General features: G+C 39.6%; 2 protein-coding genes and 1 pseudogene across 3 annotated transcripts in view; 1 reads left to right on the top strand and 2 right to left on the bottom strand.

Annotated features, from left to right (window-relative positions):
* Positions 1-5,025: 5,025 nt before the first annotated feature.
* On the bottom strand, positions 5,026-15,651 carry psat1.S (phosphoserine aminotransferase 1 S homeolog). Of its 2 annotated transcripts, XM_018243856.2 has the most exons (9): positions 15,479-15,651; positions 12,259-12,319; positions 12,103-12,172; positions 10,882-11,087; positions 10,012-10,184; positions 9,236-9,405; positions 7,606-7,734; positions 6,781-6,918; positions 5,026-6,313 (listed from the first exon to the last, which is right to left on the bottom strand). In XM_018243856.2, exons 1-9 carry the CDS (start codon positions 15,536-15,538, stop codon positions 6,211-6,213), a joined length of 1,110 nt encoding a protein of 369 aa, XP_018099345.1. In that variant the 5' UTR covers positions 15,539-15,651; the 3' UTR covers positions 5,026-6,210. The 2 variants fall into 2 exon arrangements, with proteins under 2 accessions (XP_018099345.1, XP_018099346.1); XM_018243857.2 differs by lacking the exon at positions 12,259-12,319 and having other exon boundaries at positions 15,479-15,629.
* Positions 15,652-19,364: 3,713 nt separating this feature from the next.
* On the bottom strand, positions 19,365-52,399 carry LOC108704867 (annotated as a pseudogene).
* Positions 52,400-58,273: 5,874 nt separating this feature from the next.
* The window catches only part of gnaq.S (guanine nucleotide binding protein (G protein), q polypeptide S homeolog), a gene marked incomplete at its 3' end in the record, with an annotated part of 46,862 nt that continues 33,046 nt past the window's right edge, over positions 58,274-72,089 (top strand). The window contains 1 exon segment of the mRNA NM_001090560.1: positions 58,274-58,409. Coding sequence (NP_001084029.1) covers positions 58,274-58,409 — 136 coding nt within the window.

Genomic DNA, 72,089 nt, shown 5'->3' with positions numbered 1-72,089 from the left:
GGCGACACCATGTTTGGTGTTAGAATAACCAGGAAATGGAAGTGTGCTCAGAATGAAATTTAATGGTAAACTATAAACAATTGGTGCTGGTGAAACGGAAGACAAATAATAAGAAGTAAAATGAGAACTATAACAAACCAAAGGTTGGGGCAGGCTGATGCAAGTCCGTGTACACAGGCAAGAGTTCATAGGCGGGCGGCAGGCGATACAAGTCCTAGGAACAGGCAAGAGATCAGTGGCAGGCGGCAAACAATGCAAGTCCGAGAAACAGGCGAAGGGTCAAACCAGGAGATCAGATCAAGGATGTAGCAGGTACAAGGAATAAACAGGTCAGAGGAACAAGCAGGACAAGTCAGGAATCAGGGACTGGGTAATTTCAGGAACACTGGCACAAGGCGACTAGAACACAGAAATAAATCAATGATCCAGCAATGGCTGGCAGAAAGGTAATGGCTTATATAGAGCCTTGATGATAAGATCACCGACACCTGGCTTCAATGAGATTAGGGGTGGAGACTTGGAATAGCAGTAATCTACACTGACAGTTCGAGGTGTGAGCTCCAACTGCCTCCAGTGGCTCAGCATGAGAATGCACTGTCCAGTCAACCTGCAGACCAGGGATTCAATCCCCAATAGTCCTGACATTACCCCCCCTTCAAGTATCACCCTCCGGGTGATACTAAAGTCAAAAAAAAATTTAACAGGGAGAAAACCACCAAGATCAGGAGTCAGGGTAGAGAAGCTGCCAGGGACAGGAACCAACACTGAAGTACTACCTGGAGCCACATCTGGAACCGGAGGACCACCAGGATCAGGAGTGCCACTAAACTCAAGAGCCCATGCAGGCAAGTCACCAGGGTTGAGGGCCAGAACTGAAGAGTTGCCAAGGACAGAGGTTGAAGAGCTGCCAGTGTCAGAAACCAGATCGGAGGAGTCTAGAGTCAAAACGGAAACATTGCTATAGTTTTGAGTCAATACAGGAACCTCGGCTGAGTCAGAAGCCAGGACAGGAACCTTGGCTGGGTCAGAAAGCAAATCGGTGGAGTCGCCAGGGTCAGAAACCGGATCAGAGGAGTCGCCAGGGTCAGGAGCCAGATCAGAGGAGTCGCCAGGGTCAGGAGTCAGATTAGAGGAGTCGCCAGGGTCAGGAGCCACATCGGAGGAGTCGCCAGGGTCAGAAGCCAGATTAGAGGAGTCGCCAGGGTCAGGAGCCAGATCAGAGGAGTCGCCAGGGTCAGGAGCCAGATCAGAGGAGTCGCCAGGGTCAGGAGCCACATCGGAGGAGTCGCCAGGGTCAGGAGCCAGATTAGAGGAGTCAGCCAAGGCACCCATTACAGGTGGCGGACCAGCAGAGGCACCCATTACAGGTGGCGGACCAGCAGAGGCACCCATTACATGTGGCGGACCAGCAGAGGCACCCATTACAGGTGGCGGACCAGCAGAGGCACCCATTACAGGTGGCGGACCAGCAGAGGCACCCATTACAGGTGGCGGACCAGCAGAGGCACCCATTACAGGTGGCGGACCAGCAGAGGCACCCATTACAGGTGGCGGACCAGCAGAGGCACCCATTACAGGTGGCGGACCAGCAGAGGCACCCATTACAGGTGGCGGACCAGCAGAGGCACCCATTACAGGTGGCGGACCAGCAGAGGCACCCATTACAGGTGGCGGACCAGCAGAGGCACCCATTACAGATGGCGGACCAGCAGAGGCACCCATTACAGGTGGCGGACCAGCAGAGGCACCCATTACAGGTGGCGGACCAGCAGAGGCACCCATTACAGGTGGCGGACCAGCAGAGGCACCCATTACAGGTGATGGCTTGCCCAGGACAACAGAAAGACCATCATGAACAGCAACAAGACTGGTAGACTCTGGAGCACCAGAACTATCAGATCTCGTAGTAGGTACGACAGGTCTAGAAATGGATTTGTCCTTGGGCCCAGAGGCCACAGTACACAGGTCCTCACAGACTGAAGCCGGCAAGGCTGCTGGCTCGGAGGCTGGAAGCGGTAAGGCTGCTGGCTCAGAGGCTGGAAGCGGCAAGGCTGCTGGCTCAGAGGCTGGAAGCGGCAAGGCTGCTGGCTCGGAGGCTGGAAGCTGAAGTACTGGCACAGGAGCTGCAAACGGAACCACTGGCACTGGAGCTGCAGACGGGACCTCTGGCACAGGAGCTGCAGACGGGACCACTGGCACAGGAGCTGCAGACGGGACCACTGGCACAGGAGCTGCAGACGGGACCACTGGCACAGGAGCTGCAGACGGGACCACTGGCACAGGAACCGCAGACGGGACCACTGGCACAGGAACCGCAGACGGGACCACTGGCACAGGAGCCGCAGACGGGACCACTGGCACAGGAACCGCAGACGGGACCACTGGCACAGGAACCGCAGACGGGACCACTGGCACAGGAGCTGCAGACGGGACCACTGGCACAGGAACCAGGAGTGGCTGGGAAGTCGGCATAGAAGCAGGAGACTGGACCGCTGGTACTGGAGCCTGCGACTGGACTGCGGGCACACAGGCTGGAACAGGCTGGATGCGAGCAGGTAGAGGCCCAATTCGTGGGAAAGCTGGGGAAGGACCAAGCCGCCGGAGGACCGGAACCAGAAAAATCTGTTGAATATCAGCTGGCCCTGGAGCAGGAACTGAAGGTTGAACAGTGGGCCTAGGGGCAGGAGGCACAGATATTGATGGTAACTGGGTGATTGAACGGCCCTTGAACTTAGTAGTAAATGCAGTTTGTATTTCATCCCCATCTGAGTCCAGATCTTCCCATTCTTCATCAGAAATATTTTCTAAATTGCCTCCATCAGAGAAAACATCAGAACAGGAGGATTGCAAAGTAATTTCAGATGTAGAAAAAGTTGGAAATGAGGAAGTTGAGGAGGCAATTGTAGTAGATTTGAAAATATCAGGCGATACTGGCCAGAGATCCCCTGTAGAATATGCCTTTAACAAAGTGAGAAACAGAATGGGATCCTGCAGAAAAAAAAGCCTCTTCATCTATGCAAGACTCAGCCCACTCTAAGACTTTACCTCCCAAAAGAAATAATATAATTAGCCTGCTTTTCATGCACTCAGGTGCTTGCTTGAAAAAAGAGACAGTCGCAAACCTTTTACATACAAGAAGAAATTCATCAAACGTGTCCTTTTCCCCTTCATACTTTTTCACTGAGGCAAGCCACTTGGCAGAGAGTTGTAGTTCAGCAGTATCTGAAACAGCACAGCAGTTACCATCAGGCTCCTTGTAATTAGGCTGGATCATTCTGTCAGGATCTACCAACAGTGTGTGGTTGGCAGGTAGGAGCCGAAATGCATGGTAACATGGCGACACCATGTTTGGTGTTAGAATAACCAGGAAATGGAAGTGTGCTCAGAATGAAGTTTAATGGTAAACTATAAACAATTGGTACTGGTGAAACGGAAGACAAATAATAAGAAGTAAAATGAGAACTATAACAAACCAAAGGTTGGGGCAGGCTGATGCAAGTCCGTGTACACAGGCAAGAGTTCATAGGCGGGCGGCAGGCGATACAAGTCCTAGGAACAGGCAAGAGATCAGTGGCAGGCGGCAAACAATGCAAGTCCGAGAAACAGGCGAAGAGTCAAACCAGGAGATCAGATCAAGGATGTAGCAGGTACAAAGAATAAACAGGTCAGAGGAACAAGCAGGACAAGTCAGGAATCAGGGACTGGGTAATTTCAGGAACACTGGCACAAGGCGACTAGAACACAGAAATAAATCAATGATCCAGCAATGGCTGGCAGAAAGGTAATGGCTTATATAGAGCCTTGATGATAAGATCACCGACACCTGGCTTCAATGAGATTAGGGGTAATCTACACTGACAGTTCGAGGTGTGAGCTCCAACTGCCTCCAGTGGCTCAGCATGAGAATGCACTGTCCAGTCAACCTGCAGACCAGGGATTCAATCCCCAATAGTCCTGACAACCAGAAGCCTAATTAAACAAATGATTTATGTTTTCAAAGTTGGCCACAGGGGGCTGTCATCTTGGAACTACATCTTTGCAAGACCAAGACTGTGCACATGCTCAGTGTGGTCTGGACTGCTTAGGGATAGTCATAAATTATCAAAACAGCACAAGTCAAATAATATCTGCCATAGAAGCAGATACAGCAAGATTGATTAATAAACATAATATGCAGACTACACTGGGTCTGCGGATACAAATCTCTACACATTCGCTGGCTGCTCTACAGGAAAACAAACAAAGCTGCTAGAGTTCTGGGAAGGTGGGGGGGGGGAGCTGCCCCCTGCAGTTTGGAAGTATGATTGTCACCCTGCAGAGCAGTTAGGGACTGTCTGAAGTTTCCGATCTGCAGCTGTCAGAGCACGTAAAACAAAGGGAAAATTTCACTGCATAAGGTGTCAATTTATTGTAAAAACGGTACACAATGAACTTTCATTAAAAGCAACGTAGGGGGTTCTTCACAGTCAGGACAGTGAGGTTGTGGAATGCACTGCCGGGTGATGTTGTGATGGCTGATTCAGTTAATGCCTTTAAGAATGGCTTGGATGATTTTTTGGACAGACATAATATCAAAGGCTATTGTGATACTAAATTCTATAGTTAGTACAGGTATGGGTATATATCATTTATGTAAAAGTAGGGAGGGGTGTGTGTATGGATGCTGGGTTTTCATTTGGAGGGGTTGAACTTTATACACTTTGCCTTTTTTCAACCCAATTTAACTATGTAACATTATTTTAAATTAAGTACATTGGAGATAAATGTCTTTTTCATTAAAGAAAGTAAAAATGGGATTTTATTTTTTTGCCTTTATATCCCCTTTTCTATGTAGAAAAACGATTACCAATAAACCACATAAGTACTGACCTTCAGACTCAAGAGTTTAATTAGCACCCACATATTCAACTTCTAAAAGAAGTGCTCCTCACTACAGCTGTAGCATTGCACAACCGTTTTCTTTTAATTCTTGCAGAAACACACAATCATTTTAGTACTTTTGACTCAATTAATAGGAGACACACAGACTCTGCATCACTTTTTATTTTGCACATGTAGGAAAAACAGAAAAATGAAGATGACCTTCTGATTACTTCTAGTCACATACAGGAAAAGCTAGATTCAAAATAATAATTATAAAACCTAACTCTGGGCTTCTGACCCACCTACATCTGTAGAGATCTGTCTTCAGGTTAACAGAATCAGATCTGTCAGAACAGATTAAAAGCCACGCCAAGTCTTTTAATATAATACATTTTTATACTGCCTCCACAGGTCAATGAACAGGAGGCAAATAATATAAACATACTACACTAAAATGTAATATTGAAAATTAAAATGTCACGGATAGGAATTCTTGTAGGTCTGCTTCCTAGTAAACAGTCTTTATCATTAGTTTCTTTCCAAACCAGCCATTCTAATTATTGAATTAACATTTGGATGAAATTGCACTTTAGGTGGCTCATTTATAAACACTGGGAAACTTTGCAGCTGGGCAGTACCTCATAGCAACCAATCAGTGATTTGTTTTTTCCAACCAGATGCAAGTTAAACACATAGAAACCAACCAAATGGTTGCCATGGGTAACTGCCCAGTGTTTCTAAACAACCCCTATGTTTAACTTTAATGGAATGCATTACATTGCCTTAATGTATTAAAAAAAAAAAAAAACAACACCAACAACTGTGTAAAAGTTGGAGTTAGAGTATTGCGGATTTTGTAGCAGCACTACACTGCTATAGACCAAAGCATACGTTTTAACATTTGTACAAGTGCTTCCAGGCTTTGTTCCTATTAACCAAAGTAGTAGGTACCAACTCATTGCTTTTTTAGCACTGAGTAATCACCATTAGAACAAAACATTGTTGCAGGGAATGTAAGAAATAATAAGAACAGCAGACTCTGTTCTATCAGTCCAAATCCACTGCAGAGCAGGGAGGTTCTTTTGTTCAGTTATTGAAACTTTACCCCTCCCCCCCCCCATCACAAATGGAAAAGCATTTAAGCTTTACAGTTACTTTAGCTTTTTAACTACCTTTTTGTGTAAAATAGATGGGGGAATATAAATTTACAGCCCCCTCCCCAATTCATTACAAAAGAGAGCCAAAATTACAAACAATACTGTATAAACTATGACCAGCTTATTAGTAAGTGCCATTTTATTACAGCCATCATGATGGTGAAGCTTGAACCAATACTGCTTGATCCCATTACTGGTGCAATTCCTGGAAGGATTTCATAAAGTCTACAAGCTTTTGCACATCTTCCACGGTAACAGCATTGTACAGAGAAGCCCTTATGCCTCCCACAGACCTAAAATAGAAATTAAATCAAAATAAGCATGTTAAACATAAATTAGACTTTATACTTTTGTATAGTACATGTCATGCATATAAACAACATTTGGTTTAGAACTTTATTCTGGGTATAACCTTTACACTATACTTCCAGAAGAACAACCACTATGCATGTGCATTGCATTTAGACTTCCCTTGCATTTATATCACTGTGTATGTAGCTCTAGCCATTACAGATTTAAGGATTCCTGCACTTAATTTTTATAGAAGACAAATCAGCAAGAGAGGGCCTAATATTTAAAACAATAAAAATGGAACCCTTGCAGCTGGGTTTTCCAGGTCAGTGACCTAGATAACCAAATAGTTTCAATCGCAGGCAATATATAATTGAATGTCAATGGAAAAATTGCTTCGATTGGTTTCATTTATAATACACAGGTTTTTATATTGGCAGTTTGGGAGTTTTATTTATTTTAATTTCACCTGTGGCCTTTTAGAGACATCATCCCAAGTTCTGCAGCTCTGGCAAGGAACTGTTTTTCCAAATCACTGTCCCCATTAATATTTCCGATTCGGAAAGGAATATTCATTCTGCTTCTACTCTTTACTTCTACAGGGCATCTGCAATTTAAAAAAAAAATAGAAAAAAAAAGTTTGTAAGATCAATATTTAGTTGATATCTGAAAAGATTTCCAAAACACAAGCAGAAGACAAAAGAAAACCAGCAGAACCTGTAAGAGGCGTTAAACCCAGAATTAAATTTTTACTGCCTAAACAGGGAACACTGGAATGTACAATTTATTGCAATGGTAAACTCTACACTGGACAAACGCTAACCCTGGGAGATACAGTATTTATTTATACCAGAACTTTGAATTAAAAGGCACCTGTTTCAACCACCAAAGGTGCCAGGCTAATAGAGCCCATACTCCGGTTGGGGGTAACAGTAGTTTTTTTGTTTTGTTTGTTTGTTTTTTTTTTTTTAAATTGCCCCATGCTAGCGCTAGGACACTTGCACCAGGAGCTCCCATGTTGGGGCACATGCATGTGCATAATGAGCGAATGCCGCAACTTGCTTATTAAATACATGCGTGGCATAAGAAGCTCATGCACAACATGGCTGCTCCCTCCCTGTGCAAATGCCCTAGCACTGGCGAGGACAATTTGTTTTTTGTTTTAAAAAAAAAAAAAACTACCGTTACCCCCAAGTGGAGTGCGGACTCTATTAACCTGCACCTTTGGTGGGGGAAGTATTTTAGGGCAACAGTTTTCCTTTAAGTAAATCAGTACTACCCAAACACAACTTACACATATAATCCATTGGATTCATCAATACTGCGGTAAATCATATTCGATTTAATGATGCTTAACTTCTCCATAGATGCAGCACCACCATTATTCTTAATCCACTCTAACACCAGTCCCATTATATAGATGCTGAAACAGACGGATACACATGAAAATGCAGTTATTACCAGTTAAACAAATAAGAATGGCATGAGTGGTCTATCCTACTATAATTAGAACTAAAAATAGTTTATGTGGGTGAATTTTTATGTGCTTCATAGGCGGCATAAGTACATAGTGAGGATAGGCTACAGTAAACCATCAGAACCAGTATCAAACACAATAAAATAGAGCATACAGTGTCTACTTCCACTATGCTGCAGCCATGCAAACCTGGCAATAATGCAAATCATCCCCTGTGTATTAAAGGAAAACTATACCCCTCAAACAAATATAGGTCTCTATGAAAATATATTGCAAAATAACAACTCGTATTTAAAACCCTGCTTCATGTAAATAAACCATTTTTGTAATAATTTACTTTTGCAGTAGTATGTGCCATTGAGTAATCCTAAATAGAAAATTGCCATTTTATAAAATAAGGGCCGCCCCCCTGGGATCGTATGATTCACAGTGCACACAAACATACCAAACAAACTATACATGTTAGCTCACATGAGCCAAGTGTTGTGTCTTTTGCTTCCACAATTCTTCCTGTTACAGTTAGAGCTGCAGTATTTCTGGTCAGGTGATCTCTGAGGCAGCACACAGACCATCACAAAATGGTGGTTCAAAGTAAGAGATGTAAAATGGCAATATTTATTTAAATATATATTCCAGTTTGGCAAGATTGCTTAATATGCCACTTAATTTGATATATACTGTTGCTCAAGTATTCATTTTGGGGGTATCGGTTTTCTTTAATAGCAAGGCAGTAATAAGTTTTAGTGAGCTTAAGTAGAGCTGTGTATATTTAGGAACAGAGCACCATGGAAATCCATCAGCCTATCCTGTCTGAAGTCTAGAAATATTAGAAGGAGAATACAGCATACTATATTCCTAAACATCCATTTATACGATAATAGTCATACAATTGGTTGCTTGCTCATCCCTGTTTAAATACAGCTAAAGCCAAACAGTTTCTCTTCAAGGTCCCCCTAACAAATATGATTAGTCTATTGTTGAGAGTGTAACTTCAATGAATCAATGTGTCATATTTTTGATTATATAAGAGCACAATATTGGGGCATGCACTTTACAGTAGAAGTTGGTAGAAGATTATCAGAGAGGGCACATTTGCACAATTATACTAGAACAGCACGTTATACAATTTGTAAATTTGCATAAAACAGTAATAGAACAGCACACTACACATATTGGCTATATTGTAAATTTTAATATAATTTGTTGTTTTTCTTTGCACAGCTTTTTTTGTGTATAGTGCTTACTGCAGTATGATTATTGCAGTTTATGCTAATGGTCGGTGTATATGTATTGAGTATTTTTATGGTTGGGGTGGAAAGGGGAAATAATTGTAACATTGTAATTTCGTCTCGCTGTGTATCTCTTTCTTGTATGCAGTAGAGATGACAATAAATTGGATTTGACTTAAAAAAAAAAAAATAAGTTTAGATCAGACAAGCAGATGTACCTGAAACATGGTGGTGTATTGTATAAGGAACAATTTCCTGCTTGGATTTTATAATCAAGTACTGTTGGGCATTCTTTTTGAGCGTAACCCAGTAAATCCTCTCGTACAATGACTACCGTCACCCCAGCACAGCCTATGTTTTTCTGAGCTCCAGCAAAAATCACACCAAACTACAGGAAAAAGGGGAAAAAATTAGTCATTTTGGTTTGCAAGAACAACAACAAAGACAACGCACACTTTCTGCTGCAATAATGCTGTACACAGAACTTGTACAGAAACATAAATAAGTAGAAGGCAGGTACAGAACACACATCTAATTTATGTTGGAAACACAGTGTGCATTTAACAAATATGGCAGACTTTCCTTTATCAAGTGTTTCTAATGAGGAGAAAATGGGAAAAGTTTGGGTGTAAGCTTGAGTGTATAATAACAACAGTTTTTTTGTCGTTACATGAAAGGAATCATTTAGGTTCTGGTTTAAAACAGAACCTGTAAGTGCACAGGAATGAGGGGAATGTTGATGAGGAAAGGTCATCTGAATAGGACTCCAGTTTTGAAACAGCTTTACTAAACGCACGACATTCATGTGGTCCATTATTACATATGGGGGAAAGAGTGCAATGAAAGCTAGAAATTTGAAGTCCTCTGTTGCTTTGTGATTCAACCTATATTAGTATTTATAGGTATATTTTCTATTCATAAAGTGCTACTTGTGCACACAACACTGTACAGCAGAATATTGTATTATTTCGTATCTTCTGTAGCAACAATGTACCTTAGAAACATCAACTGGTTTAGAGAGAAAATTTGAGGACATATCACAGACTAGAACTGCTCCCTTAACATCTGGAACAAGCTGGAACTCCACACCATGGACGGTTTCATTAGCACAGTAATACACATATGAAGCTTCTGGGTTAAGGTTCCAGGTGCTTGGATCCGGAATCTCTGGAAACAAGATATAAGAAGTGCTAAAAACAGATTCTCTTACCAAGCACACAAATATTATTTTCACGAAAAATATATAAACAATTGCAGTGGGTCTGGCTGTATGAATGTGTTCCTAAAATGGATGCTAAAAGCTATATAACTTGGGCATACCTTGTATACAAGGGTATACCGACATCCAAAAACACTGGTCGCTAATCTGTGAAAAACAAAGCATCCCCTGTAATGATTGGCGAATCAGATCCATTTCGGGGGGGAAAAAAAAATGTTGCCAGTGATCACATTTAGGCTAATTGTTCAGTGATAGGTCCCATACCTGTTTATGCATGCGCACTAGTATAATCTGTTATCCAGAATGCTCGGGACCTGGTGTTTTCCAGATAAATGACCTTTCCGCAATTTGGATCTTCATACTTAAATTCTACTAAAAAATCATGTAAATCATGAAAACCCAATAGGCTGGTTTTGCTTCCAATAAGGATTAATTATATCTTAGTTTGGATCAAGTTCAAGGAACTGGTTTATTATTACAGAGGAAGAAGAAATCATTTTTAAAAATGTTGGTTATTTTATTAAAATGGAGTCTATGGGAGATGGACTTTCCGTGAGCATTCCGGATAACAGATCCCACACCTCTACTGTGTTGGCTGTAATTTGTATTTACTGCAAACACAGGAAAATGAAAATACTTGGTTACCTGTATAACTTCCAAGCTTTGGATGAACAAGGTTTACTTTTCCATACTTCTCTGCCTCTTTCGCTGCCTTTGCAGACCAAGCTCCAGTAACCACATAGTCTGCACTTTTGAAATCCTTTAAACCGATAAGATTAAGGGGAACTGCACTAAACTGTCCACTCCCACCTCCTTGGAGAAAAAGCACTTTGTAGTTATCTGGGATATCCCTGCCAGAGATAAAATGCAATTACCAAAGTTACACAATGGATATGAAATTATACTGATACACCTGTAACACAGTGCGATTTTTAATTAGCAATAGGGTTGAGGATCATTGTTATAGGTATTAGCAGTATCTCAAGGCATTTAGACCACTGATAAGCAGAGCCGGGCCAAGACAGCTGGGTGACCTCGGAAACCTGGACAGCCATCTCACCCCCAACCCCACACATGCAAGATGGAGTGCACACACACACACACACACTGTCAAAATGCACAGGGGGGAGCGTGAACAATTTTTTTTTTCTTTTTTAGTTGTAATGTTGGTGTGTAGGCAGCCATATCGGGTTATTTTGCCTGGTCGTGCTTTCAGAAAGAGCCAGCACTTCAGGATGGAACTGCTTTCAGACAGACTATTGTTTCTACTACTCAATGTACCAGAAGGAGTCGCAGTAGGACATGGATTTTAACTATTGAGTGCTGTTCTTAGATCTACCAGGGAGCTGTTTTCTTGTCAGGGAGCCTTTATCGGTTTACCTTCCCATTGTTATAATATTAGGCTCCGGGGGAGGGTGATATAATGTAGCAGTAATGAGTGACTGAAAAAGAACAAGTCACATGACTGGGGGTACCGGATAAATAGATACTATGTCTAACCCCATTACAGGTTTCAAAGTTAACTACAAATCCGTTTGCTCTTTTGAAAAACTGATTTCAGCTCAGAAGTCTGCTGGAGCAGCACTGTTAACTGATGCATTTTGAAAAAAACATGTTTCCCGTGACAGAATCCCTTTAATATATTTGTTGATACATTGCTCATCAGAAGCTTCAGCCCCCACGGAACATTCCCTGAGCTCTAGAAACATCTGTAACACAGCAACTATCACAACTGATATATTAATTTCTGATGAACCACCAAATGTATCTGCTGTGTATGGTTTAGATATGGTGTAACTTACAGGAGTTATAGGAGAGAGAAGTTGAAACCAATTCATTCATTCACAGAAGGGTGTGAATACTTACAACAATTCACGTAAGCAGACTTCTGTGGTGTTCAAAATCTTTGTAAAATCTGATGATCGATGGCTCATTTCTGTATTGGAATTAAAGATACAATAAGAATAAAAAAAATATATATCCTGGGAATTAGTAAGTTTAATAATCATATATTGTTTTCACCTAGTACACTGATGCCCAGACCTTTGTAGTCAATCATTTCTTTCTGAGCTTCAAGCAAAATCTACAAAGAGACAAGAATGAGTGAATTATGTTATGCTTGAATTTAAAGGGGTTATTCGCCTTTGAATTAACAGAAACGGCTCCAAGCTTGAGCCAGTACTAATTAAATAAAAGCCCCACATAGATGCTTATTCAAGGTTAAAGGGTCAGTTACAGTAGGTGGATATAGTCATGGATGATCTGAACTGGATCTTGCCAACATATATGAAATATTTCCTAAGGATTTAACATTAATTGCTGTGAGTTGCTATCCTTGTTCTCCAGGCCATTACACTCCCATGCACCAACCTGACAGTGTAACACCACAATATTCAGTCGCTTGTCAGTGGCCCTTTTGGATAATATATGCTCAATATAGCGGTCTGAGATTGCAGTGCAGTGACCTTTCTATACGGAGCATACTTGCAGTCCTAGACTGGCAAGAGGGAAGTTTTTAAGCTGCAAAAGATGTCCCCCCCCCCATAATGAATGCATATTGGAAAGTTCCTTAGAATATGATTTTCCTTCATTATAGAAAAGGATCCACTTAACAACATATGCAAATTTTGAACATGTATCTGGCCTCCTAAGAGACAAACAGGTCCAATGAGGTTCTAGATTAACAGTAGATAACTGGAACACATCTCGTTACAATAGCAAATGTTCCGAAATAGGCTTTTTGTACATCAAAAAGCCTGTAACCAAGCTCTGGATAAGCAGACCCAGAGTAAATATATACCCGAGATTTGAAAAAAATAAATTTACATTATGCATGCCTCATTTCTGCTAGCATAAACAGAACAGTTTTCTTCTGCTCCATAAAGCATCTAATGAACCCAAAGCAAATGCAGATGAAGAACAGTTTGGAACCAGAGCTGACAACACAGAAGCATTGTGAAGTAGATGAGCTGTTGCCAAGGTAGTCCCACCCCATTCCTGGGATTGGTAAATGAAGGGGGCTGATGCAATTCCCAGCACTGCTGAAAATCTGGCTTTCGTTCCAACTAAAATTCTGTGCTCCACTGATCTCTCACACAAGCTGCTGGCAGAAAGAAAGCTTTATTCCATGCTTCCTTTGCATGCAAACGTGTTCAGGGGCTTTTGAATGATATCGAGGCATGGTTACCAAGTACAGGATCGCTCAACTTTAACACTGGAATGAAAACTAGACCAAGTTACAGAAATGTTGCAGAGACGCCAAGAAAAAAAAAAAAAAAGAGGATTAATGAGATTGCTTTGTTCAATAGCACTGGATGGGCCTTTTCAAATACTGAATGTGTGTGCATAAAAAATCTATTGTGTTGCCACAGTTTGATCTGTGCATGTGCAGATCTTAAAGAAAACATTGCTTTATGGCTTTCTGAAAATGTAGTCCAGTATTAGATTGCTGCTACAGCTGGTGCAGATGTCCACAGCAAATTTATGCTCGTATTGCCCAACTGGCAGTAGACAACTTTCCAGACTGGCAATCTGTGGGTCCTGGCAAATACCAGAGGGGCTGCTGTAAGATGCCATAGTCAGTCACTATCTAGTGGGCTTTTTTAGGCTCTGTGTACCTGCAGTGACAGGGCCTATTTTGAATGCCAGTGCAGAACCAAACTTACTGCTGAATGGTTGCTAAGGGCAATATTACACCTACTTTCCTTGGTGGACCTGTCACCCAGACATAAAAACCTGTATAATTAAAGTCCTTTTCTAATTAAACATGAAATCCAAACTCTTTTTCTTTTTTATTAAAACATCCATACCTGTCATACTTGTATAAAAATATCCATTGTCAATCATATATTGCTTGCCCCTCCTCTATGCCTTGGGCACAGAGGTGGGGCAGGAAATTACTTTCACTTTCCATTCAGCGCTTCCTAGATGTAACTGCACTCCCCACATTCCCCCGTTTAATTGTGTAGCGAAAGCATGGCACTACACTCCCCCTCCCTCCTCGCCATCTAATGTAGCCTGTGCATGGGGATTGCCATCAGGTCCCCCATTCTGGCACAGAAATAAGATTTTGAGATGATGCAAGACTTGCATTAATAAAGGTGTTCACAAAATGGCAGCTGCCTGCTTGCTATAATTATGAATTCCCAGGCTAGAGGAAACAAGATTTAAATAAATCACACAGTATCAATACAGCTTATTTTGTTTGAATAACACAAAATATGATTTGGAATTATTTCTTAAGGGGACAGATCCCCTTTAATTAGCCCTGTAGTCAGGGGTGCTTCGCCAATGAGGCTAGTTGAGGCGGCAGTGCCCCACTAGGTACTAGGGGCAGCAAAAATGCTGCTCCTGGTACTTTAGGGCTATTCCACACGGGGAGATAGCCACGCGTTTGCGGTCGCGGCGACAAAGCGCCGCGCCAGTCGCCGCGACCGGCGCAGGCGACAGTTTTGTATGGGCGCCTATGTAAAAACGCCTATGCTAACCACACAAGGCGATGCGCTTTTCAACAGTCGCCTGAAAATGCCTCGCCAGGCTTTTTCAGGCGACTGTTGAAAAGCGCATCGCCTCGTGTGGTTAGCACAGGCGTTTTTACATAGGCGCCCATACAAAACTGTCGCCTGCGCCGGTCGCGGCGCTTTGTCGCCGCGACCGCAAACGCGTGGCTATCTCCCCGTGTGGACTAGCCCTTAAGAGCGAATTTCCGGGGGAGGGGGGCAGCAGCAACTGCTGCTGCCTCAGGCGGCGGAGGGCCCAGGATCGCCCCTGCCTGTAGTCCCTCTGCTGTATTGCAGTCTGCAGCTCAGCTAAACATAAAGCAATTAGGAGTCAGGTTCAACCCCCTGCTTGTTTAGATCCTACATGTCTCAGCAGGAACACATGCTCTGGCAGAATTGACAGTCGGCATATACTGTGCCATTACTTACAGATTTACCTGCTGCTAAAGTGCCATGAGAGTTGCATCTTTGAGCTGTAACTACAGGGCAATACTTATCTGTCCACAAGACAAATCTGACAGTTGTATGTAAGTAGACTGGGGTAGTATAAAAAGACAATAAGGCAGGTCCATGCAGTACAATGCCAAGGGGTCTAGCAAATGCCTTCAAGTACACAGAGAATGCGTCTCCAGCTCCATTACTAGGACACACTACAAGGCTTATGGGTAAGGGCTGCAGTTGCCAGTGCCATGTATGCGCATTTTACGAAACAGTACGAGTCTTATAGAGGGGGCAGCACTTACCGATGGCGGGAGTTTGGCCGGTCCAGCCCCAAAATTCAGCACGTTCCTAAAGATGTCCATATTTACGCAGGAGAAGAGCGAAGGTGTCGGTAACAGAACACAAACCACCGCTCACCTGCGCAGAGTTCTCTCGCTCAAGCCTTCATCCCAAGAGCACTACAATTAATTGCCGCGGCGCTCTCGCCATTGGACGGCTTCACACGGTGATTTCCACTACCGCGCTCTGATTTGTTGTTGTCGGAAGCCTTTATTTGTGATTGGTTGTCTGGGCACGAGCTCCGCGCGTGATCCCGAAGCCTAGATGCAAGGGTAGGTTGCGATTGCACCATCCAGCAACAATGCTACATGTGGAAGGGGCGGTCCCGGGTCTCAGAGTTGTGAGGTTCGTGTACAGCTGTGCTTCTTTCAGGGCTGTGAACAAGTGTAAAGTGTGTGCCCTGCCTTTGGCAATATTCAGATCTGGACTGGGCGTCATAATAAGCCCTGGCATGCCCTTCCAAGTATACAGAGGCCCCAAAAGACTCCCACCAGCCCACTACATAGTGATTGTCTATGGGACCTTAGAGCAGCCCTTCTGGCATTTGCCACAGATTTCCAGTCCGGGCCTGCAATGGTTACTTTATTTGGAATATATAGTCCTCCAGGTATGGGACCTGTTATCCAGAATTCTCAGCACCTGGGCATTTATGAATAACAGATCTTTCGTACCTTAAGTCTACTAGAAAATCATGTCAACGTGAAATAAACCCAATAGGTTGGTTTTGCTTCCAATAAAGATTAATTACATCTTAGTTGGGATCAATTACAAGCTACTGTTTCATTATTACAGAGGAAAGGGGAATCATTTTTCAAAATTTGGATTATTTGATTACAATGGAGTCTTTGGGAGACGCCCTTTCCGTAATTCGGAGCTTTCTGGATAACCAGTTTCCGGATAACTGATCCCATGCCTGTATTGGTCATTGAACTCAGAGTTGACTTCTAATATGCTCATATTTTTCCACAGGTTGTACTTCATTTATTATAATATACACATTCCAGTGACTCATGTGACAAATGACATCACAAAGCACCATTTATAAGGAAATAATTTAAAGTATATACATAGCTCTTTTGTATTATAATATTCTTTTTCATGAATGATAGAAGTACCGTATATACTCGCGTATAAGCCGAGTTTTTCAGCACCCAAAATGTGCTGAAAAACTCGACCTCGGCTTATACGCGGGTCATACGCCAATCCCTCACCTCCCTCTCCCATATATACTCCGTATATACGCCAATCCCTCACCGGATCCCTTACCTCCCTCTCCCATAGCGCATCAGGACTCTGTGACTGACTGTCACGATCGCCGCCCGGAGCAGGTCCAGGAGCTCCGGGCGGCGCGTCCTTCCCTGCCGGCGTCCTTCCAAAATGGCGCCGGCGCCGCTACCCACGTGGCGGCCATGGGCGCCGCCATTTTGGGAGCGACGCCGGCAGGGAAGGACGCGCCGCCCGGAGCTCCTGGACCTGCTCCGGGCGGCGATCGTGACAGTCAGTCACAGAGTCCTGATGCGCTATGGGAGAGGGAGGTGAGGGATCCGGTGAGGGATTGGCGTATATACGGAGTATATACGGTATTTGAAAGAAAATAACCCCTACTTTCAGCACCTGGGTGTGTCATTAGTAACTCCTCACTTCATTGATATTCATAGGCTCACAAAATGGGGTGTGGGGACCAGGGCCCTTTTGTATAAAGTGTTGTGTTATTTCCCAGCACCCACTGCTAGCCCTGTATTCTATATGGATTATCTTCTCCCTACAGGAACCAGCATGGCAGCACCAACTGCTAAACAGGGGCTTATTTATAATAATGGGATTATTGGACCCCCTTCCCCCATCCAGGCCATATTCTCCTAGAAGAGTTTGTGACCAAAATAAGCAGAGGAATTTCAAAGCTCTTGCTGCGGACTGTAAACATTTACATGTGTCCTGCACACTGTTGGGGCCGCAGAAGGAGCCTCGTATGTAGTTGCTGCATCTTTCCATCTCTCTGCCCCTGGTTGAGTTATAAGTTATTTTACTGTGACTGGTGTGCTTACAATTTTTTTTTTTTTAAACTGTGGGCAGGCCTACCTTTCATTGTTATTCAGTGGGTGCAGGTACAGATTGATTTTCAATCAGCCCCTAGGCTTATACACGAGTCAATAAATTTTTCCAGTTTTCTTAGGTAAATTAGGTACCTCGGCTTATACACGGGTCGGCTTATACACGAGTATATACGGTAATAGAGACGTGGCCAGCCAAAATCTTGTTTTATACAATGAAAGCACATATGCCATCCATTAAGTCTTCATAAAGGACACACTCTCCATCTCAAATATTGGAAACCTGGTGGGTCTACGGATGGGATATTACAGGTAATGAAGAGATAAATTAGTGCTTATGCTCCTCATGTCCCAAATATCCGCCGCCGGCCCAGACCCGATGTTAGCGCTGCTCCCTGAACTCCCTTCCTATAATGAAAAGTCGCATGTGCTATAGCACACGAGGCAATTCGTTTTCCCAAGTTGCTCGAAGTTTCCTCGTGAGGAAAGTTTCTGCCCATGTGTCACAACCTTAAAACAACTTCGGGCGACTTTGGAAAACGAAGCTCCGCGTGTGCTTTAGCGCAGGTGACTTTTTATTATAACGGATGGGAAGACATGCAAAGGCAGTTCGAGGAGATTGTCGCCAGAAGATAAAGCGATTAGTTGCCAGGGGACTAAATCTCCCCGAATCTGCCCGTGTGTCACAACCCTAAAGCTGGCCATAGATGTAAAGATTTTTAAAAGATCCGATCGTCATTGTGAGACCACGATTATCTCGAAACGATCGTACGATCTTACGAATTGTTCATCAACTAAAAAGACCATTTGCCAGGAAAACAAAGGGGAGCTGCCTGCTTGTCCCTGCAAACATAGATAGATTGCAGTGGGACTGATAAAGATTTTACCTGGATTTAACCTGGCCGATTAATTTTCCGACAGATGTTGGCCGAAAAATCGTAAGATGTATGATCGTTCGAATCCCACTAACCGCACTATAATTTCGAAGGATTGGTCGGACTTTGCTAAAATCGGTCGTTCGGCAAGAGAAATCTTTGCGTCTATGGGGACCTTAAGACATGAATCACAGCAAATCATCAGTTCTTATCTAAAGAACATTCAGTATAGGGACAGGGAAGTGTTGTGCTCTCAATTTGTTCCATGCAGTGAACTGGATGAACTCTTAATGGCATGCACTTTTAAGGGTTTATGGATTAATGGTTGATTAATTGCTGAACACTACTGTCAGCAGAGGTTAATTGCAGACAGCAAAGTGGTTTTGCACATTCTGTGTCATTGCGTGAACTTTTTTAGATTATTGTTTATGCATTTTGTTTACTAACAGACAATACTTTCCAGATTTCCGATTTCTTTCACTTTTTTCAAATTTTCATCCAACACTTAAGGAGTACTTGCATAGTTTTAAAATAATGTGCCTCCAAGGGGCAGATTCAAATTTGTGGGGGGTGGGGATAGCTGACAAAATGAGTGCAGCTTTTCTTTTTTTTTTTTCAAATGCCAGCTTATTAAAGGAAAATTGTGGCAAAACATTCCCACTCGTGTCTTTCCAGGAAAAAAAAGCTGCATGCCAGTAGCAATCACATTTATTTTTAATGAGGCTGCAAATCTCAAAATGTTTTAATAAACTGGAAAAATAAAGTTGTTAAAGAATATTTTACTTGCCTAAATGGCAATTTTTTTTATGTTTTTTTATTTCCTCTCTGCATTTTTCTCAAATCGAAAAAAATATGCCAACTCGATTTTTGATAAATCAGCATCTCTCATCTCTCACAAGGGAGATCCTGTGGTTGATCTTTTATGCATTCTATTACACTGAAACAGAGAAAGAAATGCAGCCCTTCAAATTACGTTGTAGCCCTTTCTATCAAACTTGAGACATTCCATTTGCTTTTTTTTAATGTGAGCAACTGTGCATGCTTTCTGAAGAATTCATCTCCTGTATTTCAGATATACTGGCATTAGAAAGGAGTGCAGCCTTTTCATCCCTAGCTGCTATGGACTCTTGGCTAGCTTTGTTTGTCCCAGAGGAGAGGCTTCGCTTTGAAGACAGCTTTCTCTCCTTTCCACTTGCTGATGCTTTGTACTTTTGACCTACACTACTTCCTTGGCTCCTGCTGGAATCTGAGGCAGAACATTCGTTTCCAGATCCTTTTTTATCAGACAAGAAAGGTTCTGCAATCTGTAGAGCAGAAAGTCTCCCACTGTTCAAGTTGGTCTCTCTAGCCTTCAGATCAGGATCAAAATCTTCTTTGCTCTACTGGCTGGTGGTATAATATTTATCTGCCTCCCGTGGAGAAGGGAGTGTATCAGCATTCAAAGCATAGGATTCTGATGGGCCTATATGCTCACGTTTCCTATCTCTGCTTTGTGCCTAGAAAAACTGCAAGTTTAGATAATGCATCCATTGATAACTGGCCAAAAGCTACAATGGCTCAACCATGCAAATCCCTTGTGGGGACAAAAATGTATTTATCTGCTTACCTGATGAATAAAGAATGTTTCTTGAGGATCTTGTTGTGGCATCTGTTCCTGCTGGGCAGTTTTATTAATAGTAGAAGACATACGAGGATCCCCTGGCAGAGCAAAGGCTGACCGATCTATACCTCCCAGTTTTGCAAGCTGACCCGGGCTGCAGAAGTAATCAGGAGTCAATAAGGGACTTTTGCAGCAATTAAATATGAACAGGATGACACATCAACACTTTCTTTAAAAAAGAAATGAACAGGATGACACATCAACACTTTCTACCTCGGCTTATACTACCCGACCCGAGTAGCTGAGATTGCAGTCACTTTTAATCATTCCTATACCAACTGTTCACTTGGGGAGAGACTGCAATATCCCACAATGCCCTCTGTTGGTTATATGAAAGAATAACAGTGCGCCCTCTGTTGGTTATATGAAAGAATAACAGTGACTGCCATATCACACAGTGCCATCTGTTGGTTATATGAAAGAATAACAGTGACTGCAATATCACACAGCACCCTCTGTTGGTTATATGAAAGAATAACAGTGACTGCAATATCACACAGCGCCATCTGTTGGTTATATGGAAGAATAACAGTGACTGCAATATCACACAGCGCCCTCTGTTGGTTATATGAAAGAATAACAGTGACTGCAATATCACACAGCGCCCTCTGTTGGTTATACGAAAGATTAACAGTGATGGCAATCACTGGTAGTGGGACAGTGGGACAATGCACACAGTAATCCGTTTGGCAATTCTCTGTCACCATCAACTTTGCAAAGAAGTCCGGTTGATCGCTGGGGGGGGTCGCTTTGGCAGAATGGGCACTGCTGGGAGACAGGGCTGTAATTGTGTCTAGGCTTATACTCGGGTCAATAAGTTTTCCCAGTTTTCGTAGGTAAAATTAGGTACCTCGGCTTATACTCGGGTCGGCTTATACTCGAGTATATACGGTATATATATATATGTATATGTTTCTGTTACATATACAAATTGCATGTTCCAAAAGTTCCAAATATAACCGGAGAGTCATATATTTTTAATGACAGGCTAGGTATGGAAGGTATGTTGGAAGTTTATATAGGGGCTCATGCAAATATGCATGGGATAAACAACCATGAATATTATGGTCAAAAAAATCCTGTTTGTGCTCATTACTGGAAATGAGGCATATAGAATAAAGCGCATAATGCAGAGACACAATGGATTCCTAAACTTCAAATATGCTATTTACCAGACATAAAATACAGGACTCACTTTATACAGTTTAAGTTAAAATGTATACAATTCTACATTATTTTTTAAGTGTTAAGAGTTTAGCTCAGGCGTGACATGTGCAAATTTCTTATGTTATAGAAAATGACTTGCAGCAATTGTTTTTCTTGCTCTTCATTGCTACAGTATTTCTCATCACATTCAACTTGGGTTGCCAGTGCCACCTTTTTTGGAAAAAAATACCGGCCTTCCTGTATATTTAGATTTCGGGGCCAAGCATCACTTTTACCTTTTTTAATAGGATTCAGATTTAGCATTTTCTTGATCACGGATACTCAAAATATTGTCAGATGTTTCACTTTCTGAGGTTCCACACAAAAATGGAGTGCTCACCTCAGACAATATATCCTTTCGGATCAGGTGCTTCTAGCAGTATTCGATCACACCTGCCACGGATCCAAACCTCAATTGTAGAAATCCAATATACTGCAGCACACTGTGACTTGTGTAAAATTTGAAGGTGTACTTTATTTGGCTCAAATACGAGCAGACATGTGGCAACGTTTCGGGCCTCGCAGGACCCTTTCTCAAGCCCTGAGGTTGTCTCACTATCCAGAATCACTTTCACTGCAGTATCTGGCTAATGAAAGCTGAATGATTTAAAACATCTGAACAGAAAAACTAGAACAGGAGTAACTGCATATGAATGTAATTGCATATGAAGTTAATAAACATAATGTACTTATCCTGAACTTGTACAAAAGCTGTAAACATTTTATAGAAGCTAACCTGCAGAGGCTATCAAGCAGAATCCTATAGGGTCACTTTACATACTAACATATAAATTATTTAGAATGCAATCCTTTCAGTACTCTAGCGAGGGTTCAAATATCCTTCCAAGCTTTTAATAAATATATAAAACTGTATGGAGCAAAAGATTCAAAATCTTGGACAGAAAACACAACCAAAAAACCTGCTCTACCTTCCGGATATACCCCTTCATTTTCCTCTAGGGTATGCTGCCAACCCATTAATAATTTATGCAACAAAGCCTCAACAAGAAAAATAGAATAAACAATAAGGAATGGAATACAACACCGCACTAATCCAAAAACTTCTAGCAGCACCACAACATATTATGGATCCCCTTTTCCACTTATAAATCACAGTTACTTCAAAGGGATGCGCTTCCGAAGTTCTATTAAATTACACGTACCCTAGAGAGAAAAGTGATTGGTGATCGGTAATGTTAATGCACAGTTAGTCACTGTTCTCTCTAGGGCATGTGTAATTTTATAGATCTTCGGGAAGTGCATCCCTTTGAAGTAACCAAGAAAAATAGAACAAAAAAAAAAGGAAAAAAAGTGCAAAACCTCCAATTGCCTCCAAACAAGGGGTTCCTGATGAGAAAATAATTTAAATGTGAAAATACATTTCACACTGAAACCTCAATTTTACATCCTTTGCTTTAAGTTTTCCCTCACACTGTTTTTTGAGGTCCCACCAATATTTAATGCACACTGCATTTCCCTGACAGAACACAATTTTTTCCTGGAACCCTGAAAAACATACAGATATAAAACAACACTGAAGATGAACTACAACTCACCTCTTGAAAATCTTTGATATTAATTGATTATAAGCACCAGAACCATAAGATGTAATACAAATATTATGTATACACCACTCTTGTTAATATACCCTATATCATAAAAACAAAGCATAGTAATTTGAGATGCCCTCAGGTTAATACATATATTATATGACCATATATGGACAGTTCAGAAGGCCTTGGAAATTAATCCTTGTTTTAATTGTTGCAGCTAGTATACAGATATCCCTTTTGCTGTTGTCTTCCTAATTCAACCAACAATTGTGGTCTTTGAAGCCCTTTAAATCCTCAAAGATGAACAAGGAACCTTTCTGACAAAACTCTGTACCAAGCTAAAAAGAAAATCACATCCAGACAGTGTAATACAAGCACCAATAGATCCAAAACAAGCAGTGATAAACCATGGTGGAGACAAGCTTGCAGGCTTTCAGTATAGTCTGGATTAATTCCTGAAATATTTTTTTATTATTTTATGCTGCTGGCGCTTTAATTACTCACTTTAAAAAAAAAAAAGCTTAAATAAGCAATAATTGTATCTTAAGAGGAGAATAAATGTGTCTTAAGAGGACAAAGTCAAAGAATGCTGAAACAGAATCAGGGTAAAGGTACATTTCCGCTGCCAGGATTTGTATATTAATGTGAGTTTATATTTGGCACACACTGCAATTCATTTAGGAAAAAAAGTTTTCAAATTTTAAATTATTGCTTACTTTTTATGTATGTTAGCTGTAACATGCATACATGCAGTCCTGCACTGTAACTCACAACATTCTGACCTTCTCAGTCATTCAATTTCACTCTTATAGTACCTCACTCCGAACAAAACGATCTCATTAATTAGATGGGTCCTCAGTCATTTGTGGCCCCACTATATGATTGCACCACACAGTGTTATGGGAATTCTATATATTTTTCTAGCATACAAAAACCTTGCAGGGGAACAGTTTCAGATGGCAATACATTTCACTTTAAGAATTGTCTCTGCAGATCAGGACTACCCTCTAGTGGCATAAAATGAGTGATATATGATTTCTTGTTATACCATCAACAGCTCTCAATTTACAAGCTAATTTGCCTTTACTTGTTTAAAAAAAAAGCTCTGTTTAACATTTAGCTAGAATTTAGCTAGAATTTGCCCACAATAGGAAACTTTTCAATGTATATGAAGTGCATTTAATAAAGTTTAGCTTGCTTCTTCATTCATAGTGCTATCGCAAAGATATGCCTAAAGACAATGCATGAGTTGTTATAAATGTATTAAACATTTGTGACTCTGGTCTATTTCACTTATTATTGCAAAAAATTCCTGATGTTCATAGCTTTAAATCCTATACCAGTTTGGAAGGAGTTTGTATGTTCCCTGTGCGTTTCAGTTCTCTTTGAACCTGCCGTCAGGATCCTGATGATGGTTCAAGGAGAACCAAAACGTGTTTATGTGGGGGAGTTTGTGAAACTTTAATAAATTCATCCTTTATTACATCCATGAGTGCTCCTGCTGATTCTTACTATATATATATATATATATATATATATATATATATATATATATATATATATATATATATATATATATATATATATATATATATATATATATATATATATATATATATATATATATATATATATAACCTATTATGACTCTCATTATTTGTATTATACCTTTCTTTTTGTGCATTTTCATTTTTTGTATATATATATATATTTATAAAATTAAAATATGTAGGAAATCAAAGTAATACCCATTACATTTATTTTTCCCTAAACGATTTTAAATCCCAGATGTTATTTATTCTTAACCTGAATAACTTAAATAAATGCCCTCTATACTTCACCCAAACATATTACTAATTCCCCACAGAAGCGGAACTAGAGGGGGGCGGGACGTGCAGCCGGGCCCCCGCCCCCCTCCTTACACCCGGAAATGGCCCGGGAATATGTGCCGCAAAGCGGCACGCAGACTGCCGGGGGGCCCTGAGGGGGTGCAGGCCCTGGCCTGCTCGCACCCCCTGCTCCCCCGGTAGTTCCGCCCCTGATTCCCCATATCAGCTGTTCCAGTTATATAAGATCCTATTTAAAAATATACATCCTTACATCCAGTTTTAGAGCACATGTTATTACATGTTATACTATGAGATAATTTCCTCTCCTGACCATCTTTAAGGAGAAACTCTGTACTAGCACTTCATATCCACCATCCTTTCTGTTCCACAATATAACAAGCAACTAGTCTTTCTTCATAGAAATCTTTCTCACCAACAGATTTTATATATAGTATATATATATATCTACCCCTCCAGACCACACTGCTATCTTACTGACTCCTGCCAACCAATATCTAGCTAAAGATTAGTAATATATCTATCTTGTGCAAACCCTCTTCCGATAGGTCTACATTATAATTCAATTGTTAGTTTGGGCGCTAAATTATCAGATAGCCTGATAAAGTTTAGGGAAAAGTCTCTTCTTAATGTTCTCTCTTGCTGACCATATCTACAGTTCCTCCACTGGGTCACAAATAATTTCAGATCACAATGGTCAGCGCCAGAGGCTACAGAGAGAGGGAAAACAAATACCACACCTAGCGCAATACATTGGTTTTAATGAAGAAAAATAAAGATAGCTAGATCTCTGTGTTCCAGCACACAGACAGTAAACTGTGCAGAAATGAAAGTGCATAGTAATGAATTTTGAAAGTTCCAACACGCAAATAGTTAAAAGAAAACAAAAAAACAGCACGCCAGGTCTGTTAGCAGAGAGCTGATCTGAACTCCATTTGCAGCTTCTCTGTAAGTGAGGACACATAACTTCTGTGTGAACAGTAACTTGATTGCTTTATAGAACTCAGCATAAAGACTTTCAGCATAACATGTCTGCAACAGGAACTTTTCATAGAGAGCATAAACAGGAAGAGGAAGAAGTAAATCACACAGGGTTACAGGTCAAACATGACATCACATTGCTAAGCAACAATAGACCCTCCCTGCATTAAGTAACATGCACTGGAACAATCTCTGTCTGTTGTTTTCCAACAAGGTCTAGCAAAGATAATTTGGCAATGTTGTCAAATGAATAAAATAAATAATCCTAAAGCTAAGGATACACATGCGTTCCGATTGTCTCTGCCTAATGTACATTAATGAGGCGGAGACAAGCAGATGCGCTGCAATCAGTGATGCATTTTTAAAGAACAGTTTCTACTTTGTGCAGCAGAGAGCAGCGTCATATTTATTGGTTTTGCATAGTGGAAACTGCTCTTTCTCCTCCTCATTAATATTCATTAGGCGGAGACAAGCAGAGGGAACGCATGTGTGCCCTCAGACTTATGTGTATGCCCAGCTTTACTTCAGGAGAGGTGTCGGGGAAACTGTAATCATATGCCTGAACTGGTAGCGAGGAAATCCTGTTACCAGTCCTCTGCTCCATATACAAAGAATCTTCAAATGATCTTGAACAATTAGTCTAATATCATACATTGTGTCATAGTAGAAAACACCCAAGACCTCCCAATTCAGTGAGATTTAAAGGCAAAAGAGCCCTAAGTCTCTACAAATGTCTATACCTAAATCGACTTACATACATGTATAATCATACAGCCCAAATCATATATCCTTATACATCTATAGAAACATACAGCCTCCCAGTGAATGTATTTACTTACCTCAAACCCCGGGCCGGTGCTCCTATCAGCAGAAATTTCCAGTGAGCACCATGGATCACTTCTCTTCCGGCTTCTTCTTTCTTCAAATTTCCTGGGGCAGACGCATGCGCAGTTGAATGAAAAAATCAGACTTTTTAGTTAAAGTTTGGCTTTTCACTCTAAAGCAGCGCGAAGAAAGAAGAAGCCAGAAGAGGAGAGCTCTATGGTGCTCACTGGAATAACCCCGGGCCGGTGCAGTTTTCTGAAGATAGTGATAGGAGCACTAGCCTGTGGTTTCAGGTTACATTACATTCACTTGGGGGTGCCTAACATTTGGCACCCCCTAGTGCTAAACAACATTCCTTCTCCTTTAACATTTAATATATTTTTATATGAATTTGACCTAAAACATTTCCTAATGTTCAAACAAGTCCTAAAAGTAGATGAAGAAAACTTAGTTAAACAAATGAAATAAAATTATTATATTTGGTCATGTATTTATTGAAATAAATTATCCAAAAAAATATCCAATAACATATCTGAATGTGGCAAAAGTAAGTGAATCCTTAGGATTATCATATAATTTGAAGGTGAGATCAGAGGCTGGTGTTTTCAGTCAGTGGGATGACAATCAGGCGTGAGCGAGAGACCCTGTTTTATTTAAAGAACGGGAATCCAGCAAAGCCTGCTCACACATACAACACATTTGTGGATGAGTATCACAGCTCAAACATAGGAGGTGTCTGAGGCCTTTAGAAAAAGAGTTATCAATCAACAATCAGACAAATGTAGGAAATTCAAGACCATGTTCTACCCAGAAGTGGTCAACCATTAACTGGAACTGCAAGGCATCTAACAGTCCAAGAGGTTACAAAGGAACCAAGACTAAGCAACTGAAGGCCTGTCTCACATTGGTGTATGTTTACGTTTATGAGTCCACCATCAAGAGAACACTGAACAGCAATGATGTGTATGGTAGGGTAGTAAGGAGAAAGCCACTGCTCTCCCCCAAAAATATTACTGACCATCTACAGTTTGCAAAAGATTATGTGGGCAAACCAGAAGGATACTGAAAGAATGTTTTGTGGATGGATGAAGACAAAATAGAACTTTTAAATGAGGAGCATACATTTGGAGAAAGAAATCACTACATTCCAGCATCAGAACCTTATACCTTTGTGAAACATGGTTAAAGGGAGTGTTTAGGTTTGGGACTGTTTTCCTGCATCTGAGCCTGGACGGGTCACTGGTACAATGAATTCTGAGCTATACCAGAGAAATCTTAAGGAAAATGTCAAGACATCTGTCCATGAACTGAATCTCAAGAGAGTGGGTCATGCAGCAAGACAATGATCCTAAACACACAAGTCATTCTACCAAAGAATGGTTAAAGAAGAATAAAGCGAATGTTCTGGAATGGCCAAGTCAAAGTCCTGACCTTAATCCAATTTGAATGTTGAGGAAAGAACTTAAGCGAGGGGTTCCTGTGAGGAAACCCCACCAAAAACCTATAGCTGAAGCTGTTCGATGTGCAGGAATGATGAACAGTTACCGCAAATGTTTAGTTGCAGCTATTGCTGCACAAGGGGGTCACATCAAATACTGATTCACTTACTTTTGCCACACGCAAATATGTTATTGGGTCATTTTTTGTGTTTCAATAAATACATGACTAAATATAATTTGGGTTTCATTTGTTTAACTAGGGTTTCTTCATCTACTTTTAGGACTTATTTGAAAATCAGATGATGTTTTAGGTCACATTCATACAAAAATATAGGGTTCACAAACTTTCATGCACCACTGTACATTTCACATTTCTTTTTCATTTATCAGTGTTGTAGACCAAGGTGTTTTCAACAAGGTGCATACTGACTGCTTTACAAATAGATTGAATAAGAATTCTACCTGTGTCTTTTTGCCCTCTCTGCTGTACACCAAAGCAGAAATCCTTCAGCTCCTGGAGGCCTTGGATCAGGAAAGTACAATTCTTTTGAGGAATACTTTCTTCCAATGGCCATTGGCTTTTTAGTTGTAAACCCTGTAGAGAAGAAATAAAATGAATATGTAATTTGTATTGGAAACATTTTACATAAAATAAAAAAGAAAACATTATTTTCTTTTAATTAACAGTTACCAAACTATTTGGCATTGATACTGCTGTAGCTTAAGTATAAGTAGCGAAATCTACAGTACATAATAAATATGAATCTAACAAACACTAAAATATTTAAATATTAAAATAAATTAATACTATGCAGCATATAATTAGAACATAATTCACTAAAGTTGGCCATTGCCGTTGAGATCCACTTGCTTGGTAATTTGTTTAAGTGAGTGGATCTTTGCCTGATTTGGCCCTGAATGCATGTGGCCTTGCAAGCGGGTTAATGATTGGATGATGTAGCAGGGCCTATGCAGAAGAGTCAAATAAGGACTAAATCAGCCCACCTATGCTGCCCTTTTAAGATGTTTTTTTTGTTTTTTGCCCTATAGATATCTGCCTGAATTTCAGCCAGATATCAGTCAATCAGGTCCTCCAGATTTAAAGGCCCCACAAATAGGCGATACACTTTTACTGGCCTGTGTATGGTATGCTTATTGTGGGCTATTCATTTTCATTATTTAATTGTTTTACTTCTCAGCTAGTATTAGGGCAATCCCACACATCCTGAACATTATACTACACTGGACTTTACACAAGAATTTTGTTGAGAGATTTTGCCATTTAATGTTACAGCATGTTAAATAAGAGACCCTATTTCTAAGTTGAAAAATGCTGCCAAATTTAAAAGAATTAAAATCTCTGTGTTTGATATCTTCTTACCTGAACACCGCCAAATAACTGATGCAAAGGCATAAGAATATAAAAAGTATCTGAGAATCAGAAATTTAATTCAGGGATTATATATATCAGTGTTTTTCCACATGAAAGCCCATGAGCCAGATATGATCCCCAATATATTTTTGACTGCCTTTGGGATACACAGATGATTATAACAATAAGGACACAATTAAAAGGTGAAGTAAAATGGATTGGTAAAATGAATGCTGCAAAACCTTTTGTAATTAACAAAAGCATATGTTTAAAAAGCTTTCTGATATGCTTTTTGTGGAACTAGTGCATTTATATTTATACTTATCTTAATTATGTTACAAGCAGAAACTGGTGAATGGAAGGAATAATATTCATGCTTGATGTGGGGTATGACATTTGACTCTTGTGATTGCATGATATAGAAGGAACACTGTGAAAAGGTAAACAAAATACATATACATATGATGCATTGCAATGAGGGAAAAAGTCACTAGATGGCAGTATTCCAAAACGGATTGGATCTGACTAATGCAACAGACTTTGTATGTATGTACACTATACATGTATGCAGCACACAATGGAACTGGTGCACTTAAAGGAAAACTATACCCACAAAAAGAACACTTATCATATTAAGTGGCATATTAAAGAATCTTACCAAACTGGTCTATATATTTAAGTAAATCTTAAGTAAATCTTGCCATTTTACATCTCTTGCCTTGAACCACCACCAACTGTAAATGTAGCAAGTGTTGAAGCAAAATACAGAACTCTGTCTGTTAATTGGCTCATGTGACCTAACAAGTATGATTTGTTGGTATATTTGTGTGCACTGTGAACCGTACGATCCCAGGGGGCTGTCCTTATTTTTTAAAATGGCAATTTTCTATTCATGATTACCCAATGGCACATACTACTAAAAAAGTATATTATTATGAAAATGGTTTATTTACATGAAGCAGGGTTTTACATATGCAATATCTTTTTATAGAGACCTACATTGTTTGGAGGGTATAGTTTTGCTTTAATACTTCTGTAATGCCATGTTTCATTCACTGGATAAAGAATGGTTATTGAATTTTGCATGTGCTCTGCATAGGTTTATATTATAGTGCCACGTACCTTCTTCTTTTGAAATTAAATGTTGAGACTGGTAACACCAAAAATAGATATCATTTATTTGACTTAACTTACTACCGGTATTTTGTCTATGAAAAAAATATATTTTCTTTTCTAGTAGATGCACAGATATTTTTATGGTAGTTTGTTATTAGCTATGCTGTAGTCTGCCTTCTTTTATCTTGTCTTAAAATATCCATCTGGTCTACTGGTTGCAATGGAACCTTCTTCAAAACATATTCATGAACTGCACTCAAAAGCTCTACCAATAGAAACTACAGGTATCTGAAAAATATCACTCTTGAATTCCCTGAAGTGTTGATTATGTTTTAATGCATTTAGACCAGGCTCGGACTGGGATTCACAATAGGCCCTGGCATTCCAATTACACAGAGGCCCACGCAGCTCCTACCAGCCCAATAAATAGTGACTGTGGGTTCATTTATCAACACTAGGCAAATTTGCCCATGGACAGTTACCTATAGCAACCAATCAATGATAAGCTTTTTAAAGCCAGCTGCAAGTAGAATAATAAATGCAGCAATCTGATTGGTTTCCAGGGGTTATTGCCCATGGGCAAATTAGCCCAGTGTTGATAAATGACCCCAGTGCTCTATGGCAACTTCAGCAGCCACTCTGGCATTTGCCAGAAACCACAGCTTGCCAGTCCAGGCCTGATTTAGACCATTACAATTTCCTGGCTTTACTGGTCGTGTAGCTGTTAACTTGGACAAGCAACACTTACCAACACGGACAGTGATTTAACCTTTTCGTCCGTTCCAGTTTATAGATCTCCATTTTTGCCTTACTTTCCCATTATCCATGGAAGATGGAGATGTGTACCATTGATTGAGTATTGATTATGTGTACCATATATACTGGGATAAAACAGGAAGCAAAATATATTTAGGTCAGGAGCACATGAACAATTTAAATGATTAAAGTATAAGTGAACCTTAAAAAATGAATGAAAAATGGCTCGGCACTTTTGCTATGCCATCGAGAAAATCTGGTTAGCCACTCTGTCAGTACAAGGTGTTGCTTTTCTTAGCGTCTAGGGAATAGGCCATACTACATAGGTGCCTCTGAGAGCACACAGTGTTAGTTTAAAACGAATTTTGCACACCGTACTGTACAGTGGTGGATCATTTCGCCTACATCATATACAGGGCGTTTGTGTCCTGAGTGTATACACAGCGCAGTTTTGATTACAGTTGTGCTCACTGAATACTGTTATTGAACAGTTCCATTCTCAAACTCACCCCCAAGAGAGAGTTTAAAAGTTTGACCCAAAGGTTAACTCTCACCATACCATTTAATCCTCATTCTCCTCTCACCTACCACCATTACGATTGCTCAGCATTGTTCTCAATGTACCCCATCGATTCATTATAGGGTTATTGGGTGACGTAGGATCTAGAAGGGAACAGTCTAATGAATTAATTACGCTGTAATCCCTATTTACACATAATTCAGATCGAATTTCCACCCTTTTTCTTAATTGTTTTTAAGTGATTTTATGAATTATTCCCCCTCACCACTGATGAATTTTAGGAGTTGATAAAAGTTATATTTTATCAGGTTCCTCATCCATGGGTCATAAGTCGTGGGTCTAATCATGTTTCATGTCCACAATAAGCACTTTGCACTTTAAAAGTTTTCACCTCACAATGGGGGTCATTTATCAACTCTGGGCAAATTTGCCCATGGGCAGTAACCCGTGGAAACCAATCAAATTGCTGCATTCATTGTTCTACTTGCAGCTATTCACTGATTGGTTGCTATGGGTAACTGCCCATGGGCAAATTTGCCCAGTGTTGATAAATGAGCCCCAATGAATTTCAGAAGATTTTTCACTTTATTTATTTAACTTTATTAATTACAAAAGCATTTTTCACCAATCAACATAATCAATTTACTCGTTTGTTCACGATGAACTAGTTGATCACCAGTTTTTGAAGACACAATTACTTACTTAAATTTACAAATAGATTGTGCGATGCTGTATACTCCTCCTTTTTTGTTTCCTTCTGTGACCATTGAAATTTTGTAATAAAATAAAGTAATTGCACTTACCGGTATTGGAGAAGCATACCTCTGAATTGGTATAATGTGCATTCATTAACACTCTCTCAATGATGGTCTTGAGCAATGAACGGTCTAAAGGAATAGAATGATAAGCGTTAACAAGACCAATCAGAATTAACAAAGGTTACAAAATTTCTACATACAGTATGTAATGTCCAATCATAACACCATCTGTTTATTGTGTCTACTAAAGGGTTCTTAAATCTTACAGTGAATTACAATCCTAAGCGTCCATTGACAGCTTTGGACCTGTAGAAGAATGTTTTTAGAGCACTGGGTGATTTTATCAGAAGCATGAAAATGTAAAAGCAATAGGATTTAAGTAATATTACACTGTTTAAAAAAAATACCCCTCTTTTACATAAGCTCATTTAGTTAGGCTTATGTAAAAAAAGATTATCTGAAATACCAAAAATATATATTTATTACATTTTTACACAGTCATAGGAGGTTTTCTCAGATTGAGCAGAAACCATAATTCTCTAATTCACATGGACTATTCCCCTAATCAGGGCTGGTCCTATCAAATGTGGGGCCCAATTGGGACCATGTTGGCGGGGTCCCTAGACAAAGTGTTGCTGGCTACTGACACACCAAGTATTTAGGAAAATAAGGGCATACAGGCACAAAATAGAAAGGAAAGGGGCAGACAAGGTAACATAATAGGGGCACACAGGGTAAGAGAGAAAGCTGGGCCTATGAGAGTTGGGGGCAGGCTAGACCTATGGATTTGGGGATGGGCTGGACTCTCAAAGTTGGGGGCAGGCCAGGCAGCATCATGTGCTGAGGGAAATATTATCTGTGCTGCCCTGTGGTGCGGGGCCCCCCAGAGGTGCGGGGCCCAATTGGGCCCAATTGGTCCAATTGGCCTAAGGCCGGCCCTGCCCCTAATTCACCTTAAATTGGCCATACACAGGCAGATAAAAGCTGCAGACAGACCGAGTTGGCAGTTTATTGGCCCATGTATGGGGCCCTCGACGGGCTTCCCCGATCAATATCTGGCCGAAAGTCGGGCAGATGTTGATCGGACAGGGCTAAAAAACCCGTAGGATTATGGACCGCATCTGTTCGTTGATGCCTTCCCCCAATCCGACCTTGCGTATTCTTTCATTATAATCCGATAGGTGGGCATATCAGGGAGAAATCTGCTTGATCTCTATGTGTATGGCCACCTTTAGACTAGCAGTCATTAAACAGCTCCCTCACCTTGTTTGATGTTGAAATGATGAATTCTGAAATTTGAAGCAGAGGGACTTCAAGCCCCAGAATCCATCACTTCAACGTGGAACAAAGTGATGTAGAGGTTAAAAGGGAAGGATGGGAGAAAGGTCCCTGTCAGTCAGAAGTATACTGCTGTGATTTCCTTTCAGTATGAGAAATCATCATATGCCTGCTTCTGATTCAATGTTCATGTGTCATTTTTACATAAGCTCAACTAGATGGATATTTTTCATATGAATCATACTTAGACATTCTCCTTCCTCAGAGACACTACCATACGCTTCTGAATTTATAATGGCTCATAAAGCAGGAAGGTAGCATGCAGTTAAAAACCAGGTTATGTACAATGTCAAATGCTCTAGATTTTGACAAGATTTTGACAAGACAAACAAAACACATGTAGCTCCCAATCTTCTGGTGCAGGCAAAGAAACATGCAATGAATCAATAAAAAGCAGCCTATATTCTTCTGCAAAAAAGGCAAAATAAAAACGTTTCTGTGGCGTGCAAATGGGTAACCTTATCCCCTTTGTGATAATCATTAAAGGAATGCAACAAATGAAAGAGCAGTTTAACTTCTGTTTCTAACAGCAGTACCAGCAGTACCCCTTGCTGGTGCTCTGTATGTTTAATTCGGTCATTGTCTGTTGACATCTACATATCCATTCGTGACCATTACAAAAACACATTCTAATTTTGCATCAACTCGAAACTTACAATGAATTATACACATTCACATAACTTTCTGCACAAAGAGGGTATCTGTAATTATTGGTACCTATTAGTGAGTTTCTTATGATGCTAATGTGTAATGATAGGCTGGCATGAACCAGACCACACCCCGTTGATTGATGCAGTTAAAAAAGTATTTATTTTAAGCAAAAAAAATCTCAGCAGAGCCTTACACATTTCGTGGCTTAGGCACTTAGTCATAGGCCCGCAAGGCACGAAACGCGCAAGGCTCTGCTGAGATTTTATTTTGCTAGCATATAGTTTGCCTCCTCAAGCTGAAGGTCTGGGGCTTGAGCACCTGGACCCCACATCATTTTTGGCAAGTTAAGCCCTATCTCTTACTACGCTCGACACTGAATGTCTACTTAGAAGTAATTTTTTCTTCTGATGTCCATTATTATTAGTGCTGTATTGGTTTTGAAAAGCAATGCTTTGCACCTTCATTGGAAATACCGCACTGACGCAAATCTAGCGCTGTAGTGCGAGGAAAAAAGGAACAATTTAGACTGGCTTGGCTTGTGAAGGGGAGGAGGGGGCAGTCAGGCCAGGCTCGCAGGCTATTCTGTAGCCATTTGAAAGTGATCTGGGGGTAAAATTGAAAAGGGTCTGTGGGGCTGCTGGGGCAGTGTGTGGGACTGTTGAGGGGGGCAAACATAACTGAAAAAAACCAAAGAAACTACAAAAAAAAACTACAAAAAAACTACAAAAAAAAAAATTATTTGGGGACAAAGTAATTTGTAAAGGGTCTCTGGGCATGGCATGAGAAATCATCATATGGCTTGTGAGGGGGAGGAGGGAGCAGTCAGGCCAGGCTGGCAGCCAGTGCTGTAGCCATTTGAAAGTGATCTGGGGGTAAAATTGAAAAGGATCTGTGGGGCAGATGGTGTGGGACTATTGAACTGTTGCAGGAAGTGAGGCAGGGGGGCAGACAGAACTGAGAAAAAAACTACAAAAAAACCCAAAAAACTACAAAAAGAACTAAAAAAACCTACAAAAAACTACAAAAAAATTATTTGGGGGCAAAGTAATTTGTAAAGGGTCTCTGGGAGTGGTACTGTGCAAAACTGTAATAACTGGAAAAAAAACACAGAAATATGTTCAAACTATCATAACCTGCCAAATTTTGTAAAATGAACATGGTAATTCGGGGGTCACAAAAATGGGCGTGGTCAAAAAAAATTTGCAGTGCAAGTTTTTTATCCCTCTTTCTATTTCCAAAATGTTGGGAGCTATGCACTATTATAGCAGTGTTTCTTTTACAACTATATCTTTAGGTGGTTCGAGGTGGGGGGGGGGGCACAACCTTGCCTAGGGCCCTATTTAGTCTTATTCCGGCTCTGATTCTCTATGAAACGACGCATGTATTTTCAAATTGTATTTGAAAGTTATATCTACCTTTTAACCAGAGGTCCTTGCCAATCACTTCTGCCCAGTAACCTACTATGGTATTGCTGTTTAGATTGACTGCCTTAAACCTGCCATGCAGTCAAGGTTAGGCCTTCTGTATCTCAGACTTTCAGCCCAGGCTTCACTGTGCCTTCTGGTAGCCTGATGCTATGAACATAAATTACACATATTCACCTCTCATTTTCTACACGACATCTTTGAAGACAAAAAAAAGCAGCACATCAACAAGTAACATCACAAGAGGTGGTTCACCTTTAAGTTAACTTTTAGTATATTATATAATGGCTAATTCTAAGCAACAGCCAAGCATGTATAGAAGTGCCCTCTAAAAACAAAATCACTTATGCATTTAGTAAAGATTTCATGTATTTGGCAAAGTAAACATTATGGGGCTTAATGGCTTAACTCCATGACAAAGAATGTTTTATATTTTACATGAATATGAAAGGACGCTCGGTGCTTCAGTCAAGAAGCAGTAAAAATATGAATTGCATGCATCACGCATTCCTCTTGTCTGCTCATTAATTCACATCCTGCAGCTTGTGTAGCCCACTGTAAAAGGCTTTACACATTCAGTTAAATTTATCCTGTTGAGATTTCCATGGAAACAGAGAAAACAGAGAAAAGGAAATACACAAAATAAAACAGCATCAGCAGGAACAATTCTCTCAAAGTGGGAGTGAGAAAGCAATGATGTGAGCTGACGCTAAACACCTAGAGAAGAGATATTTAACCTGACTCTAAATATGCAAAGTATTATGATTCCACAAAGGGCTAGGTATATGTCTTATTTTCTTCTTAGATGAATAAAAATGAATTTCTCAACAACAAGTCATAGTCATGGCCATACATCTGTCTGTAAAAAAAATATAATGAAGCCCAACTAGTTGTAGGTGTATGTCTAGGTGTAGTCCAATTAAGCCCAGAGTTGGCAAATAATCTACCACGTGCTGGCCAACCAGATTTTCAGGAGAACTAAAACTTAACTAAAGTAGTCAGGCAGAAATGCTGTACATTATGTTTTGGGATATTGTACCAACCCAAGGTACCACAGCCCTTTAGCAGTGTAGATGTTTGCTTCCTAAAATGTCCCTGTAGTTCCTAATATTTTTTTTTTGTTGTTGATTCACTGCACATGCTCTGTGCTGCTATGAGTTAGTGAGCTTGGGGACCGATGCACAATATACAGTAGAATCCCTATTTTACGTTTTTCAGGGGCCAGGAATTAATTGTGTGAAATCCAGGAATATGTAAAATCAAGGAAATTTGTTGAAGCAACATTTTCAGGTACTGAAAGGATATAAGCACAGGAGTCAGTTTCACTTTGAGATTCAATATTTATAGTTGAGATACTGACACCAAAAAATAACCTTTTTTTTATATCTATCATAATATTGTCTTTTTGTACTATTTATAATTTTGTCATAAAACATACCTCCCAACTGTCCTGTTTTCAGCAGGACAGTCCCTCTTTTGAAAGCTCAACCCGCAGTCCCACGCTTGTACTGAAAAGACCTCTTTCTCTGTACTGAACAGCCAGAAAAAGAAACAACGTTTCTAACTAAATTGGCTTTTGGCAGAGAGCCCAGAACAGCAACCAGGTGCAACTAAGATACTTTGTAACAATTTTTAGATAAGCAAATAAGTAATTGTAACAATTTAGATAAGGAGGTCCTCACCTTCATTAGTAAAACTGTAATAACTGGAAAAAAAAAACACAGAAATGTTTTCAAACTTTCATAACCTGCCAAATTTTGTAAAAATGGACATGGTGTGGCCACGAAAATGGGTACAATGGCACCTGGGCGCTTCGATTTCCGAAGTCGCCTCACAAGGAAACTTCGGGGGACTTCGGAAATCAAAGTGCCGCAAGTGCATTGTCGCAGGCATTTTCTCATTATAGCAGGCAGAAGGCAGGGGGAAGGCAGTTTGGGGAGATTGTTGCCCCGCAGAAGAGGCGATTAGTTGCCAGGCGACAAAATGTCCCAGAATCTGCCCGTGTGCCTCTGCCCTTAGGCAGGGTATTTTGTAGCCACAAAGTAGCTGCTACTGGTAGCTCTGTGTGTCTTCAAACAAGTCTGCCTCTGCCCTCCAGACAGATAGCAGCAGACATTTGCACAGAGATCCCTTACTTGTGTCCATGAGGATTCCCTGTTGTTATTCAATGGGATTGTTGTAGTTTAGTCACAGAAAAACTGGTGGCAAATATTTAATGTTAGGACTGCCCTACCTTACACATAAACTGATAAAAGAGTAGCCAGAGTTTTCTGGCGAATAAATATAACTGAGACAGAATTAGGGTAATACCCTGGTAACATTATACAGCATGCCACGTACTGCTATAAGTAGAGCAAACAGCACGCTTCTGCCAGGGCTATATCTTTAGGCCGGATCCATATTACCTGGCAGATGCATGTGGTTCAGCATGCAGCTTTTAATAACAATCAGCTTCCTGCAACAACAATCGCTCTGCACCATCTGGTTTCCTATACCTAGGGTTGCCACCTGGTCGGTATTTTACAAGCCTGGCCGGTAAAAATTATCTCTGATCTCAATGTTATTAATAAGGAAAAAAGGTAAATATATAGGAGGGCTGGTATTTTTTTCCAGAAAGGGTGGCAACCCTATACCTATCCTGCAGGCTGAACGTGGGGTCTTTTCATTGGCTTCCTAACCACCTTCCATTTCCAATGTTAAAAGCATACATGTGAGTGGTTGCCATGGGTTGCAGCCTAGGTGTAAGTCCTCCAAATATTAGTCAATGACCCCCAGTGTGCCTGGTGAGGCCGAAAGACAGGGTTACCTATTCCAGGCAGCATCAAAATTATCAAAATCATTCATCTACTGATTATTATAAATAAAGCTAGTTGTTGATTAACGAGAGCTGAAGGACTACAGGCTGTAGACATTCCCATTATAAAAACATTTATTTATATGCAACAATTGTAAACTGATGCTTTTCTATGGGACATGACACCACTCTTTGCCATACACTTAGGCCTTGCTTGTATGCATCCTGAACAGGTGACAAAATGGGTATTTAATGGTGATCCTAACTAGGGTTTCCAACTTTTATAGAAAAAAAAATACTGACCTTCTTGTCTGCCCTGTTAATAATTCTTGTAGTATATCACTATACTTTATTTCTTTATTTATGTAGACCTGCGCTGTAGTGACGTTTTAGCTTGTAAACTTATCATGAGACACTAGCAAGTCGTTTGCATACATACAAGAGTGCCAATATATTCTGCAGCACTTTACAGAGATTATGCATCATTCAGCCTCTGTCCCAATGGATCTTACAAATTAACTCGATTCCTATTTCATTCACACACTATGGACAATTTTTATCAGAAACAATAACCCTTCCCATATGAGTGGGAGGAAACATATACTCCCTATTCCCTACTGAGCCCTGGCTGGAAATGCTGATCAATGTTTATATAAAATACTGTACAATTGGAAGCTACAGCCCTATCTCTGCCTATATTTTATTCTATTTCCTACTCTTCCATCAACTGGCCCTGCGCTTTACCTTCCTCCCCTTAAAAAGCTTTTCTCACCCAACATTCTCCACCACCATATACCTCCTCTAAGACTGCAACTTTACCAAACTAAGAAAATTCAGTTTGATTATAGTGAATATTGTTAGATTCATTTATGAACATGTATTTAAGAGAGCCCTCTTAAATACATGTTCATAAATGTCTCTAACAATATTTAATATAGCAAACTGGTAACATATGTGTGCAATTGCCGGCATGCTCCTTTTTTTCCAGAATCATGTTTATATATTTACAAGGTTTAATGTGCAGCACTTCTTCACACAGTTTATAATTTGCAAATTAATATCATTCTGTCCCTGACCCCCCCCCCAATAATTTACAATCATACTGGTAGGTCAAAAGACATTTCCACTGTACTCCTACAATATGTACATAAACTATCACTCCCAGTAACATTTTATCAATTCATTTTTCCAGAATAATTAAAACTCTGTGCAGACAATAAATGTCCTACTAAATAATGTCCTAAATATTATCTTAAAGATATTAGTGCAGAATCAGCATCATAAACTAGTGGGTGGGGTGTAATAAAAAAGATAAAAGTAATAAAAACTCATTAGCAGAGGAAGTGCAATGTCACCCATCTGCCAGTTAAAAAATATTTGCATTTTGTAGTTTGCACTAGTGCCATTTGTATTTCAATAAAACTTCCTACTGGAAAAAAAAAATTTCTGTAAAAATTGCCACTTTTAAGCAGGTCTTCCAAATAGAGCTATCCTCAATTAATAAATGTATAAAACAGAATATTCCATTCAACATGGGGATATTTGTCCTTATTGATTTTGAATGATGGACTGAAAAATACAATTCCTAGCGAAAAAAAATCTAAAAGTCTGAACTGATTTAAATTGGGTCAATAAGATCTGCACAACTCCCATTGACTTCTACTTGGCAACATTTTGCAGTAGAGGAATTTTTTGAATTTTTTAGAAATATAGGAAAACCACAAATTTTCTGTGATTCATTAAAAGAATTGCAAATTGAGCCTTGATAAAGGGCCTGGAGGGGTCTGAAACATTGCCTTGTTTGTGAAATGCTTACGGGCTAAATAAATCACCTATTTTCACGCAGCAACTATTTTTTGGTGTGCTTCTGGATTTTGTCTATACTGACTTCTGTCCCCGTGCAAAGAAGGGGATTTCTGGTTGAGCACCCACCAGTGGAAACCTCACAGGTAGAGCACTCCATTATCGTGCAGCACTCTTGCTCATAGACAGTAGCTGACTATGCCGAGAAATGTGTATCATTGGTAGGTACTGGAGGAATTCAGGGTAGCTATTCAAATATCTATTATATATAGCTAAATGGTAATAAGCAATGCATAAATCAGCATAAGAAAAAAATTAATAACGTGTGTCTATCGTGGAAGTGATCCAGGCCATCTTTCTGATTCCAACATGTACTTTTTATCCACTATCAGTTTTATAAATCATGGGGGTAGATTTATCAAAGAGTGAAGTTACAGATCTCCACGGTCCGCAGAGTGAAATACCGCTCTCTCCATTCATTTCTATGGGATTTTTAAAGGCGCATTTATCAAAGGGTGATTGTGAAAGTTCACCATTAGATAAATACGCCTTTAAAAATCCCATAGAAATGAATGGAGAGAGGCGGTATTTCACTCTGTGGACCGTGGAGAACTTCACTCTTTGATAAATCTACCCATCTACCCCAAGATTGTTAAGAGCATGCACCAAACAGTTAAATGCTTTCCATATGCATTTCATAATTTCTGTCTGCCCATTCCCATGATAAGTCAACTATTTATTCCTTGAATGAGAGCTGCATTCAGCAGACAGTAGACAGCTGACAATTAGGGGCAGATTTATCAAAGGTTGAGTTGAATTTTGAATTGAGCTATTTTTTGTGTACTTCAACTAGGGAATAGTCCAAAAATCGATTTGAATTTGAAAAAAAAAATAAAAAAAATTAGAAAATCAAAATTTATCATGTACTGTCTCTTTAAAAATTTAGCTTAAACCATTCGCCATCTAAAACCTGCCAAATTGCTGTTTTAGCCTGTGGGGGACCTCCTAGAACCCATTTGAAGTAAATTGGTGGACTTTGAAAAATGTTTTGGGAAAAACTTCGAAATTGATCAAATGCGCTATTACTTCGATTCGTACTATTCGAATTCAGCCGAATACGGAAATATTTGGTCGTAACCGGATGTATTCAGCCCAAAAAAAACCTTAATTTTGGTTGGTCTTATTGAATTCGAATGTCGAATTTTTTCAAATCGAAATTCGACCCTTGATAAATTTGCCCCTTAGTGATTAGCTACTGATCACTTCTTGGTAGTGAACACAGCAGCTGCAATTGTATTTCTAAGAAAGTGCTTGGCTAAGCCATTCTTAGATATATATATATATATATATATATATATATATATATATATATATATATATATATATATATATATATATATATATATAGTGAATAAAGTACCCCCTTTTGTAAAATATAGGGATATTATAAGTTACCGAGGAGTTTCATGACCATATAAAAACACGAGGCCGAAGGCCGAGTGTTTTTATACAGGTCATGGAACTCCGAGGTAACTTATAATACTTCGGGTCTTTTCGGCGCTTCGTGACTTCGGCTTTTTCCGTGGCTTCGGGTCTTTTCGGCGCATCGGCTTCGGCTTTTCGGCACTTCCGCATTCGGCACGCAAGAGGCAAGACGTACGGCTCGGGCGCTCGTAAGGGGGGCCCGGATCTTCAAAAAATGCAGCGCTGCCGGGCCCCCCTTTATGCCCGGGCCCGGTACGCTTGTCCCCCCTGTCCCCCCCTGATGGCGGCCCTGCATAAGAATCATATGGTCTCCTTTCTTGATCCAGAGCGGCGTAGATCAGTTTAAGGTAATAATGCACTAGCCAATAGCCACCCTGTTATGCTTATGGAAGTAAATTAGCAGTTTGTCATGTCGTTCTGGAAACGTTGTGAGGGTCTGGGTACAATGTCACTGTACACAAGTTTGTGTATTGGGAGCCAGGCACTTTTCACAAGACCACAAACCATTGTATGCATTGTCAATTAATTTTTAGAGCGTATTAGTACAGCTCTTTAGAGGTAACAAGTTTTAGGACACTACAGTATATAATATTCATCAATTGGGTCCTAGTAAAAATGACAGTACTGGCAGAAATGGTGTAGCTACAGTTCCAACACCATTAAATAAATGGGAGTCTTGAACTTGTGCAGAAAGCATTGCCTATGCCCAGAACGCCTTCTGGGTACAATAAGTAGCATTTGCATATTAAGAGCATCTTACCTTCAGTTCAGCAGGTATATAATCAATTTATCGGCATCTTAGGGCAATCCAACATCCTGCAGTCACTGCTTAAATCCTTGGAAGAAGCTTGATGCTCTGGATCACCGGGATAGAGTGAGATTTGGCTGCCATTCTAGCTCATGGGTTCCAGCCATCAAGTCGTCACCAGGGCCGAATCATTGTCCCAATAATTCAAAAGGCACATTACAAAGGGCCTGGGGCTGGTGCCTGGAGGTATAGGTCTAGTTGGTATTTAGTGTGCTCACTTGATCACTAGAAGCTCCAAGAACAATGCACACATTAGTGTCTCCCCTAACCAAGTTAAAGCTTCCAGCAAGCTTCCTTCTACTTTCTCAGACAGCCCAATTATTGTTGTGCCTATGACAATTTCCAGATGTTCTGCCTATTGTTAGGAAGTAGATGAACTTTGTCTTTAATAGTTGAGACCCCATGCTCTGCTTCAGTTCCCTGGTCCTTAAGGCTTTGAAGATCTTGTTCTAGTTGCTGCTAGAAGCTCTGAATTGTAGCATGGCTTCCTAGATGCTGGAGATGATGGATTAGCCTCATGTTCCAGTGCATGCTCAGCACTGTATGTGGTTTAAGGATTTTACACATTTTTTAGGTCTGGATTCAATGTTCTGCAGCAGTTGTGGTAAGGCACTCCAGCCTCATAAAAATAGTAGGCATGCACCAAATCCAATATTTTGGGATTCAGCCAAATCCCAAATGCTTTATGAAACATTCGGCCGAACACCAAACTGAATCCAAACCTAATTTGTATATGCAAATGATGATAAGGATGGGTTTGACATTTTTTCACTACCTTGTATGTGTGACAAAAAGGTCACGTGATTTTTAGGATTTGAATTTGGTTCAGTCAGGTACTTGGATTTGGGCAAATCCAAATCCTGCTGAAAAAGGCTGAATGCTGAATTTGGCGCATCCCTAAGCAGCATTAGTGGACTCAAAAATCAAGAATATTATGCAACATATCTAGTGGATCAGGTACTAACCATGCCATCTGTTTAATTCTTTTGTAATTTAATAGATTTGCATTTCTTTGTAGTTTGTAAGTTTAGAGTAGAAAGATATATTTACTCATTTTGGAGAATGTGTAGTTTTCAAAAATGTATGACTTTCTAGGGTCTTTGTAACACATATAACACATAATACACAGTCAAGGTACTTTGTTTATAACAACTGCATTGCTATAGAGAAGAACATTTATATGCAGTATTTTCATTTAAGGGTGCTTACATGTCACCTACTTTAGTAAATGTATGCATTTTGGGCTGTTCAGTAGACAAAGACTAAAGGACAGACCTCCAAGAAGAATTGAACTGAAAAATGAATCACTGATTTAAACACTATATGATATTATTTCATGAAAAGTATGGAATCTTACTAGAGAAAAGGGAATATGAATTAGGAAAAGGCTAACTAAAAAAAATTATTTAAAACCATCGGTTACAAACTGATATTAGCTAGAGAGCAGCACCACAGCTTGACCACAGCTTGTGTACTACAGGAATATTAGCCTGAATTCCAGGAATTCTAGGAATAGGTTTTATAGTCTAAGGGATAGAGATCGAAAAGAGAACATCCATTGAGACTACAGGAAAGGAGCTTCCTTCATCTGTATTTAGGAAGGTTCTTTACTGTAAGGGCATTCAGGTTATGGAATTCCCGATTAAGCGCAGGGAGATGTGGATACAGAGTTTAGCAACTGTGGTTCTTAGCAAAAACTGGCACTGCATTTCTGTGGTATTAGTCCCTTGATAAATGAGACCCAGAGATTTCCAGAGAGTTGTATACGGGCTATGGCATATGCTGTCAGGAAGGGATTTATAGTAAAAAATAACTAATGATGCAAACGGAGCGAATCCTGGATTAGGTGCATCCCTAAAAATAATATTAACCCTTATTTATATAGCACCGACACGTTTATGGAGGGCTTTACAGATATTGTGCATCATTCATCAGTCCCTGCTCCAATAAAAAGTGTTTTTTTTCTAAAAAAAAACATGTTTTCCTCAGTCAGAATCCCTTTAATTTCATTTGTGAACAATGATATCAGTAACATTGTCATTCAGTATCATTGTATTTGCTCCAAATTCAGATCTTGATATTCAGATCTGCAGCCACAGTATGTACGTATATATTTTGATACTGCTTTATAAGTAAGTTGTTCCTTACTACATTGAGCAAGCATACTTCTAACTACAATGGGCATGAGCATGGCCTTAATTACGTTTCTATCATGTTCTGAGATAAAGCTTGCAGTGGTTAAAACACTGGTCTCAAATCTATAAGGGTGTCCCTGCTGGGGTAGTGAATGTTGAAGCATTGGCAGGAGGAAGTAGCTCAATTAGTAAGATTAGTGAGATTTGCCTATTTACTTTACTTGACTGGGGACTTCCGAACATTTTTTAGCTGTGAGTCACATTGAGATGTAAAAACAGTTAGGGAGCAATTGAAGCATGAAAAATGGTCCAGAGTGGTGCAAAATAAGTGCTGTGATTGGCCATTTGGTAGCCTCCACTTGGACTGGCACCCTACAGGTGTCTCAGTTTGGCAGTATATCTGTTTTTATGCAACCATAACTTGCTTCCAAAAGTAATCAAAATTAACACCCGATTTGAGGCCACTGGGAGCAACAGCCAAGGGGTTGTTGAACAACATGTTGCTTACAAGCCTCTGGTTGGGGAACAAATGCACTGGTAAAGGAAGTGCATATAATGAGCTATATAAAATGTAGTATACTGTTTGTCTAATGGTAAAAAGCTGCTAAATTGCACAATGCAGTTACCTGATACCAAACAAACACCAGTTAGTTTTGATAAGAATGAGTTTGACTATAAAAACCAGAGTCTCATTGGTTGCTAAGGGGTGTACCTGCACTGGTGAATCTGGCACCTATGTTAGTAACTGCACCGTCTTAACAGAGGTATGTTTTATTTGTCCTTCTTTAAGGCTACAAATTTGTAGCTTTGTTGTGCCACCTGTCCACTGAACAAAGCAACAGATTTTCAGTAAAGTAGAAAAACAAACAAATAGCTCAATGATTCCAGTTACGTTCTTCTGAGCATGATTTGGCAATCCCTAAAGCTATTAGGCAAGGTTTGCTTATTTGGGTCCTGGTCTACCACCCAAAAAAGTACTATAATGAGACATGATGCAGTTTTTTGTTGTCTTTTGGGGTGCATTTGCCACTAATTTTAGATGGCCACATTAGGTGCATTCCACCAGATCCATCATATTATTCAAATGGGGGCTCTTGCTACATACTCCACAGAGAGGGAACAGCCTAATATTTAACTAATATTTAACGGTATATATGAAAAATATATATGAAAATATATGAAAATGTTAGGGCATTAAGGGGTGCCAGAACACACTCCTTAGTGCTTATGTTACAAGCACTTGTGCCCTGGGGAAAACTGTGCTCTGCAGAGCATGGATGAGCTCTGTCCTTACTCCCTGTCCTTACTGCCTGTCATTTGCGGCCTACACCCTCTCCCGCAGTCAGCACTGTATTCATGGGGGAAGCCGCAGGTCTCTACACTACAAAACAGACTGCAGAAACTTGTATTCTGCACAAAGCAGAATTCAGTGTGTTTGGGTTCCCAAAGTACCCCCTTTACATTGTGTTATCTTTTATTTATATAATAAATCATGTAATGACTATGAAGATTTTCATTCATCCAGGTCATGGTATATCTAATAAAAGTCATTAAAAAAACAACTGGACTTTTTGAGTAATTATTGAAGACGTTTCACTACTCATCCAAGTAGCTACTTCAGTTCAACTGACTGGTGTGGGAAGTTCTCAGCATATAGACTCTCCCACTAATCCAATTACAACGGCACATTGTAACTCTTCAGAGAGGTGACATCTGAAATTCACAGAGGTGTTGATTCTGTGTAGTTACTATGAAAGGATTACCAATGTGTCATGCAACAGGTGTTCCTAGTTGCATGAATAGATGTGTGAAGTGTTGGATCCAAACCTTGCAACACACTGAGACAAAAACTGGTACCCCCAAAGGATCCAATGCCTAAATAAAAACAATGTGGTATATGCAGTCCAGTGTAGCAAGGAGTGTACTGATCTATACATTGGGGACACAAAACAACTGCTCACCAAGCGAATGGCTCAGCATAGGAGGGCGAACTCTAAAGGGCAAGACTTGGCTGTCTTTCTACACCTAAAAGACAAGGGACACTTGTTTGAAGATAGCAATGTCCAAATCTTGGATAAAGAAGACCGCTGGTTTGAAAGAGGTGTGAAAGAGGTGATTCATTTCAAGGTGGAGAAACCATCCCTGAAGAGAGGTGGGAGCCTTCGACACCACCTGTCTGCTACATACAATGCTGTTCTAACGTCTGTTTGCTCAACACTGAAGTTTCAGAACACTTCACATTCATGCAACTCTCACAAGTAACACCTGTTTCTAGGAATTGCATGACACATAGTGATATATTCAGATATTGTACAGCTGACCTTGGCTCCCACGATAACAGTTTCCCCCTATTACCAGATTGCTCCTCTTGATGCACTCTTCTTCTCTAAGATCCCCCTTCACATCCAAAGCATTCTTCCGTATAGGTCTCTGAAATATTAGTGTAATATACTCTAAAATTTAGAATATCTATTGTAATATTATTTATTTATTATATTTGTATTGGTGCAGCCTATATTATATTGTTATATTGCTATTTTTGATGCTTAAAATGAAATTGTAGTTCATTGTTCTTTTCTGTATGAAAAAAGATCACCTGCTATCAGTCGTTAATGTACTTGTGGTCTTCCAATCTCATCAGTAGATCTGTATTGTTTTTATTTAACAATCCTGATATAAAGTCACAGGAGAATCCTCAATAACATATTAACATAACGTTTTTCTTTTTCTTATCTGCGTTTACATGTATTCAACCAGATAGATGGTAGAATGCATAGCTGCATGTTGAAATTGGACTATGGTCTACAAGCTTTTTATTTTTTGAACCTGTTGGTGATATTATAAAATAATGTCTTTTAAAAAATTTGAACTATAGACTACAATTTTTTTGTATAATTCAGAAATTCTTGTGTCATTGGAAACCAATTGCATAATTAAGTGGTCTGTTTACTACTTAGGGCTATTCCACACGGGGAGATAGTGACGCGTTTGCGGTCGCCGCGACAAAGCGCCGCGACAGTCGCCGCGACCGGCGCAGGCGACAGTTTTGTATGGGCGCCTATGTAAAAACGCCTGTGCTAACCACACGAGGCGATGCGCTTTTCAACAGTCGCCTGAAAAAGCCTGGTGAGGCATTTTCAGGCGACTGTTGAAAAGCGCATCGCCTCGTGTGGTTAGCACAGGCGTTTTTACATAGGCGCCCATACAAAACTGTCGCCTGCGCCGGTCGCGGCGACTGTCGTGGCGCTTTGTCGCCGCGACCGCAAACGCGTCGCTATCTCCCCGTGTGGACTAGCCCTTAGTGTGTATGTGTGTGGTTAATGGGTTGATATTGTTGTTCTGGAGTGCCCTGTGTATTACTTGAAAAGGGGTTTATACCTGAAACATGTTGTATAGTCAATAATGTTACTAGCCCTGCCTGGGCCCAGTGCTGGATCTGCACCCCTCTGACAAGTGATTCATCCAACGCACATGCAGAAAAGTCACAATTACACCCCCCTGTTACACTGGTAATTATGCCACAGTCTGTAGCATTTGCCTATAAAAGGCTTAAAATAGCAATTTTTGCAGTCAAGGCTCTACTTTATTTTTTTACTTCAGTAACATTTTAAATATCACAGGTATGCTTGATACTCAAATTGATGATTAACTTTTCAATTGCACACACCATAAAACTTCCTTTCAGTTATCCTATATTTAATTTTTTGCATTTAGAAACAGATGCTAAACCACCAATAATTAGGGTAAAGCAAAACAGAAACTAATGTTTTTGATACACCTGGAGCTATATAAGGAAGACTGCTATCACCTTAGTTTTAGGGTAAAACTTTTGATATGAGGCATAACAAAAGTGATGAAAACGTTATAACTTTATTGGCTAACTAAGATGATAATCATAGCAAGCTCTCAGAACATTTCAGTTCCTTTTTCAAGGTTGGAGGTCATCGAACTCTAAGGTTACTTCTAACATCCTCATATTTTCCAACAATAGGTATTTTATTTTTTATAATACATAAGTTTTAGTGAGTTGTGTGACAAAAATGACATCGCTAAGCTCCGTTTATAACTGACAAAATCACCAAAAGCCGTTTATAAGGTTATCATTTACAGGATATTCATGGCTTTTGTGTATTATAAGGATATAATACACAAAAGCCATGAATATCCTGTAAATTATTTCCTTATAAACTGTGAGTTCTGATGTCATCAGTTATAAACGGTGAGTTCTGATGTCATTTCTGTCACATGACTCACTGAAACTTGTGTATTATAATAAATAAAGTACCCCAGTTGCAAAATATGAGGATATTAGAAGTTACCTCGGAGTTCCATGAGCAGTAGAAAAACACTCCGCCTTCCGCCTCGTGTTTTTATATGGTCATGAAACTCTTCAGTAACTTATAATATCCTTATATTTTACAAGAGGGGGTACTTTATTCACTATATAACTTTGTGCTGTTTAAAACTTATGGTGATCTATGCTAGAGCATTCAACTATTATTTATAAAGATATTATAAGTCATCTTAGAGTTATGTGACCTACGGCCTTGTGCTTTTATACAATATAATTATTGTACATGTATATATAAATTACAGTAGGGGGTACATTATCCACTTTATATCATACAAAATCTCATTATGAACTGCATGAAAAAGCACAATGTTTTAGTGCAATGCCAGCATGTCTGACCCTATATGCAATCAGATAAAGTGTGGTAGTTTCTTGTTTATATTCATCTACTGTACATTCAAAAATCAATGTATTTGCAAGTGCTTTTCCATGCAGTCGCATATCATGTCAGCTGAAGATGTATAATATTTCATGTAGTTTACAGGTTATATTTTAATAGTAACACACAGAAACTTTGAATAGCACCATTCTGGAACACCAAAGTCAGTCAGTGAGTAGAATCCAGAAGCCCAAATTTTTAAATGATACAAAAAATCTTTATTTTACATTATGTATAAAAAGATAAAAACCTGACACGTTTCGTGTCCCCCAAGAACACTTAATAATAGGCTCCTATGATTAAGTGTCCTTGGAGGACATGAAACGTGTCAGGCTTTTATCTTTTTATACACAATTTAAAATATAGATTTTTTGTATCATTTAAAATTTTGGGCTCCTGGATTCTACTCACTGACTGATTTTGGTGTTCCGGAGTGGTGCCTGCCCACTATTCAAGGTTTCTGTGTGTTGCTTCCCTTTGCTGAAGGTCTGGGGCATGAGCACCCAGACCCACCGTGGAAAGCGGTAAGCTTGTCCTCTTATTCAAAATCCCATGCTTCCTATGGTTTTAATTCATAGATTTTAATAGTAGTTACATTATTTTTAGACATGCAAGACAACATCCAACTTGCAGGATGTGATCTTTTCATGGGTGTTGCCCTCTTTACAGTCCAATAGGCCAGTTAGCTGGAAAGTTTATTGATTAGAGTGACATTACATTGCAGACATTACAGCATGTACTTGCTGTTGGTATTTTTTAGCTAGCACACGAAACTCTGTGGTATTTAATTATTAATTTATATTTCAGATCCCACATTAGTTTTGAATTCATATAAAGGATGACTCCTAGCATTCTAGCATTTTCTACTTTACTTCCTATTATGTGCCACACAATAACTCACAAATCACTTATGCTTGTGTGCTTATTTATTTAATACAATCCGTATTTCGTTACATATTTATTTGTTGCCAGCATTTTACGCATTTTCTACTTGTGGGCTAGATATATAGATTGTCAATTATTACACAACTGCATCATTTTTATAAACCAGTTACTAGGCCGAATGCTTGTTATCTGCATCTTGTGCTGTTACCAGGGAGGTACTGCTCTTTTTACATTAGCTCTAGGGTGCAAAGGATACACCGTAGAAGACAAGCAGTCAGCACAATGATTTTCACTCCTTTTGTGGATGGTGCACGTCCACCAGTGGCCACTTTCCACTGACACCACAAATCAACAAGAACTTCAGGACAGCACCAACAAATTCTTTTGTATTAAATATAAAAGAATTTGTTGGTGCTGTCCTGAAGTTCTTGTTGCAAAGGATACACCTGCACCTTGACATCCTTCTAGCCTAGGAAAGCAAATATGCTATAGTGTGCGAACATACACAAAGCACAATAGAAAATACCCAGGAGTTCAAGCCCTTAACATTACACAAAGTTGCCTTGCAAAATGTTTTTCTAATCATGTTACAGCAAGCTACCTGCTAAGTCTGTTTATCTAATTTTAATTTTTCAAAGCATTCTAAAAATAATTTAATTGCTTGGGACGCATGGGGGAATTGAGTGTGTTTTGCCACCAAATGACTTGCATCTCAGCAGGTGGGTGGCAAAATGCTTAAAATTGTCCCTCCTTTGCTCTAAATCACCTGGACCCTGCCGGCGCACACATGGATCTGGAAAATAGTCTTTTGTTATTCTTTTATTATACACAAGAGCTATGAGTATGATGTAAATGATATCCATATAAATGCTGGTGCTTAGTGATATTATCACATCCAATGCCATTGGATGTTACACAGGAATAACAGGTAGAATTGAAATGTTATTATGCCCAAGCGGGCTGGGGAATGTCCAGCATCCACCTTTCCTGTAAAAAGCAATGTGACTTTCTCTTTTGGAAATAAAATTAAAAAAATAACAATACATGTGTAGTTTTATAGAGCATTTTTTAGTTGGGGGTCATGCAAAAAAGCTAAAATCAATATGGAAAAGGGTATTGCAGCAAGTAAATAGAATCCAAAATTATTCTTTAAATATGTAAATATTAAAAAAATGAAGCAGGAAGTGGTGGGACCCATAATACTAGAGGGGGTCAGCTGGTTGATGAGAACAGAAAAAAAGCAGATTCAGAACTGTTATTTTTTGTCTGTCTACACAAATGAGGAACCAGTTAATGAAGGTTCCTTTCTTAATAGTCCCAGTCTTAGTAATACAACTAATGATGCCTGATTCACGTATGAGGAAATTCAAAAGAGACTAGAACATATTAAGATAAACAAAGGTCCGAACACTACAAAGTCTCCACCTCGCTGACCCTTTGCCCCACTCGCCCCAGCATCACAAACCTCAACTCGCTCAGTCACTATCACTATCTCGTCCTTCTGGGCCAAGGTGCAACGTACTCCTTGGGGTAAAGGGAAACCCACCCCTGCAACCCCAAGATGGTCAACCGAACACTGACTAACGCTATTAAGGCCAAAGAAAATACAAAGCCCAGATTCACATACAAAATGTTACAATTATCACGTGTGATAGCATAGCTGCCACCCTCCCCCCCCCCCCGTGATTTACATTTTTTTAAGTTTATGTGTTCATTTTAGACAGAATATCCAAATAATGACATCTCAAAACAGGCCATGAAGGCCAAAATTGTTGTCTATAATGTTAAACTATTTGTTTTCTTATTTTTTCTGTGGGTGCCTCATACCTTACTCAGTCTCTGTGGGTCCAGGGGAGCATAGTCAGGATCCATCTTACTGTAAATTACAATAATTTACAATTTTATTAAATGATTACAGACCAACTGAAACTTATCTCACAAAATTTCAGGCCTTTAATTCCCGTAACAAGAGGACGAAAGCATTTCGCTACTATCATTCGATACATGAAGACACCCTCCTGTTACACAATTCTCACATCCTGCCCAACATACCTATCCCCATATTACCCCTCCTTCTATTTGGCCAATAGACCCAATAAACTACAGGAGTAGCAATATGCATACGTAAGGGACTCCCATTGACAATCCAGGAGTTATTTAGAGTCCAGGAGGGGAGATATCTAATATTAATAGGCGACCCCCAAGATCAATGTATCACTATTGTAACCAGTTACTGCTCAAACTCTGGACAACTGGCATTCTTACTGCATCTACTTTAACAGATTCAAAAATATAAGGAAGGGGTTGCTATTACTGGCGGGCAATTCAAATTTAATCCTCTACCCAGGAATGGACAGATCCACCTCTAAGCCACCCATCCAACCTGAAACCCATACATAAAAGGTCTTTGTGCTCTCAAAAAAGTTCTAGCCTCCATGCAGTTACTCGATCCCTGAAGGGAACTTAACCCCAGGTGTAAAGACTCTACATTCTAACCCTCATAATACTTATTTCAGTATCAACCATATACGGATCCCCCAAACCCTAATGACTAAGGCTATATCATCAAAAGTACTTACCACTCACCTCTATCACTTGTTCCTAAGAGATACCTATGACATTCCCCCAAATAGAAAATGGAAACTAAACAAAACATTTGTAAAGATCCCAAAGACCCAACAGGAAATCTTGAACCATCTAATCCAATATTTCCAAGAAAATGTAAATAGTGTAAATTCCCATGTAAGTTTATGGGAAACACACAAAGCGGTTTTAAGAGGCCATAAAATATGTGTAACTGTGCACAAAATTAAGCAGTCTAATCAACAAACCATACTTCTTCAAACTAAATTGGCAACCCTTGAAAACCTGAATAAAAAGGCATCCACTCCCTTACTGAGAACACAACTAGCTAACCTTAGGACAGAGTTGGACTTGCACCTTTTAGCTAAAGCAGCCTCCACACTGCAATGGAGAACACAAAATATTACTCACTAAGTAAAAAAACTCACAGCACTCCTAGCCAAAAAAACCAAATCCAACCCCAGCACTCTTTAGAATTAGAACAATACAGGGAGATGTCTCAGGAAATCCAGTCAGAATTTAATTAATACTACCCATCCCTTTTCTGCTCCAAACAGTCACTCGTAAAAGAAAAAGCAGACAAATTCTTAGAACCAGCTAAACTTCCCCACCTAACAGAACCCCAAGCAGAGCAGATGGAACATCCAATTACCCAGGAAGAAGTGAAATGGGTGATCAAACATTTGAAAGTATCAAAAGCACCTGGGCAGGACGGTTTTTCCACTCTATAGTATTAAAAATTGCTAAAATATTAATACGACATTTAACTAATGCGCTGAATCAAATTGTGTATGGGGGACACTAGGGCGATACATTCGCAAAACTCTCAGGGCATAAGGTTAACTACAATAAAACAAGTGCTCTGAACATAAACCTTCTACCTCCTACAGTCAAACTTCTTAAATAAAATGTTGACTTCCAATGGCAGCCACAGCATCTTAAATACTTGGGAGTCAAAATAACTCCACAATTACGTGCCCTCTACAAAACCAACTATCCCCCTTTTTGAAAAGCAATTACGGAAATGTTAGAGACATGATCCAGATACAAAATATCAGGGATATGCGTATTCATGCAGTCAAAATGACTATCCTACCAAAGATTCTCTATTACTTTAGAACCCTACTAATCCCCATATCCAAATCAGATATTTACCATCTCCAACAAAAAGTTATGCACTTCATATGGAAATCTTAACATGCCAGGGTCTCCAAGGCAACAATGACAGTACCTAGACTAAGGGGAGGATTAGGAGTACCAGATTTTGGTAAATACTTACAAGCCTCCCAACTATCCAGTATCCTGCTACTGTACGCTAATCCACCCCCAAAGTGGGTAACAATGGAGGAATCATTGATTCAACCAGTCAAGCTATCTGCAGTCCCCTGGGTCTCGAATGTGACAAGACCTGACAATCTGACACCAATGCTGGAGCAGGCTTTACTCATCTGGAACAAAATAAAATACAAAAGGAAATTATCCTAACAACTCCCAGCAGCCTCCATTATAGGTAACCCAGACTTCCTGCCAGGTGTAGAAGGGAATGCCTTCCGATGGTGGGACTCTAGAGGCTTTTAAGCATTGAAACTTTTTTATGGCCTGACAGGCCCATTACAGTGGGACATAATACAACAGCTTCATTCCCCCCTACCTGGGGAACAGTTCCAATTTCTACAAAAACAGCATTTCCTGAAATCTAAACATAAAGGTACAAGAACACCACCTTCATCAAATCTAGAAACATGTACCACATACCCATACTCTAGAGGTGTACTATCTTGCTTATACCATATACTGCTAGAGGCATATTTCCCACCAATATTATCATATGTCCGGGCCTGGGAGGGAGACCTGGGAGGATCCCTGGACGAGCAAGAATGTTCTAAAATATGGAACTCAGCAGCTTATGCCTCAATCAACACTTCCCTACTTGAAGCAGGATATAAGGTTTTACTACGGTGGTACTTAGTACCAGCCAGATTACACAGAATAAATAATTACTATGATCCTCAATGCTTCAGAGGGTGTGGAGACAAGGACACAATGTATCACATATAGTCGCAATGCTCCAAAGTAAAAAGGTTCTCGACCAGGGTCTATGAAATAATATTTTCAGTTTGTGACATCAACCTGTGCACATCATGGAACCAGACTCTACTGGGAAGCACAATCCCAAATATAAACATTCCAGGGACCTTACTACCCACATCTTTGAAGCAGCAAAACTAACTATTGCTAGGTCGTGGAAATTTCCACTATGTCTATATAACTACTTAAAAACAAGCTAAACTGGATCCTAGTCAATGAGAAGCTAACAAGCATTCTAAACAATAATCAAGCAAGATTCAAAAAACTATGGGACCCATGGATACAATATATTGCCCCCTCTGGCATGCCATCCTCTCCAATTAAATAAAGGGATATGGGAAAAGGCTATGGGTCAGTGGGCAAATACATACCAAGGGGGATTACTACCCAAGATCCCCACTCAACAAAGTATATGGAATAGGCACAAGATTACTGACAAGCTCCCAAATGGAGACAACCCAAAACATGGCTGCATAAAAGGGTCCACCCTTACAAGTGAACCCCATGACCCAGAGAAGAACAAAAGGAGGCAGCAGATTGTATTGTATTTTATTCTATTGTACTGAACTGTTTGATGGTTTTGTGATCTATGTTTTTTTAGTTGTGATTGTAAACTCTTCATTTGCAATTTTTGAATATGAGTATATATAGAGTTTATGTGAGTGTATAGAGGGGTCAATGTTAGTGTGTGTATGTATGGATGCTGGGTTTTCATTTGGAGGGGTTGAACTTGATGGACTTTGGTCTTTTTCCACTCGATTTAACTATGTAACCCCCATTTGAAAGCTGGAAGGAGTCAAAAGAGAATGATTGAAAAAACGTTGAAATAATAAATAAGATAATAATGAAGATCAATTGAAAGGTTGCTTACAATTAGACATCAAATTATTAGAAACAACTGGAGTAGGAACATAGCACACAGTTAGTCTGAGAGTTAGTCCTTATCCTCCCAGCAACAAAGTTCAGACTGAAACTTCAAGTGAAAACTTAAAGCTCTGATTCCGCACAATTACTTTAAAATATATCTTTTAATGTAGAAAATAGTTAAAATCTAAAACACTCCATAAGTGAACTCTTCACCACGCCTTAACAAACCCACTGCGTTTATTAGCACAGTGTTGGACCGTGTCCATAAAAACATAAACTTAAAAGCTGCAACAGGTGGACAGCTGGTGGATCTTTGTAAGTACAAAACCAAAATCTAAATGTTAGAAAGGCCTTTACATTTCGGCAATTAGCAAGTCATAGTGGACAGCCCCCCTCCCTTCCTTTCCCATACGGCGCAACCTGCCTAGCTACGTCGGGAGCGGTCAGAGCTACTCTCACCACCGTCTACCCATGCTGCTAGCATATCATATCACACTAAAAATGTACTTAAAGGTGAAACACTTCTTTAAAAGCAATAGATTTGCCTTTGCACTACCCACTGCCTCTTGCTGTTTTACACAACCAGTACTATTTGGGGCTGCAGAATAGGTGTGTGCTATCTATTCTGTGAAAAGCATTATCACGCACAAAATCTCACTTTTGTGCTATAGTTTTCATTGAAGGCAATGCTGTAAAAATAAGATTAGGTATTCCTTCTGTGTCTGACTGGTTTGTCATAGATGCCCTTCAGCTATGTTTTTTCTTCTGTATGCTGACAGCTCCTAAAGCAATGTTGATTTTTAGATAAACTTTTTAAATCACTTCAAGTATGTTCCTTCGCTGCAGTCCAGACAGCTTCACCTGTGTTCACTGTAGCAACTAGTGTGCCCAGTAGGGTTGCCACCTGGTCGGTAAAAATGAAGGTTGATCCTAATGTTATTAATAGGGAAAAAAGATAAATATATAGGAAGGCCGGCATTTTTTTCCAGAAAAGGTGGCAACCCTAGTGCCCAGTAGTGAATTCAACCAGTTCCTCTGCTGTCATTTTCAAATATCACTGTCAAATTCATTTGCAGGGATCTAAAACAAAAAAAAAAACCCTTTTGCTGATTTTCAGCTTCCATCACCTACAAGCCTTCTGGGAGTTGTAGTAGGAACAAGTAGAGGCTGCAGTCTGGCTAGCCCTGATTTATTATGCACTGTAATATTTGTGTGGATTTTCTATCTCCTTTTCTTTCTCTCTCTCTCTCTCTCTATGGAGTTGCAGATATCTCCTCCCCAGTTTCACGACGTCATATGATCCAATAGTGAATTGGTTGTAATAAAATGACATGCTTGGACTAGGAGAAACCTAAAAAAAAAGCCCAGTGAATTTCGGGGCTGTTGGTGCGCACTAGTCAATGAGAGGGAGCCTGGCTCTTGTCGGCAATAGTCCCTGCAAATCTTCGACTGCTGAGTGAAAAGTCGCTCATTATTCCTGGAATCCTGTATATGTACAAACTGTCTGTGTCCCTGCTGCTGGCTGCTTGGAGAAGGTCCGCCATATTCTGCCTCACCACGCCCGGGAGCAGAGCCATTGAAAAGGCTGGCTTGAGGAAATGAGTGCGAGCAGCACCCCGCGCCTGTGACACCCCTGACAAGGGAGAATTGAAGCACAAGGGCGACACCTGATTATTAAGGACACAAAGAAAAGAGGGGGAGCCTCGAAAAGGATTGCAATTTGGAGGAACTCTGCTAAAATTCAACAGGGGGGAGAAAAGATGTGTGATTGGGGGAAGGGAAGCGGCCGCTTGATCTATTTAGCATTACAGTAGGGTTTCACTGGCTCTATTGTAAAGAGGAGGCTGCTGGGAACGATCAGTCTCCCGCATTCGGGGCTTCGCTACGTTTTATTGGAAGGTGTCACGGTGCTGGGGCTGCTCCCCCGTAGATGTGACCATGTTGTGGCTTTGAGAGGAGGCGGAGTTGGCGAGTGACAGCGGATCGGGCGTTTGGGTTTTCCTTGTGCACGGGCAACAGCAGCCTCCACCCACTCCGGGTGCCATCACATCAGCTGCCTGGCCCTGTGGATTTAATACCCCATTCATTGGAAACCCCTTCTCCCTGCAGTACGCGCACGGCTGCTTCGGGCTCTGCTACATTGGCAGTGCGTTGGTCCGTATTGCAGCAGGGTGGAGGTCTCTGACTCCCCACTAGTCAGGAGGAGGCATGACTCTGGAGTCCATCATGGCGTGCTGCCTCAGCGAGGAGGCCAAGGAAGCTCGAAGGATTAACGATGAGATCGAGAGACAGCTCCGCCGGGATAAGAGAGACGCCCGCCGGGAACTCAAACTCCTCCTGCTCGGTGAGTACAGACACACACACACAGGGGGCAAGTAGCTGTGTGGCCTTGTCATATGCACATGTGTGTGTGCCCAGCACCCTCCCTCCCACTTCATGTCTCCTACTACTGCTTCTGCCCATTCATCCCCCTGAGACAAGTAGGAGCAGCACACAGTGTGCAACACAGAGCCGAGGTGTAACATTATCTCTGCCTCTCCATCTACACATTCATCTGTCACATATATATATATATATATATATATATATATATATATATATATATATAAAATCACTCCTGCCTTTATCAAACATGGACACTGCAGGATTGCATTGCTTAATATGTAGCCCAGCAGTATCATTTTTTTTTTATATGGGCCTTCTTTTTGTTTCTTGTAGAGAAGTCTTGACTTGCTTCTAGTCTTAGTTTAACCATACCTGAAAGAATGGCATTTTGTTATATATATATATATATATATATATATATATATATATATATATATATAAAAAATCTATATCTATCCAGTGAAGGTGGCATTAGGACATGGAGCTATATAAGAGTGCATGTGTATACAGGTATGGGATCCATTATCCAGAAAACTAGAAAATAATTCATGTTTTTAAAAAGAAAAATATTGCTTTGTAGTAGTAAAGCAGTACCTTGTTCTTGATCCTAACGAAGATATAAGTCATCCTTGTTTGAGCCAAAACAATCCTATTGGGTCTATTTAATGTTTAAATGATTTTTTTTTTCTTTTCTAGACTTATGGTGTGGAGATAGTGTCGGACTGGGGTGCCAAGGGCCCCCCAGAAAACCTTAAGCAAAAGGGGCACTTTCCAAACTATTATACCTCCTCTCCTCATTCAACCTCTTTATTCTACTAGTCTCTTTCCTCTACATGCTAAACTCTATTCTTCCAGTATTAAATCTCTTTGTTCCCAAAAAGAAATATGGAATGACCATGAAATAGACCAAATGGTTAGAAAATAGAGGCCCACTGACCTGGGCCCACCGGGAGTTATCCTGATATCCTGGTGGGCCAGTCCGACACTGTATGGAGATCCAAATTATACACATACACACACCCCTTATCTGGATACACCCAAGGTCCCTAGCATTTTCAATAACAGGTTCCAGGTGTGTGAATGTATAATTTAAAAAAAAAACAAAAAACAACAAAAATATATAATCAATTTCTTGTACCAATGTCTTTTGCCCATAGATATGATCAACACTGTTTTATGAGGGATCTACATTAATGGTTTTGAGGCAATGTGTAAATTGAAGGGATCATGTGAAAGTAATGGAACTAAACTACATCATGATATTGTTATTTTAAGTGCAATTTAATATACAGATTATCACCTTTGTAGATGAGCTACATTAAATCAATTCACTCTTAGACCTCAATGTAGAGATTTAATATTTTGGAATGATTATTTTGTTCTAATAATGCCAAACCAGTTCTATACCTGTTTGTAATAACATGCTAGTATTGTGCATTGTCTTTTGCATGTACTGGCAGATGGGAGGTTAAAAGGAGAAAACAACCTGCCACTCAGTATTCGTTACTCTAGTCGACAGCCTAGTTTGCCCTGCGTGAGTAGGGTAATGAGGAGCTGGCAAATGCCATATATATTGACATGCACTTTTGTGGGTGTGGCTTTCCTGGCCAGCAATGAGCTATACTTTCACTTTTTATATTTACACCTAAGTCTTTCCTAATCACTGACCAGATTTGCATTATTTTGTCCTCACTGTGCAACATAAGTACTGTCTAAAAGATTTCTGTGATCAGATGGATTACCAAACAAACAAATAAATAAATAAACAAATAAATAATGGGGGAAAAACACCTTTGGAACTTTTGGACAGGCTGAGAAAGAAAAGCAGCTAGGCCTTCAACTGGCTGCCCTGAACTAATATGAGCTTTATCGACTCATTGGCAATAAGCACAGCTTTATAAAAAGTAACCCCCGCAAATGCACGAAAAACTTCCGTTACCTTCTATACCATTTGTGTTAAAAAAAAAATTACAAATTGGTGTTTTCTTTGTATGACTCGAATAGTTTTAACAACTGTAGTACAATTTTTCTTGCTTTCAGGAAAAGAATCAAACAAGCAAAGACTGTGATGGGAGCAGACAGGCCCCAATTAATAATGCACTCCGTGTTAAGTATAGGACAAAAGATAGATTTTGGACCGTTGGATTTTTTTTATTCTTGTTAATGAGAAGTTTAGTTTATTAAAAATATCAGATACTGCACTGGTAAAGGCATTGTTGTGAAGATTCACCAAGATGTGTCTTAATATTTTTTGCATAACGGAATGTTTATTTTTATATATTATGTACTATATATTGTATGCTTATGTTCATCTGACTTTTATGTTCTGCTGTCATGGCTGCAGCCGTATTTGAGGCTTTACTAAATTACAGAATTCTGTTTGCTCCTGAGACATTAAAGTTAGTGTATATAGCCCTTTTTCTATTAAAGGAACAGTAACAAAAAGAAAAATGAAAGTGTTTTAAAGGAATGAAAATATAATGTACTGCCATTCACTAATATAATTGCTATATTTGCTTTAGAAAGACTTCTATAGTTTATATAAACAAGCTGCTGTGTAGCCATGGAGGCAGCCATTCAAACACAGTAGATAACATATACCTTCTGAAGTATTCCATTGTATACTACAGAACTTATCTGTTATCTGCTGTGTTTCCTGTGCCTTCCTTTTTCTGCTTTGATTGGCTGCCCCCATGGCTAAACATCAGCTTGTTTATATAATCTATTGTAGTTTCTGAAGCTGACAAACCAGCACAAAGCAACAGTTCACTATATTTTCACTACTTTAACACCAAAAAACAAATTTTTTTTACTGTTCCTTTAAATGGTGTTTTGGTGTACTTTACTAGCTAAGCCTAGAGAAGAGGAATTCACTCTTTAACTCGTGCAGTTTAAAGTTCATACTGCCTCCACTTGGGCAGAACCTACACTGAATTGTATTTAAAATATACCCGAAACAGGATATCCTTTTTCAAATCTTCTTAATACAGGTTGGCCTTGATATAATGTGCTTTTATTACTTTGTAATGTTTCTGTGATACCTGCTGACAGGTCTAGGTCTGCCAAAGGATTATTGGTGTATAATTACAGTATGCCCATTTTAAGAACAGCTTACTTTATCTACTACTGTTTGCTAGGCATGTATTTTACAGTTTACAGATCTTTATTTGCGTATAATAATAATAGTTCAGTGCCGCCTGCCATACTGCCATACTGCTTTCTTTGACAGGAATAGATAAAAGAACATTTTCAATAAAATCATATCCTTGGTTGGCAACTGGCATAAAAGATGGTAGATGATTAATTTGATTTTATTGAAATAAAACTAAGGTTGCATGATACCATGAAATACTATAATTTTTTTTTGACTCGGTGCCCATTTGTGATTAACAGAAGCTTAGTAGGTGGTGCTAAATTAGGCACAATCTCCTCTTACCCCCTATAACAAATGACCAAAAATATTCTTACATGCACTCATTAGCCAATTGTATGTTGTAAATATGGCTGTTCATGTTTAGGGCAGAGACACACGGTCAGATTCGGGGAGATTAGTCGCCTGGTGACAAATCTCCTCTTCTTCGGGGCGACTAATCTCCCTGAACTGCCTTCCCCTGCTATCCCGCCGGCTAGAATGGAAATTGCAGGTGGAATGGCATTCAGAGCGCTTCGGTTTCTGAAGTCGCCCAAAGTTGCCTCACTTGAGAGAAAAATTAACCCAAGGAATAAAAAATATCAGAGGGTAAAACGGAACATATTAGTTCCTCTTTGCCAGTATACATTAATTCTAAACCCCTTTTCATAATACCATTGGATTGCTATACCTTTATTTCCCCCCCACTTGTATTGGAGACATATAATGCACTTAAAGGAGAAACAAACCCTTAATAAAAAAAACCCTACCCTATATAGACCTTCCTCCTCCCCCCCCCAGCCTAGCTGCTACCCCGGGCAAATGCCCCTAACTCTTTACTTACCCCTGTAGATTCTGTCCAGCGGAGTTCATGGGCGCCATCTTCAGCCGCTTCGGTAATCTTCGGAATGAGTCCGGCGATTTGGCAATTTTCGTGAGTATCTGCGCGTGCGCAGTAGTCGCGAAACATAAAATTGCTCCAACTGCACATGCATTGCTCTCGCTCTCATTCCGAAGATTACCGAAAAAAAAGATGATGGCTGGTTTGAACTTCACCGGACAGAATCTGCACGGAGGGGTAAGTAAAGATTTAGGGGCATTTGAACGGGGTAGCAGCTAGGCTGGGGGTGGAGGGGGCTCTATGTAGGGTGGTGTTTCTCCTTTAAGGTGACTGATAAGTGACCTTAGAAACTTTTCACTATTCTGTAGTACTTGGCATTTCCCCATGTGCCTTAAAAGCAATGCTGACAATGGTGGTGGGGTGGCAAGATTTATTAAATTGAAAAAATTGATTGTTAATATTATTTAGTCGTTCTCCAAAAGCTGCATTAATGTGTCAGCGGAGACTGTTACTCATGGCTGCAGCCTCTGAAGGCCCAGCAAAAGCATTCTAGTGACTTTATGCTAATTAAATGATGTGTTAGAAGTGCCCATGTGTCCCAGGCCTTTGAGTAAGAAATCAGGTTAACCGTTTGCCAATTGGAAGATTTGACAAATGTAATAATCTTTAAATAAGGGTTATTTCCTTTACATACCTGAAGGATATTCTGGAAATACTCATTGCTGTCAAGGTTACTAAGTGCATTTTGCTGACTTGTTTTTCCCTAAATGACTCACTTCTAAGGAGATTGTCTATGGGGGAGTGTATAGTTATTCAACATTTTAGCAAAAACCTGTGCATTGTTCATACTATACAGTAAAATGAATTGGCACGCCCATTTTCAGCACTATGCATTATATGCATGGTCTGCACAACTGGCTGTCACAGTGGGCCTAAGTATTTTATTTTACTTTTTTTTTTTTTTTTTTTTTTAAAGGGGGTGTTTACCTTCCAACACTTTTTTCCGTTCAGTTGGTTTCAGATAGTTCACCATAAATAAAGACTTTTCCCAATTACTTTCTATTTTCTATGTGTGCCAGTTTTTCTAATATTGAAGTGTAAGTCAAATTTTTCATATTTATAAAGCTGTTCTGGGACCCTCTAAACTGTTTTAAATTAATACATTTAGTTGATACACTTCCTATCTTTGTCAATGCTGAGCAGAATCCCTGGTTTTCATTAAAGGCAGCTGTTACAACTGATACAATAGTTGCTAATACTCCAGAGACACTGCTTAGGAATTTATCAACAAAATGTTGCAAATTTGTAACAGTTTAGAGTCTGAAACTGAATTACTGAGGTGCCAGACTCAAACACCAGAGACAGTTACATTTTGGAAAAATAGTAAAAAAAGAAAAAATGGAAAGCAATTAAAAAAAGTCTTTATTTCTGAAAACAACTCAACTATGTGTATGAAAATGATTTTGCTTTTTTTTTTGTAACTGTAATAGAGAGTGATAAAATTAAAATGTTTGAAAAATTACAGACACAAGTGCTCAGAAAAGAATATTTCCCAAGTACCGGTAGTTATTTTTCTATATTTACTTCATATTGGTCTAGAAAAAAAAATACATGTAAAAACAGCTGAAAAGTGATTCTACAATAACTTGTAACAACCTGTCCGCTCTACAGGACAGGGACATTCATCATCTTACCTATTTAACACCTATATTTATTTTTGTAGTGGTCCCTGTTTGTTCTGTTATGTTGTTGTTCTGCAATACAGTGCTGTGTACATATATAGATAAAAATATACATACATACGTACAACTCTATATAAACCTCTATAGAATTCGAAATTAAGATTTGTGTTAAAAAAAAAAATTGTCTGTTGAGGTAACCCTGGGATTTGAAATAGACCTCAACCAATCTGATCAATTAACCTTTGATCTAAACTGGGTTATTTTTACCCCATGCAAGTGCTTCATTAACTCTGAATTATGAGTGAAAAAAACACCTTAAGCATATGCTCTTGTTCCATTTTTGAAAAGAAATATGGTGTGTCTTTTACAGGCACGACAAGTGTGCTTTACAAGAAAAGGTAACCTTTGAGCATGACACTGTAAATACTCTACCACAATACAATTTCTGCAAGCTACATAGTACTAGGTGGTGAAATTGTATACTTCTGTATGTTTGTCAGTTGTTTTCATCCTTCCCAGTTGTTTTTAGACTGAAGTCACACTGCGTTATTTTTTTCTTATCTTACAATGTGACTATTTATAGCATTCACTCATTGGGAACAAGAAATAACTTAAGGTGGCCATAGACTCCAAGATCCGCTCGTTTGGCGACATCGCCAAACGAGCGGATCTTTCCCTGATATGCCACTAAACTGCGTGGCTATATCGGGGGTAATTCGAACGTTCGGCCGTATGGCCGAACGATCGAATTACGATGCGCCAAGCGGCTCCGACGGGTCGGTCGGGTAAAAATCCAACCTTCCCGATCGATATCGTGGCCAGATATCGATCGGGAAGACCCGTCTGAAGCCCCCATACACGGGCAGATAAGCTGTCAAATCGGTCCAAACGACCGATATCTGCAGCTTTATCTGCCCGTGTATGGCCACCTTAAGGCTACAACAGGTGACATTGCTTGGGGTGGGGTGTAGGAAGAATATCCTGGTTCTGATTGCTGATTTCCTCTTATACACACATTGTCTGCTAGTGGAAGTATGTGCAGCTTACTGTCTGTTTGTCATTGGCGTTACTCAGAAGGTGCATAAGCCACTAATTAAAGGGGTAATTCAGCTTTAAATTTAACTTCGTATGCTATTGAATGTCCTTTCCTTAGGAACTTTTCTATCGATCATTTTTACATTTTTAGTTTTTGAATTATTATTTCTGCCTCTTCAGGCTGTGTAGCCACAGGGTTTTGTTTTTATTTTTATGACTTCACTTTCGTCTAAGGCACTCTCTTATCTATCTTCTATTTAAAGCACTGCCTGGTTGCTAGGGTATATTGAACCAGATAGCTGCTGAAATTTAAAACTAGAATGCTGTTAGGGAAAAAAAAAAAAAAAATCCACAGAAAATGAAGGCCAGTTGCATATTGCCTCCAGATATCACTGCCTACATCATACTAAATGCTAATTTAAAAATGGACTACCCCTACCTCTATTTCATTAATCTTTTGGGCTTGAAGGAATATATAAAGTTGCAATGTCATCTCTATATCCATGACATTTCTTTTTTCATTGGCTGTTTGTTCCTAGTGCTGGTAGCTTGCAAAGGAGGGTTTGTGTTTAGTTGCTCTTTAAAGGAACAGTAACGCCAAAAAATAAAACGGTATATAAAGGAATGGCGATATAATGTACTGTTGCCCTGCACTGATAAAACTGGTGTGTTTGCTTCAGAAACACTACTACCGCTTATATATATATATATATATATATATATATATATATATATATATATATATATATATATATATATATATATATATATATATACATACATAGCCTAAGCATAAACATGAATTTACTTCACTAGAAGCCTAATTAAACAAATGTTTTATGCTTTAAAAGTTGGCCACAGGGGGTCACCATCTTGTAACTATGGTAAACATCTTTGCACATGCCCAGTGTGGTCCGGGCTGCTGTTGGGAGGGTTAGGGATCATCATAAATTATTAAAACAGCCCAAGTCAAATATTATCTGCCAGAAACAGATACTGCAAGACTGATTTAGTAATCAGAATAAGCACACTGCACTGGGTCCTGTGTTGTCATGTAATCTAATGTAGATTTTATAGTTTTTCTCCAGAACCAATGGCTGCAGCAATATAATCCTTCAATGAGAATCCCAGTTTATCTGTTTAAATCTGGCTCCATGATCTTTGTTCCTGCAGCTGGAGATGGAAACAGAGGATGTAAAGGCAAAAATAAAATCCCATTTTTACTTTATTAACTGAAATGAAACCTATCCCCAATAATAAATCTGTAATGTTTTTATAAGAAACTTGACTGTATGCAGTGAAATTCTCCCTTAACCAACTTGGTCTGACTGCTGTGGATACGAATCTCTACACATGCGCCGGCTGCTCTACAGGGAAACAAACAAAGCTGCTCGAGACTGTAGTAGTCGGCCCTTCTCCAACCAGGACTCCAGGTCCTACAATTCCTTGTGTGTCTTGTGCCTGACAAGCCTGAGAAAAATAACAAACCTGCATGGCATTGTGGGTATTGGAGTCTTGACTTAAAGGGGAAGGAAACCTCGTCGGCGCTAACCCCCCTCCCGTGTATTGCCCCCCTCCCTCCTCCCCCCTGGCCTACCCCTCCCGCTGGGCAAATGCCCCTAACTTGTTACTTACCCTTCTGCGCAGGTCCAGTCCAGGGAGTTCACAGCCGACATCTTCTTCCACGCGATCTTCTTCCTCCTTTGACCGGCGTTTTGGCGCATGCGCAGTAGGAGCATTTCGCCGGTACGGATCTACTGCGCATGCGCCAAAAGTCACGCACATGCGCAGTAGATCGTACCGGCGAAATGATCCTACTGCGCATGCGCCGGTCAAAGGAGGAAGCGGATCGCGTGGAAGAAGATGTCGGCTGTGAACTCCCTGGACTGGACCTGCGCAGAAGGGTAAGTAACAAGTTAGGGGCATTTGTCCAGCGGGAGGGGTAGGCCAGGGGGGAGGAGGGAGGGGGGGCAATACACGGGAGGGGGGGAGGGGGGTTAGCGCCGACGAGGTTTCCTTCCCCTTTAAGAAAAGCCAACTGAAGGGCGGAAGTCAAGCAAACAGTCAAGAGAATGGAAAGAACAGATACTGCTTTCACAATACATTTAAAACCATCGAAAATGCATAATACATCTATATTTGAAAGTTTCTTTCATTAGACCTAATTTAGGGTGGACATCCTCTTTAAGCGTTTTCTTTTAGCCCTCTCTTTTCCCAGGCATCATAATCCAAATTGCAGACTTTTCAAAACGGTTAGTGTTTGTTACTGTATATCAGAATATTCATTGATACATTTCACACAATTCAGTACCTGCCTACTGAACATGCTTCCTAAAGTGTGGTTACAATTAATACATTGCTTACCGGCATTTCTCTGCTATTGAGAAATTTATCAATTTAATATCAAATTCAGCAGTTCAGCTGCTGCCTTACATAGTTTATAAGAGGGATGAAAATTAAACATGTTTAAACTAAACAAAACACTACAGGGCAGGAACCTCCTTCCAGTTGTCTCTCTCGTGCCATATGGCACTTAATCTCTCTCTATTTATCCTTATTTATTGCACTTATGTTACTTTTCCACCCTGTGTGCACTTTTATTGTAAGACTTTACAGAGCTGCAAATCCTTGCAAAGGTTTACAGCTTTAAGTTATATATACATACATTTAAAAAGCTTTATGTTAAAATAAAAATGGTATGCAAATTAAAAAAGTAATTTATTTGTGGTATGATAATTTTTGTAAAGGAGAACTGCTGCTTTAAAATCTAGCTACTATCTCTCTTATAAAAGTTACTGTTCTTCAGGTTGTAGCAAAGAGACCCACCAGCAACAACAAAAAAATTAACTATGAGACCTTGGTTAATTTTTATGTTAAAATATTTTATTGCTTATCTTTATGTTCAGACCTACAGCTTTTTGGTTGCTGGAGTAATGAATCAAAAATAGTACATTTGAACGGTTCAAATAACATGAACTATTAAAAATTTTAAACAAATTAAATCAAATAAGCAACAAAATCTGGAAACTAATTACAGAATATCTTGCATTGCACTATTCTATACTAAATGGTAAAATTTATATTTTTAGTGAACTACCCCTTTAAAATATACCCCTGGAGCTCCTGTTGAAACTTCAACAGTCCTAGCTATTGTAGAGGTGTTCTGACTCTTTTGATTTTGCCTTCTCTTGTAGTGTCCACTTAGAAGTAGGAAAGGGGCTAGTGTGTACTGTATGCTAGCTAAATTTGTTACAACTCGATAGTGGCTATTTAGGGGAGAAACTGTAGCAAGCAAAACAAACTAGACAGCAACTACATCAACTAACACAGAAAATGCATTGTTTAAACATATACTAATAACGAAACAAATATTGAAATATTAATAAAAATAAGTTACATGAGTGGGATAATATCTATAAAATAAAACCCAAGCCTGCACAAATGAGCACATTTTAGACAATCCAATACACCGTGTTTCAACAAATTGGCAGATAACTGCAGAGTAGAAAACACTAAGAAACAGCAGGAGTTGGATTGTAGGCATCCAAGGCTCTCCTATGGTTCTTAAATTTCATATCCCAGTCCTTTTTAGATTAGGTTTATTGAAGCTTGTTAGTTCTACTAATGAGGTGGAATTGACAGTCATTTTAATTAAAGTTTACAATTCACATGAAATGTATTATGCATACTGTAAACTGGGTAATCTTACATAGAGTGGAGACCAACTTGTAGGTGTGTAGATTGTAATGTTTATTTGACCTCCTGATTAACAATTCAAAGAAAAATCGAATCCTCTCAACCCCACAACGTACATCTGGATTCACAATTATGATACTCTACAGCCCTTTTTTCTTCATCTTTGAATCCAAGCTGCATCATAGCCACAACACTACTTCCTGCTTTTCAGCTCTCTAACTCTTGAGTTGGTCAGTGACTTGAGGAGGGGGGGCACATGGGACATAACTGTTCAGTGAGTTTGTAATTGATCCTTAGCATTCAGCTCAGATGCAAAAGCAACAGTTATGACCTATGTGACCCCCCCCCCCCCTCAAGTAACTGATTGGTCAGTGCCTGGTAATCAGTGGAAGTCAAGAGAGCTGCAAAGCCTGAAGTAGTCATCTGGCTATTTCCAGCCTTTATAGATTGCATGTTTGCCTAACTAACTATTAGAAACTTTTTTTTGCACAGCCTATTTATTTACCCAGTTTTTATACTGCTACCACAGGCATTTTCCTTCAATTAAACTGAATCTTTGCATCACCTGCAGTAGAGATTTTTCTTTTTTTATTATGGACAACACATCTCCCTGTGTGTCATTGTCCTAAGTGCAACACGGTGTTATTGGCTGTACAGGAAAAAAAGTCTCGACAAAAAGAATCGGAAGGCCACATTTTCACTGTTGCTATACAAAAGAAAAGATAGCAGCTACTTCTGTGCATGCAGAGCAAGGAATCCTTAGTCACACCAGTTTTCCCAGCAAGCACCACAATCTAAAAACAATGGACGGATGGTATCTCATACATTTTCAGCTAAGCACATTACCGGTATTCATTTATTAATTAATTATAGCTGGCCGAATATACATGAATTTGTCTATTAACTTGATTAATTATCTGGGTTATATGATTTGTATGAGGGGACAGAACTTGAGATTAATTTGATTACACTCTCGCTTGTTTAAAGGGATCCTGTCATCGGAAAACATGTTGTTTTCAAAACGCACCAGTTAATAGTGCTACTCCACCAGAGTTTTGCACTGAAATCCATTTCTCAAAAGAGCAAACAGATTTTTTTTTATATTGAATTTTGAAATCTGACATGGGGCTAGACATTTTGTCAATTTCCCAGTTGCCTCTGGTCATGTGACTTGTGCCTGCACTTTAGGAGAGAAATGCTTTCTGGCAGGCTGCTGTTTCTCCTTCTTAATGTAACTGAATGTGTCACATGGGTTTTTACTATTGAATGTTGTTCTTAGCTCTGCCAGGCAGCTGTTATCTTATGTTAGGGAGCTGTTATCTGGTTACCTTCCCATTGTTCTTTTGTTTGGCTGCTGGGCGGGGGGGGGGGGAAGGGAGAGGGTTGTTATCACTCCAACTTGCAGTAAAGAGTGATTGAAGTTTATCAGTCACATGACTTGGGGCAGCTGGGAAATTCACAATATGTCTAGCCCCATGTCAGATTTCAAATCTGTTTTTGTTTTTTGAGAAATGGGTTTCAGTGCAGAATTCTGCTGGATCAGCACTATTAACTGACTCATTTTGAAAAAAAAAATTTTTTTTCCCATGACAGTATCCCTTTAAGTATTTTAACAACCATATTCTAAAATCTGTATGGCTGATGATACTGGTCAGAAGTTTATGTGGTCATGGATCAAGATGAGATGGGCCTGTAACTCCATGTAATGCTCTGCTGTGTGGGCCAGTCTGATATCGCTTAAAGGAGAAGGAAAGCTACGGAGGCATTTTATTGCCAATAGATTAGCTGCAATAGTGCAAGCTAGAATGCTATATTTATTCTGTAGAATGTTTTACTATACCTGTGTAAAAAGCTCTAGAAACTCTCTGTTTGTTTAGGATAGGAGCTGCAGTATTAACATGGTGTGACATCACTTCCTGCCTGAGTCTTTCCCTGCTCTGGGCTCAGATTACAGTAGAGAAGGGAGGAGGAGGGGGGAGAGGAGCAAACTGAGCATGCTTTTGCCCAGGGCAATGAGGTTTAAGCTGAAGGCAGGAAGTCTGATACAGAAGCCCATGTGTACACAATAGAAGGAAAGAAATTCTGTGTTTCTTTTGACAGAGGACTTAGAGCAACATTACTTTGGGGGTTTACTGGTATATTTAGATGGACCTTTCTGATAAGGCTTACTTAGTTTTAACCTTTCCTTCTCCTTTAAAGCACAGAGCCAAACATTCTATAGGTGCAGATGAGCTACTAACTGGAACATGTATATTACCAGGATGAGTTAAAATATCTTTTCATCTTGTAACCTAACTATTTATAATATTTGTAGGCTTTTTTAAAAAGTTCTGTACTTTTTTTAATGCTTCTCGTCTTTTAGATAAAGTTGCCAGCCTGTGATCATAGGAACGCCCCCCCCCCTTCCAGAAATGTGATTGTGGTTTTATTACTTCCTCTGCAGTTTGTGGATTTTGTTAAAAAAATTCCCATTTAGAGCTCTTTCAACTTTTGTTTTGTATAAATATGGTCAACAGTGAGGGAAGGTCCAGACTTCATTTTTCAAGAGCTCCAGAAAATGTTGATTGAGTTTTTGTTGTACATAATTACAGTCACATCTGATGTACCAGGTTCAAGATAGGACAGAGCAGCAATCGCATATTCAAGAGAACTTGAACTTTAGTACTGTATAATGCCTGTGCCTGTGATTCCAATGGCTACTTTAAGCACAGCCTTGTATGTATGTATGTATGTATGTATGTATGTATAAACCATGGGTACATGGGATTCTTGTTCTCTTGCTCCTATAAAGATTTGGTCATTTTGAACATATCATTTGTTTGTATTCATATGAATCCACCTTTTTGAGGTAAAATTCCAAATCTATTGCCTAAACTGAATTATGCTTTCTGACAGTCACCAAGTAATAATTTTTCAGCACACCTTAACTTTGGACACGGAAGTGCCTTTATTTTTACTCTGCACCAAAATGAGTTGCTTTATCTAACAGCTGGGGTTAAGGACTACACACTAGATCTTTTCACTGTGTACCCTTTGTATAGTCCAAAATGCGCTGATCCCCCAAATTATATACTTGTTATTCAAACTTAAATGACAGCTAGTGATGGTTTTTTTTTTTTTTTTTGAATATACAAAAAATTATTATTTATAGATTTTAAGTAAATGGTGTACTTAATAGTTAAGTATATTAAAAAAGTATTTTATTTTTATAGTGGGCTAATTATTTGCCTCATTTAATTATGCAACACTAACCAT

This window comes from Xenopus laevis, chromosome 1S, assembly GCF_017654675.1.
Source record: "Xenopus laevis strain J_2021 chromosome 1S, Xenopus_laevis_v10.1, whole genome shotgun sequence".
Classification (NCBI taxonomy): domain Eukaryota; kingdom Metazoa; phylum Chordata; class Amphibia; order Anura; family Pipidae; genus Xenopus; species Xenopus laevis.
This window is presented reverse-complemented; position numbering and strand designations above follow the sequence as displayed.

Excerpts from the sequence above, each read along its gene's own strand:
- psat1.S (XM_018243856.2), bottom strand. The coding sequence starts at position 15,538 with ATGGACATCTTTAGGAACGTGCTGAATTTTGGGGCTGGACCGGCCAAA. Across the intron at positions 11,088-12,102 it reads GTCTGCTTACGTGAATTGTT|GGATATCCCAGATAACTACA; the intron begins GTAAGTATTCAC and ends TATCTCTGGCAG. Across the intron at positions 9,406-10,011 it reads AACCAGTTGATGTTTCTAAG|TTTGGTGTGATTTTTGCTGG; the intron begins GTACATTGTTGC and ends TTTTTCCTGTAG.